This window comes from Anabrus simplex, chromosome 3, assembly GCF_040414725.1.
Source record: "Anabrus simplex isolate iqAnaSimp1 chromosome 3, ASM4041472v1, whole genome shotgun sequence".
In the NCBI taxonomy this organism is placed as follows: Eukaryota; Metazoa; Arthropoda; class Insecta; order Orthoptera; family Tettigoniidae; genus Anabrus; species Anabrus simplex.
This window is the reverse complement of record NC_090267.1, coordinates 18,986,080-19,058,168: the sequence shown is the minus strand read 5'-3', so window position 1 is coordinate 19,058,168 and position 72,089 is coordinate 18,986,080. Positions and strand designations below refer to the sequence as shown.

General features: G+C 39.9%; 1 long non-coding RNA gene across 1 annotated transcript; it reads left to right on the top strand.

Moving 5' to 3' along the window:
* The first annotated feature begins 30,733 nt into the window (after positions 1 to 30,733).
* LOC136866957 (uncharacterized) lies at positions 30,734 to 59,078 on the top strand. The gene is made up of 3 exons (XR_010859598.2): positions 30,734 to 30,851; positions 37,713 to 37,841; positions 58,996 to 59,078. It is a non-coding gene; the product is annotated as an uncharacterized lncRNA (long non-coding RNA).
* Positions 59,079 to 72,089: the final 13,011 nt, after the last annotated feature.

Sequence of the window (72,089 nt, the reverse complement as noted above, 5' to 3'; positions counted from 1 at the left end):
TATAGACACTGAAAGAACATCACCATATCAATTATCATCTATCTAAATGAATTGGTTTTTTTTTTTTGAGGAATACGAATAGGTTTAACATTTAGAATTAGAAAAAATAGTCTTCCCTAATCTCAGACTTACTCTCAGATGACATATGCACACAACTGTTTTGTAGAAATATTCACGATGTATGTTCCTAATCCACTTCTCTCTTAATGTTTTTTTATTCCTTAGAGAACTTAAGAATAGATGTATGAGAGGCATTGCCATAGTTCGATTTAAATCCGGTTCACTACACGATCAAAACAAATATATTCTCACATGGCTGCGTATAATTACAGATCCTAGTGACCAGTGACTCATATAAATACACTCACACACTTATATTCTACATAGAAACTAATACTTATCCTCAACTTACATGAAATTACTCCGACTGAATAAGAAAACAAAAACGAATATGTTCATCATCATCGGTTGGAAAGAGATCTTCCCTAACCATAAATTTTGGTTACAAACATAGCCTACGATAGTTTGGTCTTTGAATTCCAAATTTTCCCGGAGAATATTCCTTATCCATTTCTCCTGTATAGAGATCTATCTTCGGGGAATTTAAAAGCTTCAGCAACGGTATAATTAAATTTACAACCACGAACGCATCAGGAACGACCCATTTTGTGTTATGTTACAGCACGGCAATATAAACACTATTATACATTACAAATACCACCATATAAACTTCTAACAAAACACCATACTGATAAACCGTTATAGATTACTATCTTACCAAACATATATTTTATACTTCAATAACTCGATCAAAATAACACTCTTTAACAGAATGTAAACACAGATATGAACCAACCACATGTCTCAAACGCTCGCCCACGAAGTCGCCATTTTCCTCCCAATCGATAGCAACATTAAGGTCTGATATTATATTGTAGTCGGTCTTGGTCAGTAGTGGTGGGGACGGAGCGGTTCGGTTCGGAGCAAGTACTGTGATGTCATTACTCGGTTAAACCGTGTACGGAACCGAGTACAACTTTATAGCGGTAAATTTAAAATTTATATTGACCTTCTAAACTACAGTTTACATTCATATAGAAGATTATCAATTATTATCAATGGTACAATGCTCCGTACTATCTATTATTGGTTATTTGCACAATTTTTATAATATAATATAATTTTAACAGATAACGTAACAAACAGTGTAATTACAACTCTATGCTTAGTATGAGGCATATCAAGTAGACATAAATAAAGAAATAAACGTACAAATGAATAAATAAATACAATACATATTAATGCATATGGATAAACGTACTGTATTCCATAATGTGATAATTGACGAAACGAAATCTAGTGCTTCGAAATGTGCCTAAACTCACACAATGTCAAACATTTCATTTATAACTATGTGGTAAGGAGTTAAATGAAGTATCTGTTAAGATAACATCAGTAATGGAAAGAAGTAAAGTATACAAATGAACTCAATTCATCTTGTGACAAGCATTAAAATCAGGACACAACACGTCGTACACAGACAGTATTGGATGTACCATTAGTGTTCTGTTTTGCTGGGAACAGATGTTATATAGGAGGAAATTCCATTCAGAAATATCAGAGTTTCAACTCGTTTTGCAGAAAGCGACGACCTTCGGTCTGAAAGCATTTGTCCATCACACGAAAACACCTCCTATGCGGGCACAGATGTAGCAGGTACGCTAAGGTAAGCAAGAGCAAGTTCACCAGGGTCAATGAATATTGAAATTTCACGACCGCATTGTAATCGAAATCGACATTCAAACTATCAGGTCGTGTTACGTACATTTAGTACGTGCCGGAGAGATGTTAAGTACAGAAAAGAAATGGCCAACCGGACACCAGTGGGATCCGAACCCACAACCTGTCTAGTTCGCGTTGGTAGCTCAACCAATTGAGGTATGGTGGCCTAGTTCTTTTTTGTTCTGTTGGAAAGGATCTAAGCTACAGGTCTGGCTCTATCCTCTTTGCTATTTGCTTTACGTCGCACCGACACAGATAGGTCTTATGACGACGATAGTAAAGGCCTAGGAATAGGAAGGAAGTGGCCCCAGCATTTGCCTGGTGTGAAAATGGGAAACCACGGAAAACCATCTTCAGGGTTGCCGACAGTGGAGTTCGTACCCACTATCTCCCGATTTCTGGATACTGGCCGCACTTAAGCGACTGCAGCTATCGAGCTTGGTGGCTCTATCCTCCACAGCCCTCAGTGACTGCATGTTTTCGCATACAAAATAGCCAAACACCTATGCAACTTTTTTTTTCCTGCACTGTCTCATCCATATGTAGGAATGAAATTACTTTCACGTTGTGCAACTGTATCTTGTACCATGTCCTTACGATGCGCCCGTTTTATGTAATTCCATATTTTTTACGTTTCTCCACCTGTACAATAGATTTGATTGAAAATTTTTACAAGAGACGGATTTTCTACCTGGACTGCTAGTAAAATACTGCCTTGTTTGGGAGGACTGTCATGGCATGATTGCTTCTTTCTTATTACAAATATCGGTAGAAAATATAACTCAACAACTTTAAACAAAGATATATGTAGTATAAAGAAACACAAATAGAACAGACGTCTCAGTCTGGAGTCTGAACAACAGCACAGTGGTGGTGCGTTTGCGAGTTTAGCCTGGCTGGAAGGTTTACTGAAGCGCTATACGGAGTATTCGAGTTGAACCGGTGCTCCGTTGTGACGTCACGTAAACCTGAAGAACCGCGTCACTCTACAGTTCTACTTAGTGGTGGGGACGAAGCGGTTCAGTTCGGAACGAGTACTGTGACGTCATTACTCCGTTAAACTGAGTACAGAACAGAGTACAACTTTATAGCGGTAAATTTGAACTTTATATTGACCTTATCAGCTACAGTTTACATTTATAAACAAGATTATCAAATATTATCAGTGGGACTATACTCCGTAGCTTCTATTATTGGTTATTTGCACAATTTTTATGATGTAATATACACTGAAAATATAACATAACAAACATTGCACTTTAAAATCTCTGTTTAATATGAGGTACATCAAATAGTAAGTCATATGGATAAACCTACCGTATTCCATAAAGCACTGTTCTTTGGAACGTGCCTAAACTCTTATAATGGCAAACATTTCATTGATAACTATGTGGTAAAGAGTTAAATGGAAAATCTAATACGATAACATCAGTAATGGAAATAAGCAAATTATACAAACGAACTCAATTCATCTTGTGACAAGCGTTCAAATCAGACGCAATACGTTGTACACAGACAGTATGTGAAGTGCCGTTATTCCTGTGGATTGCATGGAACAGGTGTTATATAGGAGGAATTTCTATTCAGAAATATCAGAGGTTCAGCTCGTTTCGCGGACAGCGACGACCTTCGGTCTGACAGAATTTGTCCAGCACATGAAAACACCTCCTCTGCGGGCACAGATGTAGCAGGTGCGCTAAGGTAAGCAAGAGAAAGTTCACTTAAGAGATTTAAGTTATTGCTGGACCAATAGCCAACCGGATCCGCAGTACCTGGCAACGGATGTATTTCTAATGATCGCAGCATCTGACTGCACCGTCGATGTTTGTTTCACTTGTGCCACCTAGGAGATCGTCTGCAGCCCCTTCCACACTTGAAGACAGCGAACATGTACTTGCATCATCTTCTTGCGATTTTGCCGCTCGCTTTTTGAGGACACTTCTTAAGTCGTTCTACACCTGTTGGCGAGCTTCTTCAGCCTTTTCAGGAACTCGGAATGCTATTTTCTTGTAGCGCGGATCGACTAGTGTAGCACCCCTAGTTACCGAGCGACTTTCATAAGGAAATAGCCTCCTAGAAATGGCATCAAAAATTTGTCTTTGGAACTCGAGCGCCAATTCAGTGAGCGGCTTCCTCTCCGAGACCTGAAGAAATAGGCCCTGAACTAACGGAATGATTTGAGAGGAAGTTACATACCGAGTTGCTGACAAAATAACAGTCATACTTTGCATAGGTTGCAGGATTGTTGTTACTTCCTTCATGATTTGCCATTCCTCGGCTTTCAGGGCTTGAGGCGCATTCAGTAGTTCACACTGAGCAAGAATAAGTTGCTCCTTAACTTCCAGCAGTCTACTTATCATATTAAAATTGCTGTTCCATCTTGTAGGACACTGTTGAATTAATCGCAATTCTTGGACGCCTGCCGCACGTTGAAAGGTTTTAAGCTTTTCATATGCCGTGTGGCTGTGCTTAAAAAATGTGACAATTCTGGAGCAAAGATTCAAGATATCTTCAAGAGGAGGCGTACTTCTGATCCCGTCGGTAACCACCAAATGTAAGGTATGGGCCACACAGGGCACATGCCGTAGATTTAGCTTTTTTATTGCAGCAACCATGTTTGCTGCATTGTCGGTGGTTACGGCTGGCACTTTTCCTGTTAACCCCCATCAACATATGATTTCAGATAGACGATCGGCAATATTATCTGCTGTGTGATGTCCTGTCAATTGCGCTGACTCCAGACAAGCATATTTTAATGTCCCATTTGACACAAAATGTCCTGAAACTGTAATATAGGCATCCTGGCACTTGGACATCCAGCAGTCAGTAGTGAGAGCAACGTGTTTTGCTATGCTCAGTTCTACCTTCACATTGGTCATAACCTCTTCGTACAGCTGAGGAATTAACACCTGAAAATAAATAGCACGTGTAAAAACAGGAACAAATGTTGGTTTCTTTACGTAGGTAGTGTCATATGAACAGATGAAATGAAGTATGGCTTTTAGTGCCGGGAGTGTCCGAGGACATGTTCGGCTCGCCAGGTGCAAGTCTTTCGATTTGACACCCGTAGGCGACCTGTGCGTCGTAATGGGATGAAATGATGATGAAGACAACACACACACCCAGCCCCCGTATCAGAGAAATTAACCGACGATGGATAAAATTCCCGACCCTGCCGGGAATCGAACCCGGGGCCCCTGTGACCAAACGCCAGCATGCTAACCATTTATCCATGGAGCCGGACTTATGAATAGATAATACATTGTGTTTACTTACATCTGAAAGAGTGAGGCGGGATGGAAGGTCGTAACGTGGATTTAAGTCCCCGACGAACGTCTTGAATCCTCTATCCTCTACAACCCTCAGTGACTGCATGTCTTCGCATACAAAGGTAGGTAGTTAAACTCCTATCCAACTTTTTTTTTCTGCGCTGTCTCTGATGTGTAACTGACTCTTGTACCATGTCTTTATGTGTTCGTTTTATGTGATTCCATAAATTTGATGTTCCTCCACCTGTACAATAGCTCTGATCGCAAATTTTGCAAGTAGCGGATTTTCTACCTGGACTGCTAGTAAAATACTGCCATGCTTGGGAGGACTTCCGTGGCATTATTGCTTCTTCCTTATTAAAAATATCAATAGAAATTATAGGACAACAACTTTAATGTATAAGGAAACATACAAATAGAACGGAGGGAACAACAGCACAGTGGTGTTGCGAGTGCAGCCTGGCTGGGAAGTGCAAGGCCCCACACCGCTGGCTACGCAGAAGCATGTGACGGGGGAAGTCATGTCCATTAGCGTTCCGCCATGTTGCGGGCGCTCCTCAGCTTGAAGAGGAGATCGTATGGAATTCATGCATGAACTTACATTTCGCACATATGAAAGTACCTGCCCTAGTAAATTAATGACAGCCTACACCGACTACCGTGTACAAACGCAATAGACATACATAATCAGTGATGTAGTTGGAACAAAACATTTACAGGAACTCACCTTATTAATTCAGCAATTTCCAAATGGACTCGTATTAAGTGTCAAAATCAGCGGCCTTATGTTTCCGACAAGTTGTTTCATCAGCTGAACGTTTCCCCTTTCGTAGCCATGACTTAACATATGGTTGCGGGTTAAATATATGCACAGGGGGTCCAACGCTGCTTATGAAAATAAGTCCGCTTGATCTTACAACCAGCAGCCTATTGCTCTTTTCAGCGTGGATCTCATTGTACACCCATGACGTTTCAGCGCTATGTATAGATTATAAGATATTCGTACTGAATGTAAAAATGTTACGTCATTCTAAAGCGGCAAAACATTTTCCGAAACGGCGTTCCGGCCCGTTCCGGTCCAACTAAACCACTGTACACAATATCAAGACTGTGGTAATATTGAAAGGTACTTCTGTAAAAATAAAAACCTGAACAATCTACACAAATCCTTTGGATAGGCCTTAGGTGGCGCACATAAAAAATAAAAAACTCTAGGAGACTGAATAAGCTGAAAAATACACAACTACAAAAATAAATATATATATAAATAAACACATATTTGAATTTCAGTCCCCAAAAACAGAAGAAACAGTATACAGACCTACGGGTACCTCATAATGATAATGTCGCTCATTTTAATATAAGGGTCATGTTGTAACTGTTTTGTTTGAACATTCGGAACAGATACATGTAATTGAAACCTAGGCTCTCCACTTTTGATTTATTGAAAATACGAAGACATGTTCAAATGACAGCAGTCTACAACTTAAGTACGATTACGTGAGATAAAAATTGCCTGTCTCTTAGCAGACTGGAGGGCACATTAAATATTTACAAACTCCTGTACCGATAGCAATAATCTTAAATATTAAACAAAGGAAACCTGTGAAATAAAATCTTTCTATGACAGGTACGTAGCTTATGATTCCTCTTTTATAAGTCAATACAGCAAGTTTTACTCAATTCTCTGAACATATTGTTTAAAAAGTACATAACTGCAGAAATCTTTCTAAAACGATCAGATACATTTGTTGTCATTTTCTGAATATGAAATTCCGGCTCCGCTGTGTAAAGGTAGCGTGTCTACCTCTTACCGTGTGGCCCGGGATTCAATCACCGGTCAGGTCAGAGATTTTTACCTGGATCTGAGAGCTGGTTCGAATTCCACTTAGCCTACGTGATTACAATTGCGGAACTATCTGACAGTGAGATAACGGCCGAGAGGATTCGTCGTGCTGACCACACGATACCTCGTGCAGGCCTTCAGGCTGAGCAGCGGTCGCTTCGTAGGCCATGGGGTTTGGTTTGGTTCAGATATGAAATAACGTAATTGGATTAGTAGAAGTTAAAAGTAGTATAATAGGACAGTTCGGGCGCCACCGCCACAGCAGGCTCCCAGAGGCCACCTCCACCACCACCACAGCCAGAGGCCTCCTAGAGGCCTCCTCCACCACCACCACAGCCATAGGCCTCCCAGAGGCCTCCTCTACCACCACCACCACAGCCAGAGGCCTCCCAGAGGTCTCCTCCACCACCCGCGGGAAATTTGAATTTGTAAACAAAGCCACGTGCTTTTTGACAGCTATCATCGACAACAACGCATCGCTAACCTCAGTACTGCCATCTTGACGGGCCTAAACCTCAGTAGTACCAACTTAACCTAACTAGCGCGAGATTTGAATTGGTAAACAAATCCACGTGTTTTATGACAGCCACGTGCTTTTTGACAGACAACAACGCATTGCTAACCTCAGTACTGCCATCTTGACAGGCCTAAACCTCAGTAGTACCAACTTAACCTAACTAGCGCGAGATTTGAATTTGTAAACAAATCCACGTGTTTTTTGACAGCCACGTGCTTTTCTGACAGTTGTCATCCGCCATCTTCAATCTATAGAGCACAGTGCTGCCCTCTTTATCGCAGTAGCTGCAAATTCGTCACCTGTCATCGGCAGTGCTGCCATCTTGGCGGGCCTAAACCTTAGTGCTACCAACTTAACCTCACTAGCGCGAGATAAACAAATCCACGTGCTTTTCTGACAGCTGTCATCCGCCATCTTCAATCTATAGAGCACAGTGTTGCCCTCTTTAGCTACTTACCTTTGAAATGTGGTGGCGGATAATTTGAAAAATGCTTTTTGACAGCAGCCATCTTTGAGCACCGTGCTGCCCTCTTTAGCTAGATACCTGTGGTGGCAGACAATTCTACGTGACAGCAGCCATCTTTGAGCACAGTGCTGCCCTCTTTGTGGTGGCGGAAATTCCACGTGCTCTTGTTTGGAAACAAACTCACGTGCTTTTTTCTGACAGCTGTCATCCGCCATCTTGCATCACAGACCTCAGTGCTGCACTCTTTAGCTAGATGCCTTTGAAATGTGGTGGCGGTAAATTGAAAATTTCTATGTGCTCTTGTTTGGAAACAAAGCCACGTGATTTTTGACAGCTGTCATCCACCATCTTTAATCAATAGAGCACTGTGCTGCTATCATGCGGGCAATTTCGTAAGCTGTCATCCGCCATCTTTAATCCACAGAGCACCGTGCTGCCCTCTTTATGACATGTAGTAGCGGGCAATTTGAAAAGTTCTGTTAGCTGTCATCCGCCATCTTTAATCAAGAGAGCACTGTGCTGCCATCTTTAGCTAGATACCTTTGAAAATGTGGTGGCGGCAAATTGAAAAATTCCACGTGCTATTGTTTAGTAAACAAAGCCACGTGCTTTTTTGACAGCTGTCATCCACCACCCTTAATCAATAGAGCACTGTGCTGCTATCATGCGGGCAATTTCGTCAGCTGTCATCCGCCATCTTTAATCTACAGTGCACCGTGCTGCCCTCTTTATGACATGTAGTAGCGGGCAATTTGAAAAGTTCTGTTAGCTGTCATCCGTCATCTTTAATCAAGAGAGCACCGTGCTGCCATCTTTAGTTAGATACCTTTGAAATGTGGTGGCGGCAAATTGAAAAATTCCACGTGCTCTTGTTTAGTAAACAAACTCACGCGCTTATTGTCAGCTGTCATCCGCCAACTTACATCGCAAACCTCAGTGCTACACTCTTTAGGTACATACCTTGTACCTTTAGGTACATACATGGTGGCGGATAATTTAAAAAGAAAAATCTACAGCAGCCATCTCTCGGCGCTATTGCACAACATGGTGGCTATACATGACTCTTTAAAGGTGCTTATGCATGATGGCCGCCATACATAGGTTCTTATGAGACGCCCTTGGGATGCTTGCGCAAGATAGCGGTTATACAAGGTTCCTTATGAGATGCCCTAGAGATGCTTGCGCAAGATGGCGGTTGCTCTTATGAGGCGGCTTAAGGGTCCTTGCACAAGATGGCTAGAGACCCCTAAGGATGCTTGCGCAAGATGGCGGACGCAAGATGGCGGCTATACACGACTCCTTATGAGACGCCTTAAGGGTGCTTGCGCAAGATGGCTGTTGCTCTTATGAAGAAAGCTAGCTTAGAGGCTAACGTGTCATGCTAGTTCGATTCATTAAATTTGGGGCTTAAATGCAAAATGTTAAATATCTCGAAAACGGTGCATCGTAGAGCAAAACGGACAAAAGTTTTCTGCCCAATACATCGGTTCGCAGTACGAAGAACATGATAGCATAAGAAAAACATAGTCTAATGATGAGATCAACGGTTCGGTTCCTACTTAGGCCCTTTGGCATTCGCTCTGTTTTAGCTTGTATTGAAGCAAGTCTTCGTAACATGATCAGGTCTAGCTATGGTAGAGAGTATAACGTGCCGCTCAGGTTCGATTCATTAAATTTGGGGCTTAAATGCAAAATGTTAAATATCTCGAAAACGGTGCATCGTAGAGCAAAACGGATAAAATTTTTCCACCTGATACCTAGGATTGCAGTATCAGGAACATGATAGAATAAGAAAAACATAGTCTAATGATGAGATCGACGGTTCGATCCCTACTTAGGGCCTTTGGCATTTGCAGCTATCTAATTCTACAAGATGGCGGCTATACATAGCTTCTTATGTGACAGCTTAAGAGCGCTTGCACAAGATGGCTGCTGCTCTGATGAGACCCCCTAGGGGTGCTTGCGCTAGGTAGCAGCGACAAGACGGTGACTATACACAGCCCCTTATGATACGGCCTAGAGGTGCTCACACAAGATGGTGGCTGCTCTGATGAAGAAAGCTAGCTTTGCATCGTGCAGGTATCTTTACAGCACTAAACCTCATACCTTTGAAATGTGGTGGCGGGTAATTTGAAAAATTCTACGTGCTTTTTCTTAACAGCAGCTATCTTTAAACAATAGCGGCTATACATAAGCTGTTAAGGCCTCCTCTTATGTCAAGGCATAGCTCTATCGAACAAGTTTAAACCTGCATCGGGATAGCTAGAGTAAGCACGTGCTGCAGTGATGACGTCATTATGCATGTTTAGATTTGCAAATCACTAAAGAAACGTAACAAGACTAGAATCGAACACTGCACTCTATGCCGTTAACTTTATCATGTGATCGGAACATTGATTGAAGTGTTTAGAACACTAAATAAGTGATCAAGTCTAAAATAGAACACTGTACTCGATACAACATGTGTTTAGAACATGTCGGGGGATACCTTTGTTCTAAGAAGATAAGGTGACTGCACATTCCTTGTAGGGCTAATAGGCTAAAGGGCTAAAGGGCAAAAGGGCTAATGGGCTAAAGGGCTAATGGGCTAAAGGGCTAAAGGGTTAGGGTGCCTCTCCTCTCTTTATCCGGGCTTGAGACCGGCTCTACAACTAGAGGCGGAGTTAACACCCTAAGGAAGGAAGAATGTTGGGAAATAATCTATACGAATATAGCTACTCGATCGACTATATACTACAGATGGATGACTTAGGTGAGGGTAAGCGCTTACTTAATAATACCTACACGACGTAATTCATGCTCTATTTCAAAAATATCTTCTTTGTACTGTGTGTAACCAGCATCATGATAGGCTCTTAGCAGTTGTAAACGTTTTACGAGTACGTTGGGGTCTTTACAGTACCTTATATGTACATAGGGTAACAGAGGCTTGTTGTGAACTTGGAGTCTATATGCAGACAGTTGATGTGTAGGGACTTGTTTTGATGTAATACGTGCTTCAGCAGTAGCGTTTCTAGGTACAAACTTAACTTGTTTCGATAGCGATGAAGCGTTGAAATTTCCTTCTTCTTTACCTTGCATCTCTTCTTGAGATGTTTGCACTGCGACAGAACGTGTAGTAGGCTTAGGAAATGAAGTAAAATCATCAAGCTGTAATGGCAATGAATTTTCTTCTTCTTCTACTTTCCCTTTACTACTGTTTTGATCAACATCATGATCCTTATTATCATAATCATGATCTTGCCTCTCTTTATCTTGAAGTTTGTACTTAGTAACAGAACTCGCAGCAGGTCTAGACAACAAGGGAGAATTAAAAATATCTCGCAGAGGTGTACTTTTTAAACATAAATCAGTGTTCCCTTGAATATGGTTGAGCTCTTTGTATTTTGTTCCCGATGAAGCTACATTACACGCGGCTTCATGACGTTGAGCGTTGTATGCGTTCTTGAACTCTCTTCTACAATGTTCGCATTGAAAAATTGTCCTACATGATATCTCATGACGATTCCTGTGATAGCTTCGGGAAAATGCTTTTCCACACTCTTCGCAAATATACCTAGAAGTGGGTTTTCCACGACGGACTTTTATCTTCTACTAACAGATTCTTCTTTAAATCTACTTGACATTTGTTACTCTCTACTTCGATGATGCGAACAGCTTAGCGATTAACAGTAAACTAACACAAAAGCGTATAACCAAGGTAGCAACAGTAAGGTTTAAGCCCAACAAGATGGAAAGAGTGAGGTTAGCGACGTTCTGTTGTTGGATTTTAAATTCCGCGCTATAACATGCATAAGGTGGCAGCCTTGAGGTTTACCGCCGTAAAGATGGCAGCAGTGAGGTTAGCGACGCTCTATTGTCCTTCAATGTGAGGTTAGGGTCCGTCAAGAAGACAGCTGTCAAAAAAGCACGTGGCTTGGTTTACTAAACAAGAGCACGTGGCAGTGACGTCACGGTCACGTAGTATGCTGCTTCAGAATGCAAAGTTCAATGTCTACACCTACGTAGTTAACACTCTGCTATGTTCACAAGTTTTTTTCACATAGTTATTCTTTATGCTTTAAGTTCGTGCACATAGGTTATATTAATATAGCAGCACATGTACAAGCGATGGTCGCACGCTCGCGTAGAAGTTGTTTAGTACGATAGTTGATGTATGCATTATCAAAAGGTGATATGTACACGCTTTTAAACCTTGCTATTCTTACTGCTACTATTTTCGCAAGATTTTCAAAGATGGCTATTCTTTATGCTTTAAGTTCATTCGCATAGGTCATGCAAAATAGCAGCGCAAACACATGTGAACCTTGTACATTCTAGCGGGATGTGTTTAGTACGATAGTTGATGCATGCAAAATCGATAGGTGTTGTGTACACATTTTGTAACTTAACTATTCTTCGTGCTTTAAATCCGTGCACATAGGTTATGCTAAGATAGCAGCACACTCTAACGGGAGGAGTTTTGTACTCTAGTTGATGCATGTATAATCGATAGGCAATGCGTACACGCTTTTAAAACATTGCTATTCTTACTGCTGCTGCTATGTTCACAAGATTTTTATACATCAGTATTCTTTATGCTTTAAGTTCATGTGTATAAGTTATACTAAGTTAGCAGCATACTTATAAGGTTGTCGCACACTCTAGTGGAAGACGTTTAATACGAAAGTCGATGCATGCAAAATCGATAGGTGATGAGTACACGCTTTGAACTTGGGTATTCTTTGTGCTTTAACTTCATGCACATAGGTTATGTTAAGATTGCAGCACACACAAGCGATGTTCGCACGCTGTTGTGGAAGAAGTTTAGTACGATAGTCGATGCATACATCATCGATAGGTGATGTGTACACGCTTTGGAACATAGCTCTTTCTTGTGCTTTAAGTTCGTGCACATGGGTTAGGGATACACAAAAGCGATTGCTACATGCTCTAGCGGAAGAAGCCTAGTACGATAGTCGAAGCATGCATCATCAATACGTGATGTGTACACGCTATTCTTTATTCTTTAAATTCACGCACATAGGTAGCAGCACACAATTGCGAACGTTGTACACTCTAGCGGCAGAAGTTTAGTACGATAGTCGATGTATGAAAAATCGATAGGTGATGTGTACGTGCTTTGTAATATAGCTATCCTTTGTGCTTTAGCTTTATACACATACGTTAGCAATACACATATGCGATCGTTGTACACTCTGGCGGTAAAAAATAGTCGATGCATGCAAAATCAATAGGTGATGTGTACACGCTGTTAAACATCGTTATTTGTTATGCTTTAAGTTCGCGCGTATAGGTTATGCTAACATAGCAGTGCAATCCAGCGGAAGAAGTTCAGGGTGATGTGTACACGCTTTGAAACATGGCTATTCTTTGCATTTTAAGTTCATGCACATAGGTTATGCTAAGGTAGCAGCATAATCTAGCGGAAGAAGTTTTAGTACGAGAGTCGATGCATGCGAAATCGATAGGTGATGTGTACACGATTTGAAACATGGCTATTCTTTGCACTTTAAATTTATGGGTATAGGTTATGCTAAGATAGCAGCACAATCTAGCGGAAGAAGTTTAGTACGAGATTCGATGCATGCAAAATCAATAAGTAATGTGTACACGCTTTGAAACATGGCTATTCTTTGTACTTTAAGTTCATGCGTATAAGTTATGCTAAGATAGCAGCAGAATCTAGCGGATGAATTTAGTGCGATATTTGATGCATGTGAAATCGATAGGTAATGTGTACACGCTTTGAAACATGGATATTATTTGTACTGTAAGTTCATGTGTATAAAAATATGCTAAGATAGCAGCACAATCTAGCGCAAAAGGTTTTTGTACGAGAGTCGATGCATGCAAAATCGATAGGTAATGTGTACACGCTTTGAAACATGGCTATTCTTTGTACTTTCATGTCATGCGTATAGGTTATGCTAAGATAGCAGCACGATCTAGCGGAAGAAGTTTAGTACGAGGGTCGATGCATGTAAAATCGATAGGTGATGTGTACACGCTTTGAAACATGGCTATTCTTTGTACTTTAAGGTCATGCGTATAGGTTATGCTAAGATAGCAGCACAATCTAGCGGAAGAAGTTTAGTACGAGAGTCGATGCATGCAAAATCGACAGGTAATGTGTACACGCTTTGAAACATGGCAATTCATACTGCTGCTCTGTTCCCAAGATTTCTAAACATAGCGAATCCTAATGCTGCTCTTAACGACGTAGAGCTGAGGATTGATTGCGTGACCATGACGTCACTGCCACGTGCTCTTGTTTAGTAAACCAAGCCACGTGCTTTTTTGACAGCTGTCTTCTTGACGGACCCTAACCTCACATTGAAGGACAATAGAGCGTCGCTAACCTCACTGCTGCCATCTTTACGGCGGTAAACCTCAAGGCTGCCACCTTATGCATGTTATAGCGCGGAATTTAAAATCCAACAACAGAACGTCGCTCACCTCACTCTTTCCATCTTGTTGGGCTTAAACCTTACTGTTGCTACCTTGGTTATACTTTTTTGTGTTAGTTTACTGTTAATCGCTAAGCTGTTCGCATCATCGAAGTAGAGAGTAACAAATGTCAAGTAGATTTAAAGAAGAATCTGTTAGTAGAAGATAAAAGTCCGTCGTGGAAAACCCACCTCTAGGTATATTTGCGAAGAGTGTGGAAAAGCATTTTCCCGAAGCTATCACAGGAATCGTCATGAGATATCATGTAGGACAATTTTTCAATGCAAACATTGTAGAAGAGAGTTCAAGAACGCATACAACGCTCAACGTCATGAAGCCGCGTGTAATGTAGCTTCATCGGGAACAAAATACAAAGAGCTCAACCATATTCAAGGGAACACTGATTTATGTTTAAAAAGTACACCTCTGCGAGAGATTTTTAATTCTCCCTTGTTGTCTAGACCTGCTGCGAGTTCTGTTACTAAGTACAAACTTCAAGATAAAGAGAGGCAAGATCATGATTATGATAATAAGGATAATGATGTTGATCAAAACAGTAGTAAAGGGAAAGTAGAAGAAGAAGAAAATTCATTGCCATTACAGCTTGATGATTTTACTTCATTTCCTAAGCCTACTACACGTTCTGTCGCAGTGCAAACATCTCAAGAAGAGATGCAAGGTAAAGAAGAAGGAAATTTCAACGCTTCATCGCTATCGAAACAAGTTAAGTTTGTACCTAGAAACGCTACTGCTGAAGCACGTATTACATCAAAACAAGTCCCTACACATCAACTGTCTGCATATAGACTCCAAGTTCACAACAAGCCTCTGTTACCCTATGTACATATAAGGTACTGTAAAGACCCCAACGTACTCGTAAAACGTTTACAACTGCTAAGAGCCTATCATGATGCTGGTTACACACAGTACAAAGAAGATATTTTTGAAATAGAGCATGAATTACGTCGTGTAGGTATTATTAAGTAAGCGCTTACCCTCACCTAAGTCATCCATCTGTAGTATATAGTTGATCGAGTAGGTATATTCGTATAGATTATTTCCCAACATTCTTCCTTCGTTAGGGTGTTAACTCCGCCTCTAGTTGTAGAGCCGGTCTCAAGCCCGGATAAAGAGAGGAGAGGCACTCTAGCCCTTTAGCCCTTTAGACCATTAGCCCTTTTGCCCATTAGCCCTTTAGCCTATTAGCCCTACAAGGAATGTGCAGTCACCTTATCTTCTTAGAACAAAGGTATCCCCTGACATGTTCTAAACACATGTTATATCGAGTACAGTGTTCTATTTTAGACTTGATCACTTATTTAGTGTTCTAAACACTTCAATCAATGTTCCGATCACATGATAAAGTTAACGGCATAGAGTGCAGTGTTCGATTCTAGTCTTGTTACGTTTCTTTAGTGATTTGCAAATCTAAACATGCATAATGACGTCATCACTGCAGCACGTGCTTATTCTAGCTATCCCGATGCAGGTTTAAACTTGTTCGATAGAGCTATTCCTTGACGTAAGAGGAGGCCTTAACAGCTTATGTATAGCCTATATTGTTTAAAGATAGCTGCTGTTAAGAAAAAGCACGTAGAATTTTTCAAATTACCCGCCACCACATTTCAAAGGTAGAGGTTTAGTGCTGTAAAGATACCTGCACGATGCAAAGCTAGCTTTCTTCATCAGAGCAGCCACCATCTTGTGTGAGCACCTCTAGGCCGTATCATAAGGGGCTGTGTATAGTCACCGTCTTGTCGCTGCTACCTAGCGCAAGCACCCCTAGGGGGTCTCATAAGAGCAGCAGCCATCTTTTGCAAGCGCTCTTAAGCTGTCACAAAAGAAGCTATGTATAGCCGCCATCTTGTAGAATTAGATAGCTGCAAATGCCAAAGGCCCTAAGTAGGGATCGAACCGTCGATCTCATCATTAGACTATGTTTTTCTTATGCTATCATGTTCCTGATACTGCAATCCTAGGTATCAGGTGGAAAAATTTTATTCGTTTTGCTCTACGATGCACCGTTTTCGAGATATTTAACATTTTGCATTTAAGCCCCAAATTTAATGAATCGAACCTGCACGGCACGTTATACTCTCTACCATAGCTAGACCTGATCATTTTTCGAAGACTTGCTTCAATACAAGCTAAAACAGAGCGAATGCCAAAGGGCCTAAGTAGGAACCGAACCGTTGATCTCATCATTAGACTATGTTTTTCTTATGCTATCATGTTCTTCGTACTGCGAACCGAGGTATTGGGCAGAAAAATTTTGTCCGGTTTGCTCTACGATGCACCGTTTTCGAGATATTTAACATTTTGCATTTAAGCCCCAAATTTAATGAATCGAACTAGCATGACACGTTAGCCTCTAAGCTAGCTTTCTTCATAAGAGCAGCAGCCATCTTGCGCAAGCACCCTTAAGGCGTCTCATAAGGAGTCGTGTATAGCCGCCATCTTGCGTCCGCCATCCTGCGCAAGCATCCTTAGGGGTCTCTAGCCATCTTGTGCAAGGACCCTTAAGCCGCCTCATAAGAGCAACCGCCATCTTGCGCAAGCATCTCTAGGGCATCTCATAAGGAACCTTGTATAACCGCTATCTTGCGCAAGCATCCCAAGGGGGGTCTCATAAGAACCTATGTATGGCGGCCATCATGCATAACCACCTTTAAAGGGTTATGTATAGCTACCATCTTGTGCATTTAGCGCCGAGAGATGGCTGCTGTAGATTTTTTCTTTTTAAATTATCCGCCACCATATTTCAAAGGTATGTACCTAAAGAGTGTAGCACTGAGGTGTGCGATGTAAGTTGGCGGATGACAGCTGACAAAAAGCGCGTGAGTTTGTTTACTAAACAAGAGCACGTGGAATTTTTCAATTTGCCGCCACCACATTTCAAAGGTATCTAACTAAAGATGGCAGCACGGTGCTCTCTTGATTAAAGATGGCGGATGACAGCTAACAGAACTTTTCAAATTGCCCGCTACTACATGTCATAAAGAGGGCAGCACGGTGCACTGTAGATTAAAGATGGCGGATGACAGCTGACGAAATTGCCCGCATGATAGCAGCACAGTGCTCTATTGATTAAGGGTGGTGGATGACAGCTGTCAAAAAAGCACGTGGCTTTGTTTACGAAACAAGAGCACGTGGAATTTTTCAATTTGCCGCCACCACATTTCAAAGGTATCTAGCTAAAGATGGCAGCACGGTGCTCTCTTGATTAAAGATGGCGGATGACAGGTAACAGAACTTTTCAAATTACCCGCTACTACAGAGAGCAGCACGGTGCTCTGTGGATTAAGGATGGCGGATAACAGCTGACGAAATTACCCGCATGATAGCAGCACAGTGCTCTATTGATTAACGATGGCGGATGACAGCTGTCAAAAAGCACGTGGCTTTGTTTCCAAACAAGAGCACGTGGAATTTGCTGCCACCACATTTCAAAGGTATCTAGCTAAAGATGGCAGCACGGTGCTCTCTTGATTAAAGATGGCGGATGACAGCTAACAGAACTTTTCAAATTGCCCGCTACTACATGTCATAAAAGGGCAGCACGGTGCTCTGTGGATTAAAGATGGCGGATGACAGCTGACGAAATTGCCCACATGATAGCAACAGAGTGCTCTATTGATTAAAGATAGTGGATGACAGCTGTCAAAAAGCACGTGGCTTTGTTTCCAAACAAGAGCACATAGAATTTTTCAAATTGCCGCCACCACATTTCAAAGGCATCTAGCTAAAAAGTGCAGCACTGAGGTTTGTGATGCAAGATGGCGGATGACAGCTGTCAGAAAAAAGCACGTGAGTTTGTTTCCAAACAAGAGCACGTGGAATTTCCTGCCACCACAAAGAGGGCAGCACTGTGCTCAAAGATGGCTGCTGTCACGTAGAATTGTCTGCCACCACAGGTATCTAGCTAAAGAGGGCAGCACGGTGCTCAAAGATGGCTGCTGTCAAAAAGCATTTTTCAAATTATCCGCCACCACATTTCAAAGGTAAGTAGCTAAAGAGGGCAACACTGTGCTCTATAGATTGAAGATGGCGGATGACAGCTGTCAGAAAAGCACGTGGATTTGTTTATCTCGCGCTAGTGAGGTTAATTTTGTAGCACTAATGTTTAGGCCCGCCAAGATGGCAGCACTGCCGATGACAGGTGACGAATTTGCAGCTACTGTGATAAAGAGGGCAGCACTGTGCTCTATAGATTGAAGATGGCGGATGACAGCTGTCAGAAAAGCACGTGGCTGTCAACAAACACGTGGATTTGTTTACAAATTCAAATCTCGCGCTAGTTAGGTTAAGTTGGTACTACTGAGGTTTAGGCCTGTCAAGATGGCAGTACTGAGGTTAGCGATGCGTTGTTGTCTGTCAAAAAGCACGTGGCTGTCATAAAACACGTGGATTTGTTTACCAATTCAAATCTCGCGCTAGTTAGGTTAAGTTGGTACTACTGAGGTTTAGGCCCGTCAAGATGGCAGTACTGAGGTTAGCGATGCGTTGTTGTCGATGATAGCTGTCAAAAAGCACGTGGCTTTGTTTACATATTCAAATTTCCCGCGGGTGGTGGAGGAGACCTCTGGGAGGCCTCTGGCTGTGGTGGTGGTGGATAAGGCCTCTGGGAGGCCTCTGGCTGTTGTGGTGGTGGTGGAGGAGGCCTCTGGCTGAGGTGGTGGTGGAGGTGGCCTCTGGGAGCCTGCGGTGGCGGTGGCGCCCGAACTGTCCTATTATACTACTGTTAAAATTGTCATTTCTGTGTGATCTGTTTATATATCTGTATTACTGCTTTTACAAACTCAATCTGAATTAACATTAGCCGAGTACAAATAAAAATTGAAAGTGCATTGTAATTTTTCTCGAATATGGGTACCATAATTTACACCAGGAAAAAAATGAAGTTGAATGTAAAACACTAGCAAGCTAAGATATCATAGTTAAACAGTTATTTTGATTAGCGTTTTCTAATACAGACTAGGATTGACAAGTTTATAATGAGCTTTATTTAGACTTTATATTGTCATTCCATTCCCGACCCGGTCGAATGACTGGAAACAGGCTGTGGATTTTCACGTTTATTTTCATTGTAAAATTTTATGTAATAGCGTATTAACAATTGCAATCTTTTATTATAAAGCAAGTGTAAAAAATTGAGAACTTAAGACATACGATACTAATAAATCATTTTTTAGATAATTGATAATAATTTGAAGCAGTACTTTACCCCAATATTAAAACCGTTATATCAAGCTTTATCAATCACGTCTTACGGATTCTAGGCCCAGGTTAACAAATTTGTAATAACGGTAGGTCTACACAGTCTGTATGAAAATCACGTAGTCTTTTTCAGAACAGCTGTTTAGTTCTAAAAAATTAACCCCGATGAATTGGAAAAGGGCAAACAAGAAAAAGAAGAAGCTTAAAAATTCTAAATTTCATGTTCCTCTGCTCTCTGAATCATCCACCCTATAACCTGTTTAGTTCTCGATTATGGTAATTGAAAGTTATTTTATGACAGTTCAATTTCAACTCGCATGTGAAAAGAAATATCAGATCCCTTCTGATAACTATCTGTACAAATGAAGGCTGCACACGAATTAACATTCGTGAATACCTCCCACATTTCTTGAAAATATCTGACAATATAATATCACTCCGTTACATAAAATACTGCAACAGATCCACTGACAGACATGATTAAAATCGAAAACATGCACGGGACTGTAAACCATTACCACGTGCTAGCCATGCATTCGAAGCTGAAGCGCCCGCAACATGGCGATGCGCGAAAGAGTTCAATAATCCGCATAGCAACAGCGCGCTCTGTGAGTCTAGATAAGTAATATTAAAGTCTCTGGGGAAGTGTACTGAATCGCCCGCAGCGCTGTACGGAGTATTCGAGTTGAATCGGTGCTCCGCTGTGACGTCACGTAAACCGGAAAAACCGAGTTACTCTACAGTTCTACTCGCTCCGTCCCCACTAGGGATGGGTCCAGTCAGTTCATTTGCTTGAACTAGTTCATTCGATACCGTTAATCGCCTTGAGTCGTTCAAATGAACTAGTTCGTTCATAAGGAGGTGAGAATTGTGCTGTTACGTGACCATTAACATGGCACGCCATTGGCCATTTTTGAACGAGCTTATTTTGTCGTTCAAATGAACGAGGTAGTTCATTTGTGCTCTCGTGGCATTTCGTTCAAATAAACGAAGTCGTTCAAATGAACGAGGTAGTTCATTTGTGTGTCTTCATGGAAACGCTCTCGTGGCACGTCGTTCAAATGAACGAGGTAGTTTATTATGAGCTCTCTTGGCAACGGCACAAGCGGCGTGAGGAGAGGTAGTTTACCGTACCGCACGCGAGCTAGTACGTAAATTTTACAACAGATGGTACTTGGGTACGTCTTCGTCTCCCTTTAATTGAATGGCAAACCATACAGCCTTGACCCCACCCCACCTCCTACGTTGTTTAAAGCTCGGTGGTTTTAAGGGGCGTATGAATCAGCTGTTTGAGAGAGAAGAAGCTACTGTATTTACTGCCTTTGTATATTGCACTAAGGTGATAACTGTTCTTTTTATCTGTTAAAGAGCTGGGAGGACGAACAGTATGAAACGTCCTGTTAATAAGTGATGTTCCTGAATAGCTAACTAATAAAATGTCAGATGTAAGTCCTTTAAGGCGTTTGCTGTATAAAACTAGAATTTCGTCTTATGCCTGACATTACACTCATCGGAGTGGAATGTGTCAGGCCCTAACCACTGACGATGATAGGGTGTATGCGCGTGAATTTATCAGAAGCCCATTTACTTTTGATATACTCTATTGGTATGAAAAATCTAATTCCCTCATCGATAAACATTCCCCATTAATATTACAACATATTACAGTGAGTTGTGACTGGCATTATGAACTTGAAATGTGGTCGGCTGATTCTTAACCCAGACGTAATTAATAGTTTCGTTGTCAGGGAAGAAATGTAGGAGATACACAATTTCAATTTGTCTTCATCACACCATTGTTAAAGCGTAGTTCTTTGCTCTATTCATTTGATCATAAGAATGTAGGGTAATTTCGAAGGAATATTATAGAAAAACATTTTGTATGCGACAACGTGACAATAAATACGTACATAGGTTTATGGAGTCTTGGTTGTAGGCGGCTCCACATCGTTCATAAATAAACCAGTCCTCATGGATAATAAGATTTATTTACACCACACACAGTTTTAGTACACCTTTGCATGTGAGATAGGTTACACTGATTACACCAACAAGACACAAACAGGCGTGATGCTCATGCTCACTCCACGCAGCCGAATGACGCTAGTTTAGCAAGCTATACCCTGATGCAATGTTGCATCGTGCACAAGGGTGCGTTCTGTATGTGGGGCGAGTTCATTCTTCCTGATGCCGCCACATCACCCCCCCCCCACGAAGGAAAGTTCACAAATCGAATGGACGGGCAAAGCGAACTCTGCGTCCTGATCGTGTTGTGTACTTTCTGGGTGGTGATGACGCATCAGGTAAGTCAGGTGTAAAAGAAGTGCTAGGTTGACTGGATGAAATGGGGGTAGCAGATGTGTCAGGTGTGTTGGTGCGGGTAGGAACAGCAAGGTTTGTTTCTATGTATGCAGGTTTCACACGGTCTGTACTCACTACTACTTCCTTGTTTCCGATCATTAGCGTCAAAGTCTTCTCATTACGGCTGACTACAGGGTAAGGACCAGAGTATGGGGGTTGCAAGGGAGGCTTCACATGATCAACTCTCAGGAAAACATGGGAGGCAGTTGCTAAGTCTTTGAAGACGAATATTTTCTCTTGACTATGGCGGGAGGCAGGAACAGGTCTTAGTTCGGCCATTACCTTCCTTAGGTGATTTACAAAATCCGCAGGGTCAAGTGGAGTAGGAGAACTGTGCGAAGAAGTAACCATTTCTCCAGGGAGGCGTAGAGGCTCCTCAAAAACTAGTTCGGCGGGGGAAGCTTTCAGATCTTCCTTTAGAACCGCACGCATGCCAAGTAACACTAGGGGTAAGGCTTTTATCCACGTTGCACTATGACACATCAGAGAAGCTTTTAGCTGTCTATGAAGACGCTCCACCATACCGTTAGCGGATGGGTGGTAGCTGGTTGTACGGATTTTTGTTGTACCAAATTGTGTCATAAGTCTGCGAAAGAGTGTAGACTCGAATTGTCTTCCTTGGTCAGTAGTTATACGAGTTGGGAGACCAAATCGGGAGATCCAACCACTTATTAGCGTATCGGCTGTTTCTTCATCAGTGATGCTACGCATCGGCCATGCCTCTGGCCAGCGAGAAAATCTGTCAACAGCAGTGAGGATATAATTATAGCCTTCGCAGACAGGCAGTGGACCAACAATATCCAAGTGAATGTGGCTGAAACGGCACGTGGGTGCTCCGAAATTCCCCAAAGGAGATATATTACGCCTCGTCACTTTATTGCGTTGACAGGACAAACAAGCACGAGTCCAGGCACGAGTGTCTTTCTGAATAGATGGCCAAACAAATCTATCTGAGACTAGACGAGAGGTGGCTCGAATACCTGGGTGGCTTAAGTTATGGAGCTTGTCAAAGAACTTGCGTCGAAAAGGAAGTGTCAGGAACGGACGACGTTTTCCTGTTGATGTATCGCATACAATGGTAGTCGTGGTGCCCGGAAGGGTTACTTTTTCTAATGTCAGCGAAGTACCAACATGCAATAAGGCTTTGAGTTCATCATCGTCCGCTTGGGATCGAGCCAGCGCAGCGTAGTCATCTTCTAGTGAGATGGCTTCAACACGAGACATTGTATCGGCGACAACGTTATCTGCTCCCTTTATATGCTGAATATCAGTTGTGAACTGGGATATGAAGGACAGCTGATTTAGTTGGGCTGGGGGTAGTTTTTCTCTGCGTTGAGAAAATGCATAAAGCAGAGGCTTGTGGTCCGTATATATGGTGCAGTGTTGTGCTTCCAGTATATAGCGGAAATGCTGGACAGCCTCGTACACAGCTAACAGTTCCCTGTAATAGGCCGGCCACGTTGTTTGACGCGCTGAAAGCTTCTTACTGAAAAATGCTAGGGGCTGCCAATGGTGTCCAACTTTCTGTTGCAAACACGCTCCAACTTGAGTGTTTGATGCATCGGTAAAGAGACCTAGAGGCGCATCTGGCAATGGATGAGCGAGTTGAGTGGTTTGCGCTAGGCTTTCTTTGCATTCGTGGAAAGCACGTTGCAATTCTGGAGTCCAGGGGACAGGTTTAGAACCCTTAAGCTTAGAATTGGCTAGGACGTTCACCAACGGCGCCTGCAATTCAGCCGCATGTGGTAGGAAACGTCTGTAGAAGTTGACCATGCCCAGGAACCGGCGGAGGCCCTGGACAGTCTTCGGTAGAGGGTATTCCAAGAGAGACTGGATTCTCTCTGGTGGAGGTTTTGTACCGTCCTTTGAGAGCCGATAGCCCAAGAAGGTTACCTCACTTGCACCTAATACGCACTTGGATGGATTTATGACTACACCGTAATCAGCTAATCTCTGGAAAAGTATGCGGAGATGGTGCATATGCTCTTCAGCATCCCGTGAGAACACCAGGATATCGTCGATATACGGGAAACAGAAGTTTAAATCTCTAGTGACCTCATCCATAAAACGCTGGAAAGTCTGTCCAGCATTTCGTAACCCAAACGACATATAGGGAAATTCAAACAGCCCAAAAGGGGTTGTTATGGCTGTTTTGCAAATGTCACTGGGGTGAATTGGAATCTGTTGGTAGGCCTTGATAAGGTCAAATGTACTGAAAATGGTTGACCCAGCAATGTTATGGCAAAAATCTCCTATGTGTCGTACCGGGTAGCGGTCGGGTATTGTTCTTGCATTCAATGCCCGGTAATCGCCACATGGACGCCATGAGTTGTCCCGCTTAGGTGCAAGGTGCAAGGGTGAGGACCAGGGACTATTAGAAGGTCTCGCTGTACCACACCTTACCATGTCCTCGAATTCTTTCTTCGCTATCTGCAATTTTTGGGGTCCTAGACGACGAGGTCGACAAGAGACTGGTGGACCTTCGGTTGTCCTAATGTGATGTACAGTATTGTGTTTAATATCACGTTGGATCCCAGGTGGGCGAGTAATGGACTGAAACTCAGCGAGCAACATGCTGAAAGGTGAGTCGGTGGATACTGCAGCAGTCTTTACGCTGGCCTGTTCGATAGAGGCTACAGATGCCTTAACGTGTAGGCCGGTGGTGCCGTCAAAGAGGCATCTGTTACGGCAGTCAGGGAGTAAGTTATAGTAAGCCAGAAAATCAGAACCAATGATGGCTGTGCTAACATCAGCAATGACAAATTGCCAACGAAAGTCACGACGTAAACCAAGGTTGAGGTTCATGGAAAGGCTACCATATGTCCTGATTGTACTACCGTTTGCAGCGCTCAGCTCATACCCAGAAGCTTTGCAAGTGCTTCCCAGAAGCTTATGCGGGAAACAGCAAAGGTCAGATCCGGTGTCAATCAGAAATTTTGCTTTGGTATTCTGATCAAAAATAAATAGACGGCGGCCCGATGTAGAACAGACAGTTGCCGTCTTCACTGGCTGTTCGTTCCGTTTTCCGCCTGCCAGGAACAGGGACTAGTACATTTTACAGCTTTATCTTGGAACTTTTTGTGGTACCAACAAAGCCGGCTCTGTGGAGTAAGGGAACGGTCACGGCTTTTAGATCTCCTTTTACTGTGACTCCTGCCTCGGGGCTGGTTACGGGCCAGGGCATCGACTTTACGTGTCAATTCCTCCATCTGGGCAGCTTAAAGTATTCGGCGCAGCTGTAGCATGTACGGCCAAGTGGCTATATGGTGGTGTGACAGTAGGTGAGAGTTCCAAGATCTTGTCTGCAAGCTCTGCTATATCAGCTAGAGGCATTAACTGGGCCGCTAATATAGCCTGCAAGTGCTGGGGTAGTCGACGCATGAAAAGTTGTTTTAATATACTTTCGTCATGAAGTGAGCTACCGGCTAATGACTTTAAGTGACGTAAAAATTGTGATGGTTTCCTATCACCGAGTTCTTCGTCACCAAGAAGTTGGCGAACTCGTTGCTCTTCGGATACGGAAAGACAACGGACTAGTTCAGATTTTAGTTTTTCGTAACGTCCTGTGGTAGGAGGGTTAATGACAATGTCTTCTACCTCGGCTATGACCTTGGTGTCAAGCTGTGAAATTACATTATCAAATTTAGTCTGGTCGGCCGTGATGCCTGCGAGCCTGAATTGAGTCTCAACCTGGGCGAACCAAACAGTTGGTCTGTCATACCAAAACGGTGGTAGCTTTGCAGAGATTTTGGCAACTTGGCCAACATTGCTAGATGTAGCATCGGTACCAGTAGACTCATGCTCCTGGAGCCGGGCTAGTAATGCTTCGTTCTGCTCTTGCAAAGGCTTCGTCAAAGCAATAAGTTGTTGGAGTTGGTTCTGCAAGTTGTTATTTTGTTCCTCTAAAGCTTTTAATCGATCCTCCGCCATAATCAAGATGGGTACACAACACAGGGGCAAGGAGAAAAAGAATTCTGAAAATACCGTACAAGATGAGAAAGAAGTAGTCAGAGGTACGATGTGTAGTTGTGTAAGTGTAATGAAGATGTGAGGATGAGCAACACAAGCACAAATTTACAAATAGTTTGAAACAATCTTATAGGTTAGCTGGAAACTAAATATTATGCAGGTAGGCCTAGCATATGATAAGAGATTCACAAACATATAAACTATAAGTTAACAAAATAATCTTGCAGATGTTACACACTGATTTTGGTTATAAATGAAAATATTAAGCATAAACCGTGGGTTCCAATGTCCATTTTAAGTCTTGAGGAATGTCCATATAATGCAACTGTATGTTATGCCTGTAATGTAACAACTTAGTAACCACTAAAAGGCACGATTACGATTTATATATATATATAGTACAACAATTCAAGCAGTTGTAATGCATGAGAAGTAGGTTATTTTAAAGTAATTTTACTTGTTTGAACAGCAAATAAGGTAGGCCTATGTTGTTGAGTAGTCTGTATCTTAGGCCTTAATTATCAAAAAGAGAAAGAAAATTGCACAGAAGATTGCTGGATTACGTACATCAATTTAACACCAAGATTGTAACTATGGTTAGAAAACTAGGTGCTGTCCACTGTAGGCCTATACATTTCTTTGTGATGTTCGTACAACTTCACAACGAATTTATGTTGTGAATAATTTGCAATATTCCGGAACAAGTAAAACGTAGGTTATATACATACAAGTTTTTAGATGATATGTTGCGTTCTTGAAGAGTAGCAGATGCGGCGTAACAAAGAGAAGTGGCGTAAAGTTGCCGCGTGCGGACTGAAGCGATGCGTATCACCGACGGCCGTTAGGATTCTGGCGACTGTTTTTGTCGTTTGTCGAATTGGTTTCATACTCGGAAGAGGTGGTAGTTCCAATGAAGTAAACAGTCTAATGCCTCTTTGAAATAAAGTGTGGTAACATACCGTGATCTATGGTGAAGCACGTGGTCCAAGATAGGTTATGGTATGAGCGTGTTCTCCATACTCGGGGTCACCATTTATGGAGTCTTGGTTGTAGGCGGCTCCACATCGTTCATAAATAAACCAGTCCTCATGGATAATAAGATTTATTTACACCACACACAGTTCTAGTACACCTTTGCATGTGAGATAGGTTACACTGATTACACCAACAAGACACAAACAGGCGTGATGCTCATGCTCACTCCACGCTGCCGAATGACGCTAGTTTAGCAAGCTATACCCTGATGCAATGTTGCATCGTGCACAAGGGTGCGTTCTGTATGTGGGGCGAGTTCATTCTTCCTGATGCCACCACAGGTTAATGGGAATGCAAAACCCCTTCTGTAGATCAGTAGTCTACTTCCGATCCGTAAGATTGGGGGTTCAAACCCGGCATAAGTACTCGGATGTTTGAAGGGCTGAAAGAAATCCGTTCGAAACTATATCGTACGATATCGGCATGTAAAAGATCTCTGGTAACACATATGGTGTTTACCTTAAGTCAGTCAGATCACCCTCCTGGTGAAACAAAGCAGAACGTCAAATCAAAATGCCTGTACATGGTAGCTGAACCGTACTTAAAATAATAATAATAAATTTATTTATTTATTTATCTGTTTACCCTCCAGGGTTGGTTTTCCCCTCGGACTCAGCGAGGGATCCCACCTCTACCGCCTCAGGGCAGAGTTCCGGAGCTTGAGACTTTTGGTCGGGGGATACAACTGGGGAGGAGGACTAGACCTCGCCTAGGCGGCTTCACCTGTTATGCTGAACAGGGGCCTAGTAGGGGGGGGGGGGGGAGAGATCAAAAGGGATAGACAAGGAGGAGGGAAGGAAGCGGCCGTAGCCTTAAGTTAGATACCATCCCGGCATTTGCCTGGAGGAGAAGTGGTGAAACCACGGAAAACCACTTCGAGGATAGCTGAGGTGGGAATCGAACTCACCTCTACTCAGCTAACCTCCCGAGGCTGAGTGGACCCCGTTCCAGCCCTCGTACCACTCTTCAAATTTCGTGGCAGAGCAGGGAATCGAATCCGGGCCTCCGGGGATGGCAGCTAATCACGTTAAGCACCACACCACAGAGGTGGACATTATTATTATTATTATTATTATTATTATTATTATTATTATTATTATTATATTTTTACTAGTTGCTTTACGTCGCACCGACACAGATAGGTCTTATGGCGACGATGGGACAGGAAAGGACTAGGAGTAGGAAGGAAGCGGTCGTTGCCTTAATTAATCTACAGCCCCAGCATTTGCCTGGTGTGAAAATGGGAAACCACGGAAAACCAGGGCTACCGACAGTGGGGTTCGAACCTACTATCTCCCGAATACTGGATACGGTACTGGCCACACTTATGTGACTGCAGCTATCGAGCTCGGTATTATTATTATAATACAGCAATTGAATGAGTGCACTTGTTACACACATGCCCACTTCCTTTTAAAATTTAAAATTTGGGCTTGGAGCTGTAAAAACGGTGGTAGGGTGATAGTAATTACATTTTTATACAGGAAAACTGAACAGTTTTTAAAGCCCGAAACTGAAATATTGATAGGCCTATTTGAAGGGAAATAGCCAAATTTTCACTCCTGATTCACCTTAGCGTAGTTTACGGTATTATTTGCTTAAGATGTATTTGTTTAGAGAAAATATTCTTAAGGCGTATTTTTTATGTGGTTTATGATGGTGGAAATGATGAAAACTTTCGCGTATTCTGTGTCAATCGCATCTTAAGATAGCTTATGTGTACTGATATCTTGTATCTGTTACCATGTGCCAGCATGGTTTTGCTACTCTGCTCCAAATGCGTATGATTTCGTTGTTGACATTGTTTATTTTGTGTGTAGACTGAGTATTTATTTACCGGTGCCCGTGTATTATTCCCCACAACTGTCGTGTATGATGAAACGCTTACGTAAGTGCCAGACAGTGAAGACTTTTTTTTTCGTAATGGAATTTTGAGGAACCTCGAATACGGTATTGTTCGTTAATATTATGTGGGATATCGTTGTTATAAGAGGTAAACCAGCGACATTATCACCCCATCGTGTGTTTCGTGGACCGTATCTTGCATAGGACCGGACTCGAACCAACATGCGCTCAGTTACAAAGCTAGGCGACTAGTACGACATTCTGTGAACTTGGTACCTCATCGTCTTGCGGAGCGCCTAGCACGAGCAGAAAACAGCTGCCCAGTGCCCAGTGGCGCCGCCAGCCTGCTAGATGGAGAAAAGTCATCTACGAGAGACAGAGAAACAGGTAAACTTTCTAATTTTTTATGACTCTTCTCCCTGCTCCATCACCAGTTGAGAAATGTGCTGTCATGTGATCATTAACACGGCACGCCTTTGGCCATTTTCGTGCGTGCTTATTTTGTCGTTCAAATGAACGAGGTAGTTCATTTGTGCTGTATTCATGCAAGCAGTAGTGCTGGGGACGGAGCGGAGCGGAGCGGAGCAGTTGTTGTGACGTCATCACCCGGTAGTACCGAGTGAACTACCGAGTGAATGTCCTGACGCGGGACGTTTAAACACGTTATAGGTACGGCACTGCGATGGTATTGCATCCTCGTATTAATACCCTTCTCTCACAACGTAACAACTGTAAATAACTGCATATATATTCACTATAATTGTTATATACGTAACTGCTAGGGAGTAGGAGGTAGTATGTGGAATAAATGTTAGTAACTCGTATAGTTAACTCATTCGAATAGTGAAACAAAGTATGGCACATACCTACCGAAAGGGTTTGTATAGAAGGGGATTGGAAGTTAACAGAAAAGTAATGTATTAACAATTATTTCGTAAGTTCATGTGATACGGTACACTATTAATGAGAAGAATAACCTGAATATAAAGAATCTTATCAGAATATAATGAAAAACACTGACATAATTTCATCTACAGGATGACAAAAGTAATTACGTAAATGAACGTTGACTGGAATGTCCTTCTTTGCAAATGTGATTACAAAACATATCTGACAACATACTACTACACGTCCCAATGCCAAACATCTCTCAGTAGAATGCTTCTATAAATACAGTTATTATATCATTATATATTATATTATATTATATTATATTATATTATATTATATTATATTATATTATATTATATTATATTATATTATATTATATTATATTATATTTGATGTGCCACCACCCGTCGCGTATGTGCGGCCACATGCGTGTTTCCTATTATCAGTGATGTCAAAAAACTGCCAGGCATCCGACGGTTTTCGTGGCATTTGTGGAACAACGTCCTGTAAAAATTTCTTTAAATGTTCTAAAAATATAACTACTATCTACAAATATGTTTAGATATCACACTAACACCACAAATATAATCTAACAGACTTTACATTATCTACAAAACATAACAAGCGTAGGAAATATATACGTACATTCGAAACAACACAGATTGAATACAGGTACTTTCGTACGTGTGTTGTGCGCTACACTGTGCTCAGGTCCTCCGCGAGTACTCGGAGTTGTAAGCGGAGGGGATCGGTGTTGCGCTCTACCGCTACAACCGGATTACTCATCGGTATTACTCGCTCCGTCCCCACCTCTAGCAAGCAGCCCTCGCGGCATTTCGTTCAAATGAACGAAGTCGTTCAAATGAACTAGGTAAAGCTATCTTAGCAACAGCACCAGCGGCGCAAGAGAGATAGTAATCCGTGCTGGACGTGAGCTAGTACGTAAGTTTTACAATAGATCGTGCTTGCTTACGTCTTCGTCCTCCTTTAATATGCTGTATGCTCGCGTGAACGACTCGTTCAAAATATTTGAACGAACTCGAACTAGTTCAAATAAACTCTAGTCCCCACCACTATTGGTCAGGGGCTAACGTCGAGTTTGGTGAAGGCGTCCGTGATCTTCCCTGTTGTACAGCTAGACGTAATTATTAGAACTTGGCGTTACTCTGAAGACTGGTAGTATATCTTCACACCTGTCGAGAGGTAAGCTGAAAATAAATACTCGTGCGGTAATTATAGTGCAATAAATATACGAACTCGGTTAGCAGAGCGATGGTTAAGAGTCCTCATTGCCGTTAAACATTCAGCGCGTTTCACGACTCATAAACGTTACCGTTCTTCATGTCTCAAGTGAAAAAGTGCATGCGTCACTCTCAGTCCTTTGTGTAGAATATTTGTCTTCGTTGGTTAACTGGTCCTTGCACAAGAGATTTACACAAGAGATGCTTTACTTTTGGTAAGGAAATGTGCGGCATTTGAACTCGTACCCAACTCCATGCTTGGTATTATTGTAATTAAGTTGAGCGATTGTATCCACGGTATATTTCCATGGAAAGAATATACCGTAATTGTTACAACTGTCCAAATCGAACAATTACTTATACACGGTTCTGTTTCGAAATGGCAGGTTTGTTGTTTAATATTGTGGTTGAGGGACGTATCGCCATACTTCATGCAGTTTACTCCGTTCATTACGGTATATAATTTCTGCATGGGTCTCTTCATTAAGGAAGTGTGGTTTCTTCACTTTTCACTATATAAATAATCTGTAACGTGTCGAACCACATTGGCTACCATGTGAAGGAATTGTTATCTAACACTACTTTGACTGCTGAATGCCAGTTTCTTGTTAATATCGACATGGTATGGCGTGAGGTAATAATAATCATAATAATATTGTGGTAAAATGTAGCCCGGCTGTCATATTATTTGTAAAGTTATATTAAACTAGCTGTAGTACCCGGCGTTGCCCGGATAGTTTCTGAATATTTCCCTTTAAGATTTGCATTACCAGTTATGTGCGAAGTGAATTTTTATAGAATTCCTTTTTGACTTGCAGATCGATATGTTACGATCTATAATGTAGTTTTAGAATTATTGAGATGTTTTTGATTTGAAGTTTTAGATTATTTAATTTTCGAGTAAAACTTCGTCCTTATGGAAGCTCGAATCGACTGGGAAGTATTTGATCCTGTCAAAAATTAATAAGTGATAACTATATGTATTTAGCCATTGCACTATAGATTCGATGTACAGGATTTCAACTGTCAATGAGACTGTCCCCCTCTTGCCCCCACCCCTAAGAGGTAAAAAATCTGGATTGTTACCATTCATCTCAGTGACCCTGAAAACTCTAGATTCGACACTGTTTTCGATTATTTTTATATCTCACTCCCCCCTCACCCTCACTCCAAAGGGGGCTGAACATGAACTTTAAAAAATTTGGAGTGTCACTATTCATTTCAGCGACCGTGAAAACTATGGATTCAATACTATTCTAGATTATTTTTATACCACCCCCTTGCCTGCTGCCCATAAGGGTGCTAGGGGTGTCCTACCCCACATGGTTTGTCTCCTGATACTAATTGATAAGTGTAGCAAGTTTGGTGAAATTGCTCCAGTGGTTTAGGAGATGTCATTTACACACCCACGCATACACATACATCCATTTTTATATATAGTAAGAAGAAGAAAAGATTTTATATATAGTTTTTTTTATTATTTTTGTATCTCACCCCCTTTGCCCCGCACTTGGACCCGTAAAAAATTTGGAGTATTTCTATTCATCTCAGAGACCCTGAAATCTATGTATATTCGAAACTGTTTTTAATTATTTCTATATCTCGCCCCCCCCCCATTTGCTCCCCACCTAAAAGGGTGCTGAACTTGGACTTCAAAAAATTCTGGAGTATTACTTTTCAACTCGGCGACCCTGAAAACTATGAATTCGACACTATTCTCGATTATTTTTTATAACTAACCCCCCTGACCCCTCTCCTTTAAGGACGCTGGGGATGGCTTACCCCCACAGTGCTTGTCTCCTGATAGTAAGTAATAAGTTTGGTTGAAATTGCTCCAGTGGTTTAGGAGGAGATGTGTCATTTACACACTCACATACATCCATTTTTATATAGTGATAAGATTTTTATACTTCACCCCCTTTCCATCCCCACCCAACGGAGTCCTATGAGTGCCTTACACAACAGTATATTTTTTCCAGATACTAAGTCTTATGTGTACCAATTTTGGTTGGCAGGTATGCCCAAATGTACCTTACTGCTCTAGAATCCTGGAGCTGACGTTGCCATGGTTACGGCAGTTCATTTCTTTTATCCGATTCCTCGAGCAGGGGTAGTGTGGTGCCAATATCTCCATAACGGTTGGCTTTATGGCCTTAAAACATGGTTTTTGGGCCCATAGGGCTTACCAAGTTTTGTTCTTTGCGTCAAGAGGATTAAATTGAGCTTTGTCTCGTCCTTATACGACAAATTCAATATTTTGCCTATATTAGCCTATTATTTTTATATATTGTTTTGAAAATAAAATACAGCCCATGTTACTCACTGGCAATATAGCTATCTATAGGTGAAGAAATTAAAATCGGTTCAGTAGTTTTTGAGTCTGTTCGTTACAAACAAACAAATTTTTCCTCTTTATAATGTTAGTATAGATGGGAAGTAATGAAATCTTACTTGGAGAGCATCTCAGAGGAGACATGTGTTCATTGCAAAGTCCAGGAACCCACCATCCCACCCGAAGAAGTATATTTACTTTTATAACCTAATGCAGACTGTTACATGCCATTTTCTGCCATCTTCATTTCTGAAGTAGCTACTTGCATCCCTATTGGCCAATGCGAATTGGCACGTGATGTCGTTGCAGTCAATAATGTTAATCATAATCCGTTACCAACCCCAGCACAATAAAAGCACAAAAAGAATTCTTAATTATTATTATAAATACATTGCGTAACGAACTCCGCCTGAATAAAATACCAATCGTGTTTCCACAGGAAAATAGAGGCCTAGGAACCGGGCTGTTCACGGCAAGAATCGGACCAATGGTCTTGTCCACGGGTTCAGGGTCGCATCGCGGCTGTCAACAGCAAGAACCCTAACTGTCCAGACTAATGGTCTTGTCCACAGCAAGAATCCTAACCATCCAGACCAATGGTATTGTCCACGGGTCCAGGGCCGCATCACGGCTTCTAACCTTGGGGCTTAGGCCCCCAGACCCCCTTTGCTTGTCAATCTATTAGTTCCTAAGTACAGAGGTTGTCAGCACTTGACAACATCTTTCCCTTGAAGTCCGCGAGTGTGTAAACAAACGAAAATAGTTACGCGGGTGTGAATGTCAAACGACAATCGTTGCGCTGGGCTACAATATTAATAATATGGTTATTTTGCTTTACGTCCCACTAACTACTCTTTTACGGTTTTCGGGGACGCCGAGGTGCCGGAATATTATAGTCCCGCAGGAGTTCTTTTACTTGCCAGTAAATCTATCAGCACGAGGCTGACGTATTTGGGCCCCTTCAAATACTACTGGACTGAGCCAGGATCGAACCTGCCAAGTTGGGGTCAGAAGGCCAGCACGTCAACCATCTGAGCCACTCAGTCTGGCATGGCGTGAGGTAGTGCATTACACTCTCACAGGTTTGTAGTTGACTATATTGGTACTGTAATTTATGTAGCCTATACTAGATGTACTCGACACCACCTAATAACCTAAAAGTCTATTTCAGATGTCTTAACACAATGCTGTCCGCTCACGTATCAATACGTGTTTCCAAGCACGGTGCTCTGCAGCCGATCACGTATAAATACGTGTTTGTGCAAGTCTGTCTTCTGATGCCATCTAACGGTTATTGAGGAACTATTTGGAGATTATCGTTGATGTGCCTAAATGGTAGAAAAACTACGCTTCTTCTAGTACTGGTTGTGCCCGTTTTAGTGCGTCAGTTGCATTTGTTTTTGCCTTCAAATATCTTCCGTGTATCCATCAATGCTAGTAAACCAAAATGGCAGCCCCGGTAAACAAAAACAGTGGACTGACTCCTGGTGATATTATACATGAATTATATGCTGATGATTTGTCATATGTTTCCCGTGATTGTCAGGAGAGTGAAGATGAATTGTCTAATGATAATTCTAGTGCTAGTGTCATGCATTTATGTGGAAGTGATGCGTTGAATGACACGTTTATTGCACCATGTGAGCAATGACCTGATGCTTCAGATAGCAAAGATGGTCTAGATGTAAGTACTGTTGATAATATTCTCCCTATTTCTGGCAGTGAGTGGCCTAACAGGATATTATATTGTTTTTGGAGTCTTTCTCGTGGACGCCTGGCGTTAAAATTTCGCCGAGTGAACATGAACATATAGGTTGTGATGTCAAGTTGTTCATTTGTAATGATTTGTTGGCGTATATGGTGGAGTAATCAAACGGATATCAATACCAGAATGAACCGAAATATAAAATCTCGCCAAAAACTTTAAAGTGGACAGATATAACTGTGAATGAACTTAAAATTATTAAATTATGATACCCTGCAATAACTCCATGTCTCTGCCAAAGCCTTCCGGCCACAGGGGCCAGTTATACGTCAGATGGGCCGGACAGCAATGTGTTAAGTATTATTCAGGAAAGCATCTGTGGGGATGTTACACTTATTCATTGTTTTTGAAGGATGGTTTCCTTGAAGGTATTAGTTGTTGTTTCTGTCATCAGTCCATAGAGTGGTTTCATGCAGCATTGCATGCTACCCTGTCCTCTGTTAAACTTTTTATTTCTACTTAAATGCTACTTCCTATATCTACTCTAATTGGATTGTCATGTTCATGCCTTGGTCTATCCCTACCGTTCTAAACACCCACGCTTCCCTCGAAACCTAGTTGAACAAGTCCTGGCTGCCCTAAGATGTGTTCTATCATTCTGTCCCTTCTTCTCATCACATTTCATTGAATCACTTTCCTCTCACAGATTCAATTCATTATCTTATTGTAATTCGCTGTACCCATATCACTGTCAGCATTCTTCTGTAACACTACATCATTTGATTATCAAGGTAGTTAATATCTATTGTGCAAAATTCCCATTTGTATTCTTATATGACTCATATATCAAATTTGCATAATTTTTTCCTTTAGCAGTGTTCAGTCCTGTGTTTGTGGTAGGTAAATTTAGTACTGTCCTTCGTTTTGCCGTAGCAAGGAAAGTCTATTCATCACATACTTTGCAAATGCAGAGTAGTTCAAGCCAAGCTAACTCATCATCACAGTCTTACTTCGATCCATTATCTAGCATACATCAAACAGTACGCCAACAGCTCATAGTAAATTTGGTTGTTATTAAGTATAATTCACTGAAGTTAGCTTCTCCAGTTTATTGAGGCGCAAGGTTAAAGATAGGCCAGAATGAAAGGCTATGTTTTGTATCAGAACTTTGGTACTTTTGAAATTATTCACAAATGATTTTAAAGCACTCCTAGCATAGATTTTCTTCGCAAGGAATAATAATGATGTAATAGGTTTTCTGTTCAAAGTTGTGCCCTGCTTGTCATGCCACTAATTAAGTGCACCTTCAAGTGACTCATTGCCTCATATCTGTTCTTGTGCACTTTCTCAAGAACATATTGTTGTTGATACACCACCTCTCCACTCGTCCTTTGCCACAGTTGTTCCAACCTTTCTCAAATTCACATTATTTCTGTATTTTCTAGCAGATACCACATTTTCATTAGGTATGAATATTGATCCTCATCAGCTCCACCATCAGCTGTCATAGATAGTCTATGTGTCACTGAAGAGCAATACTATGGAAATGAACAGTGAGGAGTTTCCCATTGTTTTCCTCACCAAGCAGAAGTTGCTATTACATATCAGTCTGCCGTCCTGTGTAAATGAAGACCAGGTAGATGCATTTCCTTGGAAAATGGTCCTCTACGCAGACCTCTTGCAACCACTTATTCAGTAATGCCCATTCTCCAAATGTGATTGCACCATTGTTCTGTTCCACTGCACGGTACACGTAGCGTGTTTAGTGTAAGTCTAGGGACTCCAAATCTATGTTTCTGTTGTACACATACTTTATGATGTCTTTCTGGCTTCCTTTTCAAAGTTGGGTATGTGAACCCTAATGGGTGACATCAAGAGCCACATTGTATTAAACTAACATACCAATTGTTTTAAGGGACCGTTCATTAGAAGCACGTGGAGCTGTTACTTTCTTCCCCTGAGTTGAGCCTGATAGCCATAATGTATCATAACAGTGGCCTCCGGGTATTCAAATAAACACACAAACTGTCTTTTGGTCATGTCTTAGGACACTGTTAGTAGCACGTGGAACTGCTATCCACTGTTTATAATAGTAATAGCAGAAGCCTGTGCTCACCTCAAATACCGACACTCACATTATACAGAACTTTTTTTTTAACTTATTGCTGTGGAGCCATCACTGTATGGAAGTGAGACATGGATAAAAGCGAACATGGAAAGTAAGAACACAAAAACATATGAATTGTGATGTTACCAAAATGTGTGGTAAGTCAGAAGGATGGTTCAGGTCGCAAATAAAGGTATAGTGAATAGGGCAATTAGTGGAGAAATATTTTGCAAAAGTTGATATTAAGAAGAGATTGACAGATTTGACAATGAGAAAATCAAAACTTGTTCAACTGATTTCAAAGGCACGTATGTGCATTAGTAATTTTGTAGGGTAATATTAAATATTGGAACAGATTGAGGATGTAATACTTAAGTAGAAATGAGTAGGTAAGCACAGAATATGGTGACATGGAGATCTGTATCAAACTAGTCTGTGGCCCTGAAGGGTAGCTCACGATATGGTGGCATGGAGATGGTTCATTCCCAGTCAGTGCATGTGGAATGTTTGAAATAAATGCCATATCCCCATGGTTAGGATTCCTTGCAGGACTAAAGGCTGTGAGGGTATGATAAAGAAATTCACGATTACGGAAAGCTGCGCTCGTACATGCTTACATTGTAGGTTTGCAAACTATGACACTGATAATAATATAGGTATTTTCTGTTCCTTGTTTCAGTAGACAATCAGTGGATGCAATTTTCTGCTCAAGTTGATGTAATTACTTCTGTTGCTGTGTGAAATGGACCAGAAAGTGCAGATCAAGGAGGAACCAGTCTGGCTTGATGGAACTGCAGGTACTTCATTCGTAAGTATCATTCCCCATTACTTTATAGTGATTGGAATTAACTCATGTTCAACAGCTCTGTATTAAAGAAATTAGTGCTATTGTTGGAAGTGAAATCTTTTAATATACTACTCTTTTAGGTTGTCAACATGCAACATAATTCTAAATGATTTATTGCATTCTAAAATCTATAATTTTTAATGTAGTCCTATTCATTTGGAATAATATTTGATACATAATCAGAAACATAAACTCCACAAATTTTGAAAACCCCCTATGGGAACGCAGATGAAGAAAACAACCATGCAGTGTTCTACCCACCAATTTTCGGCAGCAGGAATAAGTTGCCAGGTATGGAGTACTATGTAAGAAATGAATATGATATAATTTCACTTTACTCCCCTCAGTGCATTGACAATAATATCAGACATGTGAACATTAACTGTAAAATTGAACTATTTTAGTGTTATCAGTTGATCATGAATAACAACCAAAAGATAAATACGGTATTTTGAACTTTTAGTATTCTGCTGCTTCTGGGACTTGCCACTTGGTTGCTGTGGAAATCCATACGGGTTCATGACGTCATGCAGAATTGAGTACTCGCGTGTGATTCTACACTAATCGACGCACCGCATGCGCATTATATTGTATACACTACATGATAGTCGAGCTAAAGTTTTTAAACTCTGATGTAATTGATGCAGTTATTCTGACAATAATGAAGATTTATTATTTACATAAACATTTTTACAGTGTTTAAATTTTGAATACCCAATGGGTCAAATATGTATTAATATTACGTGACTAGCACATATCTAGGTTATGTTAGCAGGGCGGTCTCTAGAAACAGCTGGGCGGTGCACCCGCTAAAAGAGTCCTAGGGTGAACACTCCCATATTGTCTCCTGCCTGTCAAAGAGGCAACTAAAAGGGGCTATCAAGGGATGATGGAAATGGAACCATGAGATTATGGCCTGGTATCCATGTGGGGGTCTGCCACGTGCCGCAGTGAAGTATGTTGGTTTCCCTGTAATCAGAATGGGTCTGCATTACCTGTGAGTATTACCACAGTGTGAGCAACACCATGAGTATATGTGGCTTGTGATTAATTCCACTGTGTGAGGAACACTACAGGAATACCAGCACCCATGGTTACTCCCACTAACTGAAGAACACCATGGGTCTGCGATGCTTGTGAGTAGTACCCTTATGTGAGGAACAGCATCGGTCTCTGTTACCTGTGAGTGGTGCTGTTATGTGTGATATACCTTGGCTCTACATTACCTGTGATTTGTACCACATGAGTCCATGTTACGTGTGATTTGAACCACTATTGAGGAAGACCATGGTTCTCGTTTACTAGTGATTAGTACAATTATGAGAGCATGTGGCCTGGATTTTGGATCATATCAATATGAGGCATTGTGAATTGGATCCATTGACTGTTTTGGATTCAGTCATTTTTCATCATCATTCGTTTTAGATTTTGGTCAGTGGATACAATTTGGAGTTTAAATTATCTTTTCATTTAATTGCACCTCGTAGAATTATGGGTCAATAACCTAGCTGTTAGGCCCATTTAAACAACAAACATCATCATCAGAATTTGAAAAGTACTTTTGTGGGTGTTTCATTGTGTTCGTTTGATCGCCGGCACATCTGGGTGCTAGACTGATTGCATTCCTGTACACTGTAGCATGTCACCATCGATGACCATCAGATGAGTGGGTGATTGCATTGTTATTGGAAATGGTCGCTTGTGATGTTGCGACAGCTATTGCATTAATCGACCCACCAGGGACGTCAAACATGAATACACAAGAAATCAAAGTGATGTGGAAGGAGCTACGCATAACTTACCCAAAATCCGTAAGATCGTTGTGTGATTGCCAACTTGCTGGTCAAACTATATAATGATAACTCAGAAATAAATAACAAAGCTTTAATAAAGGAAAATATAAATTAAATAATTATAGAGATACATAGAATCAATCTTATCAACCCCGTTGGCCATTGGCTGCAATTTATTCATTATTATTAATATAAACACCAAAAGGTTGTATGAAGGAATTAAGTTTTTAAAAAGCAATACCAAGGATGGTTAGTTAGGTCAAAATCGAAATTAATCCTCTCAGTGTCGGGTGTATTTGTCAGGTACTAGCCAAGTGTGCCACCCACTTATTGTCCGATTTGCAACTCGAGAAAAAAAAATTTCACTCTCTCTATTTGCACTCGTTCTCAGTGAAACTTTTTTCTTTTATGTAAAAGGAATCTTCCTTTGAATTAATGGCACTTTATACCTAAAATTATTTATAGTTAAAATTAAAATAAATAATGAGTTTAAAAATTTAAAATACAATTAATGAAAATCCACATTTTAAGGCAAATATGTAGTTCTAAAATTCAGTATGACTAACTTACTGATGGTATTTCTTGTAGCAAAGACTCTTGTTTAGGATAAAATTATATTATTTGGAGTGAAAGTATGCCGTAAAGGTAAAAATACATTCTACAGCTTCAGCATCATGAGGAGGGGCATGTTTTGGTCCAGGTAGCTGGAGGAAAGGGTGAGGTGGTTGGTATGGTAAATCACTATCATGGGTGACTTCACTGAATAATGGCAATGTGTGATATTGTTAATACCAATATTACTGTGGGAATGTTCGTTACTTTCTGAATTATCCCTAACCTCGGCAGTTTGCGGTGTTCCACTTACAACATTGCTTTCAGCATCACTCTCACAGACTATAACCTCACTAGAAGTGTTTTCATACTATCATGAAGTCCAGTTCACTTACTGACTCAACATAATCGTCATTCCCTAAACTATGTATGTATGTAAATTGTTTTGTAAATACGTCGCCCCGTAAGTCCGCCACCACTGTTGATATGTACACAAGATGTGCGGATACAACCTTAACATTTTTAAATGTTCGTCATTTGAAAACAAATAAATTTATGGGCCTCCTAGTTGTAAATTTGGAGACTACACACCTTCCTTGATAAGAATATACTGATGTGTGCTACCATCTAACGGGAAAGGAAGAACTATGACTGTTTCTGAAAGAGTCTGCATTGCATGTGGCAGCTGGTTTCATCACTTCTACTGCCGTATCCTATCTAGATTGTGGCTGCAAGTGTGTCTGTCTTCTGTTGTGTGTAGTGTGGGAGGGCTGCAAAGTGGATATTCAAAGCCATTTCTTCAAATTGTTGAGCCAGGGTGTTCATCTTCGCCCAGGTCCTCTTTCTGCCTTAATTACTTGTAACAGACTTTACTTAATTGATTGCTCTTAGTGTGACCTGTATATCCCAGTCTCCTCATTTTAATTGATTTATGAACTCAGTTAGATGGATCTTTTCTTTCTTGATTACCTTCTCATGTTTAACATGGTGTATCCACAAGAATTCACATTTGCTAGTGTATCCACATCCTGGAAGGTTGAAATCTCTTTTTGTCTCACTACTACGACATCTAGACCTCTACATGATTTAGTAAGATGGGGAGGACAGAAGCCTTTACTATTCTCTTGTGTGCTTTAAGTTTGTGTCTCTAGAGTTTGGGAGATCCCCATGATCATGAAGTTGGATTCTGATTACTCTATCCAGCACTTTACTTCAACAGAACTTTCCCATATTGCTCCCGAGGTATACCATATTTTGTACCCTCTCGATTTGTTGGTTCTTTACCATAAGGATTTCAGGTGGTATAGGTTTCTTGTTATGACTATGTACATTGTCTTTCAGCTGTAATCCATGCTTCATGGGCTCCAGTGACTAGTTCTTGAAATTCCTATGTACAGTCTGCAATCAGTACTGCATCTCCTCATACGGGTTAATAAGGTTTCTGTTGAACTTAATACCTTTTGGAGCCTTCAAGCACATCAGTGAGCATCTGCTGTGAGTAGATGTTAAAGAAGAGAGGTTATAACACTCACCCCTATCTCATTCATTGCATTATCATGGCAGGCTTCTGGCCCTTCACTTGCAAATATTGTGCCACGTGTTCCAAGACCATTGCTAAATTCAAACTGTGTGTCGCTGGTGTTCTCGCACTTGCGATTGATTCCACAATGGATGGTTTTGAGGAAATCTTTAGCACCTGGTCCATGGTGAGACGCTTCTGCTTCTGACTGTATTTACCTTCACTTTCTTATATGTTTAATTAATGGTAAGGAATCTTTGCTTTCTTTCTGTACTGGCAATCTTATACTTGATACTTTATTATACTCTCACAAGATGGCAGTAGTGTTCCCTCTCTTACCTTTGGCTTTCCTACCTCCTTGATTTTAAGTCTCATAATGGTGTTTTTTCTTTCTACTTACAATCAAAACAAAATGTAGTCTAGAAACATATTATATTACTATATTAAATTAGATTCAAATGATGTTAGGCTGGAGATTTGCGCAGAATCTGTAATTCTGTAACTACTTAACCTGGAATGTTTGACTCATTGTACACTTTACCTTCATTAATTCTGTGCCTTCTTTTACCCTGCCTTATTGGTTTCACTTTGATTACCATTCTTGTGAACATTATGCTTTGAAGGAATAGCCATATTGTTCCACCCTTTGATTGGGTTTTGCCTATTTTCACCATCTTGCCACATTATATGTGTACTTCTTACCTTAATTCCCACCTTATATCACTTCAGTGTTGTGGCATGATATGGTCAGTTCCAATATTCTTGGTGTGACTGACATCTACATTTATATATATAAGTAAAAGTTTTGTTTGTACATTGCTCAGAATTAAAAAGAATTGTATATTTGAATTGGATATGTCCACAGTAAGGAAATGCACTTTTTAATTTGCAATTGTGTCTGTCTGTACACGCATCGGGAGAAAACGCCTGAAGAGAATGTGATGAATATCAGTATGTAAAGTTGGAGAATGAACCACTACAATCTAGGCTATGAATCATTTTATTCATGCTGAGTGACATGGCAGTTTGGGGGAAGGCCTGAAATTGAATTCTGAAGTTATTTCTGATCATTTATGTCTTATACGTTTTTACTGTAACAGAGATATTCATGAAATTTGTATTTTTGTTGCTAAGTCCATATCAATGCCGAACCACGAGAAGATGGGTGAACAGAATTTAATTAAAATCAGTATGTAGGGCTGGGGAATGAGAAACAACAATCCAGGCCATATATAATTTTGTTCACCCTGGATGAAATGATAGTTCAGGGGAAGGCACCAGAAATTTAATTTTTAAGTACCCATGTTATTGGTCCTATCGAAAAGTACTACTAACAAAAGTTATAGAAAATACAATTTCTGATCATTTATGTTTTTGTTCAGTTTTACCGTAGCGACGATGATAAGAAAGGTATTTCAGAGTCGGAAGAAAACTAACTGTGAAGGCCTACAATATCGATAGCTCATAAAATTGATCAACAATAATATTACATTGACGATTGTGTATTGTGATGTTCTTTGTCTTTTATGCTGTGCTGCCACTTATCTCAAATAGATGGGATTACTGCTGCATAAAGTGTATAACAGCCTGCCTAAATATAGGCGGGAAATAACTGGAGAATTAGTTAGCTCTCTTTAGCATGCCAATCATTTGGTTCATACATTTTCTGATACTGCTAGTATATAACACACTGGTTCACTATAATATTTCAGCTGTTTGATTCCTCATCTGAGGCGCTGATTGGAAGGAGCAGTATGCACACTTTATGAAATAATGGCATGGAGGAATGAAAACATTTAATAGTAGTAATAGTTAGAGGAGTGTTCACGGTTGTCTGTTGCATGACATTCCAGCTCTGGAGATTTAGACTGTTAGATCAGCAGCATAGTATGGTTCGTTAAAATAGATAAAATGTGTGGTTTTTCATTTGATGGAGTATTTCATATGAATATCAATAGGTAGAGGAAGGTTCACCTATTCAGTACCATTAGCTTAATATAGTGTCCTGTATAAATGGAACCTAAAACACAACTGGCCAAATGCATCCCATCTTAATGACTTCATAACAACCATAACAGTCAGAATTAGCCATTACCTAACTTCCTAGCGTTCAGCAAGAAGAGGTTGGTTTCAGATTTAGGAAGAAATTAAATAATATAATTAAACTACGTAATACCAAGTCTGAACCAAATCAGGGCTTTAAAATTAATTCAGTTTCGAAGTTTAAAAAAGAAAATTAAAGAAAACAACTTAATTGTAATGAAACTCGACAAAGGTAACATGACTGTCATCATCAGTAAAGGGGAGTACATTAATAAATCAAACAACTTCCTTTCCAACAAAAGTTTTACATTATTAAAAATGGTCCTACAACTAAAATTCAAAAGAACTTAGAACAATTGCTTAAAATTCTTTCCTCTTAAATGACAAAAAACCACTGAACTAATCAGTATGAACCCAGGACTCCCCAAAGCTAGAGCACAACCCAAGATCCACAAGGCTGACGTCCCCATGAGACCTATCCTTATTCAGTATATACAACGATACTGTTATATAAAACCCCGCAGTATGTACAACAGTTTTTAAAGAAAAATTTCAGGCTTATAGCCAACAAGTCCATTAAAACACATTAGTATTAGTTGACAACTTAAAAAATTTTGAAGGTCAACCTCACAATACAATCCATTTTTTTGATATTAAAAACATATTGCACCTGCCCCTTACCCATACGGTCTCTGGTGTTAGATCATCAGGGTTGCTTACTCGGTTAAAATAAAGTGGGCATCAAATATAAAATAATTTAGCGGCATACAGGGTAGGAGAAGCTGGTGTCATAACTACTACAAATGAGAATGAGAGTTTTAAAGTTTTAAACAACTGAAAGGGGTTTATTGAATCCTGATGATTATGAAGAATGATACACATATGCACGTGAAGACAGGAATCGATTTTGCATCATTGCGGATTGTTGAAAATGTACTATTTGAGGAATAAAACTGAGTACTGCCATCATTTGCGGAACTGTGTCGTGACTTCCTGTGTACGGAATATTTATTATAAATCACTGAAGCTATTTCCAATTTTACTGGGTAAACAAATCATAACACTCAATGTAAACAAATCTGAGTGACACCTAAACACGAATTGATTTCCCACTGGAATAACTTTACCTGATATAATACAAACAGTACAAGCATTAGAGGTCTTGGGTTCATATCAAACCCTCACCCGAATACATAAATTCGCCGCACCAATGGGGAAAACCATTGTCGACGCTGAATGACATCACAATATAATACACAATAAGTATTCAAGAGAAATACAAATTTTATTTACACAATACAAGTGAGACACTAGACATGTGTCCCAATACTGTGAGATTGCTGCACACAAGCCCAGAACCGAGCCAGAGTCCACAATGTCCCTAAGGATTTTGAAAACCCTACTAATGGTTTTATGCAAGAGAATAATAATTAAAAGAAACACAGGTCGCACATATTTCCGAAGTCTATCTAAATCAGCCGAGTAAATAAATCAATTAGCACATCCCGAAGGAACACATGCCAGGCGGACTACAAGTTCTCGGTAAAGTCAAAGACACACAAAAAACTTCTCTGCGTGAGGGTCACTCATAAACAAAGTCCCCCAAGTCTCTCCGCCCACTCAGCTGGAAGGGAACCAGCGGGACAATACATCTCTGTCAAGGGAGAAGAAATGCCCCTTAAGAATCTCACTTTTACATCAAATCGCCTCATACACATAACATCCTAATTCATTATATTGAGGCGATTCCTAATTCATCTCTCAATTCATAAGCATGTGTATAAACATGATCTGACATTAATATCGCACATCGTGAGTCCTCACTTCGAATCATACTAACTTCGTCGTCTGGTGCATTTGCCGGCCAACATATTCCTTATCTCCGCACACAATCTTATCCCAGATGGTTTGATAGTAATCAAACACAGAAATATGAATATCAAAACACCGGCTTCTAATTATTATTTTTATTGTCTTTATTATTGTTATTAATATTATTATTTTATTATTGTGATTATTTTTATTATTATCACGGGTCCTTTAAAATGGGCCTACTCTCTACCTTATGTGCCTACATGACTTAGATAATCATTAAGCCATCACTTAATATTTACGTCATAAAAAACACACGTTAATCAAAACAACATGCACAATGGTAGTTTCACACGAAATTGACCCATATTTGCAAGTTAAGTCACTCAGACTCATTACGAAAGAAAAGCTCTATGCCATGCTTTGGCATATTTATGTTTAAATAAACTATTCTCAGTTAGTTAATAGATACATCTTCATATAGAATTATCCATAACCCTATATCATGAATAAGAGAATAGTATTAGTCAGCCCAATTGTCCTGGATAACACCTCGGTCAGTTTTGGTGGCCCATCCTAGATTTAGTGCTGGGTCATGTCGATGTTGATTACTACTGATTCCATCTGCTGACTGCAGTGATTAATATCCATCATCCCTGGTCCTGGAAATCTTCAGTCATCTAGGCACAGATACACACAGAGTTACTACTAGTGCTGATTGTCTGCATCACCCTGCACAAACCGACCAGATCTTTGATTATAAAATCCCTGAATCAAAGAAAATTAATACATGGTATTACGACACGATCCTCACAAATTATTCACTACTCAACTGTGAGTTCAGTCCTGTATCCTAGACCGTAGTAGTCCTCGTATTATTAGAGGTCTCCTTTGATCTCTAGGGTAAGCGTTGCAATAATAATAATAAGTTTACGAGTTAAAAATTTTGTGTTCAACACTCGTCACGCACTTAATTGTATCTTGCATATTAATTCACATCACGTTTCACCTGAAGTGCCTCTTGTAATGAATAAAAATATTTCTTCACTTTCCCCTGCGCTTATGGGATTCCCTGTGTCAAGAGATAAACCACATGGCCCCAGTAACCTTCAGTTGTTACGTAACAACCTGTTCCTTCTTTTAGCAGAGGATTATTGTCAAAAAGGACGTCACACACTCTAAATAAATTCTCTAATTGTGACCAGTTCTTTTAAATCAATACGTAGCGCAGTATTATAAATTTCTATATTTCTTTCATGTTAGAGGGTTAAGTTTGTCATGCTGGTTTAAAGATGGCTTTCATATTTCGATGCTGAAAATTGTACAACTCCCGCTCGGTGACAATATGAGGTGGGGTGACTTCCCCTTATATTCAGCATCGGGATTCCCTGGCTCAGCCACACCTGTAGGTTCCAAGCTTTGAGTTCCCACGACCTCGCTACCATACAAAGAAATGTTCACCCAACTTTATTATGAGTCTTCGGTTCATGCCCCTTTCGGGTACAATATATCCCAGTATTCCTGTGAAAGGAACCATAGATAATTATACAATAATTTAAGAAGGTATAGTAAATTATCCATACAAGAAATTCAGGAATTTATGACCAATCTGAAATTGGTACTAAATTACAACTACTTCAGCTTGAATAATGTTATTGGCCCTGGGATCCCCAGCCTCGGGAATCTTGGTAGAAATTTATGATAGATAATTTTGAATACACAAAAATCTTAAACAAACCTGTATTCAGTAATATCTCCTACTGGGCTCGCTATGTAGATGATGTTCGGGCTACATTAAGTCTAGATCTTGGAAATGTGACCTATAACCTCTCCAGATTAAATGCCCTAGATCCACTATAAGTTTTACACTGGCATCTGAATCTGAACAGAATCTAAATTATTTAAATTGAAGTATTACTAGATATCCTAAACATCTTATCATATCGTTAGAAAACCAACTCCGGGCGAGTTGGCCGTGCGCGTAGAGGCGTGCGGCTGTGAGCTTGCATCCGGGAGATAGTAGGTTCGAATCCCACTATTGGCAGCCCTGAAGATGGTTTTCCGTGGTTTCCCATTTTCACACCAGGCAAATGCTGGGGCTGTACCTTAATTAAGGCCACGGCCGCTTCCTTCCAACTCCTAGGCCTTTCCTATCCAATCGTCGCCATAAGACCTATCTGTGTCGGTGCGACGTAAAGCCCCTAGCAAAAAAAAAAAAAAGAAAAAAAGAAAACCAACTGAAACAGTTAGTAAAATCCCAAATGATTATCACCATCCTCAATTCCAAAAACAGCGGCATACTGTAGTATGGTAAATAGAGCAGTCGCCATCCCCTTATCCAAAAGAGATCTTCAAACTCAACTAAATGTTATACGATCAATAACTAAATCAAATGGGTATAATGCAGGATTAATCAATAAGATTATCAACACAAATAAAAGATGTCAAATTTCTACTTTAACCAGAGAATCAATAAACAAAAAGTCATATTCCTCCTTCACATTCAATAGTGTATACGTATTCAAAATTACTAATATATTGAAGAAAAATAAACAATTAGCTTTTAAAACTATTAATAACAATTTTTCCAATTTTTATAATACACGTACCGTCATTCAAATAAATTCTCTCAATCAGGTGTCTACAGACTACAATGCAATAGCTGTAAAGTTACGTGTGTAGGACAAACGGGACATAGCTTTTGAATAAGATACATGGTACATGTCAATGCTTCAAGATACAATCGTTTCTGTGGCATGGCACAACACATCACAGACTTAAAACATGATTTTACATCAATTGACCAAGATTTAAGCACACTGAAAGTGGATAATGAGGGTACCATGTTCAACATATTAGAGAACTGTTACATTCATTTAGAACAATAATTTAACACTAACTGTAATATTAATGAAATCATTGAAAATTCTAATATTCTGTTTGGTACGAAAGTCGATCAAATATAAACGGGACTTTTGTTCCTGAACATCAACAGTTGGTAGGACCAACCCCGCACTTTTGCTATGCATAGGCGGGACAGTTAGGTGTGGGGAGATTGTGCTGTTAGATATCTCTTACCGTTTCATCAGTAACGCTCACGATGTCAGAGCAACAGGTACACCCCTCCACTGCACAATGCATAATTATAAAATTTTTTGCTCGTGAAGGGGTTACAGCGGCGTAAATTTGCCAGAGATTGACTGCACAGTTCAGTTTTCAAACATTGTCAAGGATGCGTGTGTTTGCCTGGCATAAAAAGTTCAAGGAAGGACGAGAACGTGTGGAAAGTTAGCAACATAATCGCCGTCATGAGAACAGCATTACAGTTTGAAACATTTGTGCGGTTAAAGACATTATTGAATGCAATCGACGGGCAACAGTATCAGAAATTTTCAGAACAAGTCAAAATCAGTTATCGAAGTTGTCAAACAGTCATCACAAATGACCTACAGTTCCGTAAAGTGTGTTCCACATGGGTCCCCCTCCGTTTGACTGAAAATCTAAAGTTGAGACGTTTGGAGGTCTGTCAGAGGCTTATAGCAAAGAGTGTGGAAGAAGGTGATGCAGTTTTGAGTCTGATCGTCACTTGCGACGAAACATGGGTCCACCACTGCACTCCAGAAACCAAACAAGTCAGTAAGGAGTGGCAGAGGAATGGGGAGGCAGAACCAGTGAAAGCCAAGTCTCGACTGTCAGCTGGCAATTTTCTTGCAATCTTTTCTTTGATCGGCAAGGCATTTTGCTGATTGACCTTTTGCACGAGCGATGCACAATCAATGCTGCTTACAACTGAGAGCTGTTGAACAAGACGAGGGTTGCATATCGCTGCAAAAGACGAGACCAACAGATTCGCAGGTCATCCTCCTCCACGACAATGTGCGGGCCCATACTGCAGCTCGAACTGTCTCCAAGCTACAGGAAATGCACTGGACTACACTTGATCATCCTCCTTACAGCCCGGACTTATCGCCCTGCAATTTCCATTTGTTCGGACTGCTTAAATAAGCTCTAGGAGGGCAACGATATGAAGATGATGAGAGTGTGGAAGACTTGGTGCACAATTGGCTGGTGAGAGCATCAAGGAGCTGCACTTCCAAAGCAGTAAACTATGTGGAAAAGTAAATTGTAATTGCCTTTGTGTTTTGCAATAAATGAATTTAAATAAAGAATAAAATACTGTTGAATATTTCATCCCCCATGATATAATCATTCCTATATATGCAAAGTGTAAACAAAAATTCTACCAATCAGTTGTACCTACCCGCTCCCCACCCGCCACTTCTCACACATTTCTCCTCCAATCCTTGCCATCAAAAGCTATACTCCTGCTGCCTCTTAACAGTCAGCCTGGTGTTGGTGTCCGTGCCAACTGCATACAATTTACGAAGAACATAGGGGTAAGTCTCATATAGCTGTATGTTAATCTCGATCTTCTAGCTTCCCTTCTTTTTTCAATAATTTGTGATCCGGGTATTACCGGGTAGCAGGAAAAAAAGTGTGTGGGTCTGGATATGGACAGAACAAGCACAATTATTAAAAGTTTCACCTTACATTTATTTCAAGATTTTTGTTGTTTGGTATTTGCTTTCAAAAATATAATGTAAATACAAAAAATTAAGGTATTCAAATATAATAAGACTAGTGTTCACAATTCATAAGGAATCAAGCCCAATTAACAAGATAAAGCATTTAGGGTTCTATATAATAACAATTAACAGGGAGAAGCATTTTAGGCTTCTAATTAATAACAATTAATAGGATGAAGCATTTTAGGCTTCTAATTAATACAGGGAGACACGTCTCTAACATTTAGCTAATAGATATAGTACCAGATTGTTCTGGACAGTATAAAACATACAAATAAAACACGAAGGCCATTAAAGTTTACATAATAGAAAAACCTTAGGAGGTACTTAAACTCACAAGGGAGGTAATCAACGAAAGAAAAGGAAACCAAAAGAAGCACAGGGCTTCTGTTTCCATGCGGTCAAACTTTGAGAGTAAGAAAAGAACACAAAGGGTTCCAGAATGCACTGGCACTTTACCATAAATGATACTGGTCCTTTTTAACTTTCTCGGCACACAGACCTATCTTACAGGGGCCCGAACCCATGCTAAACAGCCATAAGAATATAAAATAGAGACTAGAAAGGCTTATCTTAATAGGCCATAAATCACAAAAGGCTATGATGCCAATACAACTAGGCTGTCCTATTAGAAATAAGGCCAGTTAAAACCTAAGCGGAAGAATGCCTGTGGAGCAGTGGCTAATCCATACTACAGAGAGACTAGGATAGTTAACTACTGAAAGGTGACAAGCAATTTTGAATACTAGTCACTGAAAAGTCAAATTGCAGAAGTGGTTTCGAGGGTACACGCACATACCACCTTACATTCCATAAAATGAAACACGGCCTATGAATTCACACACTAAGAAAAATGAATTCCTCCCATCATCCCCTTTTTAAAACATACAAGCTGACTTTAGAGTCTTGCTTTCATGACTCGGTGGCCCTCTATGCAAGCCTCATATGGGCAAGCCCGCATTACAATCGCAGCAAGTCCTTCTAGCCCCTAACGACGATTCCAAGGCCAAGTTCAAGGAGCATAGACCCAGGGAAGGGCTCTTATTTGTAACTAAAGGGAGGCGTGGCTTGTTGCTGTGAAGGAATGGAGGCAAATGATATTTATTACACAATGGCAAACTATTACTCAACAGAGGGAAAAATTGTCCCTTTACTCCAGAGCCATCTATGGGGAAAGGAGGAAAACAGTAGTTTATAGTTCAATGCCTAGATAGCGTAGTAGGCAAGACATCTGTTAGCAGGTGTAATACCCACAGGTTAGCAAGGAATGGTAAATCTTGCTATTTACAGAAGATGGAGCTGACCAAACAGATAATATATGTGAGGGAGAGATTCGAAACTCATGGCTCAATTTGCTTCAAATATTTTCTCTTTGAGGTATTCACTTCAAACTGAATTAAACATGATGAAAAGAACACTTATTCAAATTGTGAATGTTCCTTCAAGCTACATATAAACCATTACTCATGTTACCATTCTACAGGACATAATTTATAAATCAACTGGCTCAGCTATATGGATAAGGAATACCAACTCCCAGATCGACTTAAGAACCAGTGGCGTATACCGAGAGCTACCAAGGCTATCGGTGAAGCCCAAACCTCAAATGAGAACGATGGAAATCTAAAGCCCATTATAATGTAAGCATCTGACATATTGTTGTATTTACAAAACTTCAAAGCAATGAGAAAAAATAACGTCACGCATATTTCTGAGAGCAAGGCATCGGAGAAAGATATTGCAGCCCAGACTGCGTCCCTCTCCCCTCGACCCACCTCACGCGTTTTGTTGATGTATGCTCGATAGGTGCAGGACCGGGAGGATAGGTGTGCTAGGCTTAGGTCCATCAGATCGCCACTGCTTACTAACCTCAGCCATGCGTTCCTTATCGAGTCATCATATATACTTCCTCGCCTCATACTCATAGATAACCGAGTGCCGACATTTCACTCACTCGAAGGTTCTTCTACAGTACATCCTTGTAGGAAGACACTGCCGGGGTTCCGTTATAGGAGTAATACAGTTTTCTTTTTGTAGGTGATATAATAATTTCGTGTGGCTCTTTCTAGCCAAGTGCAGCCCTTGTAAGACAGACCCTCCGATGAGGGTGGGCAGCATCTGCCATGTGTAGGTAACTGCGTGTTATTGTGGTGGAGGAAAGTGTTATGTGTGGTGTGTGAGTTGCAGGGATGTTGGGGAAAGCACAAACATCAGGTCATTGGAATTAACCAATGAAGCTTAAAATCCCTGACCCTGCCAGGAATCGAACCCGGGACCCTCTGAACCGAAGGCCAGTACGCTGACCATTCAGTCAACGAGTTGGACTTTTTGTAGGTAGATGTACTAAAATGAAATGCGATCTTTCAGGTGTAGTGTTCTCTTTTGTTGGTTGGAATCAAACCCGTGATCATGGGTCGAAACTACCACTGATCTCCCGAGGAAGCTATTAAACCACCTCTAGTAATATTGTACAATTCAAAATTTGTATCTAATAATAATAATGGTGCACGGCATCTGTATAGGTTTGGTGGTGACCTAATGAAGATGAAATGAGCGGCAAAGACGTCATAAACACCCAGTCCCCAAGCCAGGGGAATGAACGGTATGAGGGGGTTGATTCTGAGAACTGAACCGCGGCCATCAGACCAAAGGCAAGCATTCTGTCCATTCAGCCATAAAGCCAGACTTTAATTTGCTAAACCTTAGGGTACCATTTCCACTGATCAGGTGTTGAGTACTGACAGAAGCATTGGCCAGGACAGAAATTTCTGAAACAGCCTTGACTACGCAGCAGGCTACTCCGTTGCCTATTGGCTGCAGCTCAAAACTCTTAAAAGGCTTGACATTCACTAAACCCACCATTTGAAAATGGGTAACATAAGTCTAGTGGTAGCCCACATCTTGGACTCAGCATACGCCACTATCAAGAACACTTGGCACAGGACATTGACATAGTTCAGCACCAACCACAACAGTTTTAATGTGTCATTATAGTTTCTATTTTAAAAGTGTAGTTAGACTTCATCAATGTTTTAGACTTAGATTTTAAATTAAGACATACCAAACTGTATTCTTTATTTTTGGTTGTATGTAAACATATGTTTCCAATTAGATCATGGCTGAAGATGACCCAGTGTATGTAGTGTTGAAACTAGTACCACTTATATAGGACACTATATTAAGCTAATGGTATTGAATAGGAGGACCTTCCTCTATCCCTTGATAGTGATCAATTGTCAATATGGACCATAATGAATATCATAACTTATGATCTTTCATATGATGACATTGCTTTTAATAGCAACATTCTTACTGACATTTTATTGACCTATGTTGATTTCAGTTGGGAAAACCACAGTCTTTCTGAGGATGTAAAAAGGCAGGTGGAGAGTGAATGTCTACCATTATAATAAAATCTGCCAACTTGATTGTGACCAATGGTAGGCAAGAGGGCGTGCCTTTACAATGAAAATTCTCGAACCCAGTCTTCACATGAGAAAATATGTATGGCGACTTCCCTGTCGTATTTCTGGGGTCACGTTAAGAGCTATGCAATTGAATACAATATTACTCACAACGCGTGCACTACCTAACCTAGAATTCTGTGTACAAAGTAGAATTTTGTACGAAAGCACGGGTACATCAGCTAGTTAAATCAATAAATTAATAACTCTACGTTTATATGTGCCTGGTATTTGTTTATCTTGTCGGGACTTTCATTGATGTCATGCTTGGCCCGTCTTAACGTCTCTAAGTCTACTTTATAAATGCCTACGTGTTATTTATCACCAAAACTGTTTTCTTGAGACGTTGTAGTGGTTATGTAGGTCATGTTTTTGTACATATCTAGTCTGGTAATTTTGGCCAATGAATGGTATAATCTCTAGTGAAACTAGTACCATTTATATAGGACACTATATTAAGCTATGGTATTGAATAGGTGTACCTTTCTCTACCCCTTGATAGTGATCAATTGTCAGTATGGACCATAATGAAATTCATAACTTATGATATTTTGTATGTGTAACACATTTCATATTTGTGGTTTTCCCAACTTAAATCAACATAGGTCATTACAATGATGTCAGTAGGAATGTCACGATTAAAAGCAATGTCATCATATGAAATATCATAAGTTATGAATTGAGTGACTTTACATTTTGTGCATTTCAACACGGCACTTGGAATCTGTGAGATACCCGATTTTGTATGTTTGTTGTGTTTTTGATTAGATCGTATTTTGGTATACAGTGAAGGAGAAAGGTTTATTTCATCTTAAGTTTTTATTTTACTCTGGATTAATGTTTTATTTTACTGACCCACCCTTTGCCTTTGTGTGGCCTGCTGGTAACCTTATCCTTTTACTTTTGGAAATAGCCATTTTACTTCTCTGCACGAATCCTTACCTTCTCCTTTAATTTGATACCCATCGACATGTGATGCAGAATTGCCCTGCTTTATTTTCTTCTTTGCCTTAAGTCATTATTGAGGAGGTTCTTGTTTCTTCTCTGGGGTCTGTACTTTCTCTGTGGTGCATTATATATTATTTTGGAATAATATTGAAATATATCATCTCCCTGGTAAACAGGATATTATGCCAAACGTTTTCTCCTGATGAAAGAATGAGTGATGTCCCAAGTCCATTTCTGATACTGAAGTACACAAATTGTATTGTTCCAAGAAGGTCACTAGGAAGGTGATATGTTGACAACCTTTACAGTACTCTCGAAAGGAATTTATGATCTGTGCATTTATTTCCTTGTTATGAATTTATTCATTTATTTAACTTTAATTACAACCTTTGATTTTTAAGAAACTCATGTATAAGTATTATCTCTTTCATTCCTTTGCCAGTAGTAAGGTTGATTTTGTTGGGTGTATATTGCACAGGACAGAAAGAGTCCAACTTTGAACAATTTCTTATTTGCTCCGATCGACGATTTATCGGACCTGATAATCTTTCCACCACATTGCCCCTCTGTGTACTAGACTCTACTATCTTATAATTGATCACCTTTTACTACTAAGATCTCTTTATTTCCGTGTTTCTGCATGTTATCTCTGCTATTTTTTAATGTTGCAATTGCAGTAACCATGGGGTAGGGGGTGTATGTGACAAAGGGGCTAATTATCCTGAAGTCTTCACATTTCTTTGCTGGCGTATCTTGGGGGTGTCATGAAGGTTCATACCAGCCAGTGTTCAGGTATTATGCTTCTATTGTAGATGTTATTATTCTGCACTGTAATATCTCTGATCCTATTTTCATCCATAAATATGAACATTTCTGCTGCTATTTCTCTCGATGGTTGGCTTTCTTCATCATCTTAATTACATGATTCACTTCCTCTACTGGTCCTTCAACTGCCTGTATTTCTGGTTGTCTGGAGCATTGGCTGTTCTTAAGATGTTTTTGATCATATTTTTCCCACACTTCAGTTTGACTTTGTTTTCTTGGGCTAATTGACCTTCATCATTGGTTACAGCTCTGAATGATTACTATTTTCATCCACCTGTGACTTTCTTAATCTTTTTATATACAGTGAAGACATCATCATTCATCCCAGCTTCCTTCTTGTCTTTTACCTTCAACATTGATTATGGTTCTGAATTAATTTTCCTTTTATCCACATGTGATGTCCGTGCCAGTTTCAAGCACCTGTGTTAGTATGAAATTGGTATAGATTGTTGCTTGCTTTGCTCTTGTTAAGTAACGGGGTTGCCTTTCCTGCGTAAAAATTAACATAAATATTACTATAATGCTACATTTGCTAGGGGATGTATAATAAATGCAACCGATCCTGAAGGCTCAACTCAGAGGAATTTTGCCCAGAGAATTTCTAGGGCAGTTTTACTCGGGTACATTGGAACTTTTATTTCTTTTTGTGGCATGTGTTACCCAAGCCATTGGTATTTCCTTATTTTTTGCTTAATGCTAGCTTCAAAATGTACATCTTTTCTCAGCTTTATTCTTGGATTTTTAAGACTTGAAACGTTATCTCACTGTCAGTTGTTCTCTTGTAGCCAGAGTTAATACTCATAGACGATATCCTAGAATATCTTTTGATTTTGTGTAATGATGTCAGCACATAGAGAGAGGCTTTGAATATATATTCATACTAGCTGTATTACCGGACGTTACCCGGATACTTTCTGAATGTTTACCTTTAAGATTTTTATTACCAGTTAGTTATGTGTGAAGTGATTCTTTATATAATTCCTTTTTGACTTGCTGATTGATATGTTACAATCTATTATGTAGTTTTGGAATTATATAGATGTGTTTGATTTCAAGTTTTGGAGTAAAACTTAGTCCTTATGGAAGCTCGTTTGACTGGAAAGTATTTGAGCCTGTCAAAAATTGTGATAACTATATGTATTTAGCTGTCGCAGTATAGATACGACAGGTTTTTGTCAGTGAGACTGTCCCCTTTCACACCCCTACCCCTAAGAGATAAAAAGTCTGGATTGTCCCCATTCATCTCAGTGACCCCGAAAACTGTAGATTCGACACTATTTTTGATAATTTTTATATCTCACTCCCCCTTCACCCCCACCCCAAAGTTGGCTGAACATGAACTTTAAAAAATTCAGAGTGTCACTATTCATTTCACCGACCACGAAAACTATGGCTTCAATACTATTCTAGATTATTTTTATACCTTACTGCCCTCGCCCCCTGTTCATAAGGATGGTAGGGGTGTCTTATCCCCACACGATTTGTCTCCTGGTACTAAGTCATAATTGTACCAAATTTGGTTGAAATCACTCCAGTAATTTAGAAGGAGATGTAATATGTACATACATACATACATACATACATACATACAAATACATTTTATATGTTATTTTCATACTTCACCCCTTTTGCATCTCATAATGATGGCTGCTCAGAGAGGATATCTTAGAATATCTATTGCTGTTGTTGTTGTTGTTGTTGTTGTTTGAGTCATCAGTCCATAGACTGGTTTGATGCAGACCTCCATGCCACCCTATCCTGTACTAACCTTTTCATTTCTACATAACTATTGCATCCTACATCTGCTCTAATCTGCTTGTCATATTCATACCTTGGTCTACCCCTACTGTTCTTACCACCTACACTTCCTTCAAAAACCAACTGAACAAGTCCTGGGTGTCTTAAGATGTGTCCTATCTTTCTATCTCTTCTTCTCATCAAATTTAGCCAAATCGATCTCCTCTCACCAATTCGATTCAGTATCCCTTCATTCGTGATTTGCTCTATCCATCTCACCTTCAGCATTCTTCTGTAACACCACATTTCAAAAGCTTCTATTCTCTTTCTTTCTGACCTAGTTATCGTCTATGCTTCACTTCCATACAGTTGATAATATCTATTATTATTGTGTAATGATGTCTGCTCATAGAGGCATGCTTTGAATATCTGTTGTTATTGTTTAATGATGGCTGCTCAAGGAAGATATCCTAGAATATCAATAGTTATTGTGCAATGATGCCTGCTCATAGAGGCAATCCTAGAATATCTGCTGTTATTGTTTAATGATGGCTGCATGTAATTGATATCCTAGAATATCTATTGTTATTGTGCAATGATGGCTGCTCATAGAGGATATCCTAAAATATCTATAGTTACTGTGTAATGATGGCTGCTTGTAGAGGGGGGCCTATATCTTGTCAATCATTTTTAAGATATATGTGTCTGAACGCTGGGCCTAAAATATTAACTTTTCTGCAGGAGAACTTTGAACATGATTCAGCAGTGACATGTTTAAAAGAAGAATCAATGTTTGCAGAGGTGTGACCATCACAGGCAAACACATTTCAATTAATCTGTAGATTTGATAGACTATTGTGAGAAAACTGCTGAATAGTTTTTAAAAATTCACCCATCATTTTTAGATATACAATTTGAAGGTGCTTGGAAAAACAGTAATTTGCAAATTTTCTTCCCCCGTGTTCATATTTTCTTCAAGTAGTTCCCCTGGTATTTTTCTAAGGCCCTCCACTAATTGCCTTTGCTCTGAAATCCACAACAGACTTTAACTTTTCTTTCAAATATTTAATTTGATGAATTCAGCTGACTGCAGTTGTATTGATGAAGTGCTTAATGATAGTTAACTACACTTCGAACTTCTGCCATTATAAGAACAGTGATGACTTACTTGTGAGGAAGTGAAACCTAAAGTTTTTCTGTAGATTGTCTGCTTCACAAATCCAAGACACACCATCATTTTAAGTATTGCATAAAATGTCAAGTTGTTTTCTGATGAATGGAAAGTATAAAATTATCTTAATTTATTTTGGAATAGCTTAAGCTTTCTGAGTCCATAAAGTCAAAATACAGTTGAACAACTGACCATTTGTAGGCTGAAATCGGATACGGTAGGATGAGGAGACTTTCATTCGAATGAAAACCAGTGTATCAGAATCCTTTTTGGGAACTCAGGTGATGGAAAGGAGCAAGCATGTGACAGGTCAAGTCATCATTTATATAAAGATAGAATTCACAAGCACAGTGATGGGACAGTGTAGGAAAAGGGAAGAACAGAAAGAGAAATTTGGCGTTTATTCTTGTTCTTTTATCTATTGCTGTCTCTTCTGGTGCTCTTGTATCATTATGTTTATCCTATTATGTGCTCTTTGTCTTGTTCCCATCTCTCTATATAATTAGGTTTGATGTGAGACTTGTTTGATCCCTTTCACACTTACATTTTTACATGTTGAAAGATGGTGATGTTTCTGTTGTGGAATTATGAAATTTACTTTAACATCTGTTTCTTGTTTATTTATATTTTTAATTCTTGTTTCTCTTTCATTTCATTATTTATAGCCTGCTGCAGACATTAAGGATGAAATCAACATAGAAGAACAGGCAGTTGCCCAGCTGGTCCCATGTTTCAAAGAAGAAAACAAGTAAGTGGCCCTAATCATACTCAATATGGAATGTGTTCACTAGCTCCCTCTTTGGACCAGTAGTGATCATCAGCAACTGGATCCCAAGACCACGAGTTCAGACGTGGCTGAGATGGTTGTACTTTTATGGGTCGATTAACACTTCATGTTGTACTCAGCAGCAGATGTCCAACAGAGATTAATTAGGCCTAAAGTAAAATGAAACAGGCAGCCTGCATATTATAAGGCTCATTATGATTGTTTGATCTCTGCAATACAAGGTCATATTGAATGAAAGGTTCAGTAACTTAAGATTACCTCAAATCTATTTCTGGATATAATATTAAAGAAGAACTCTGGAAATATGCTCTAAAGTTAGTTCATTTATGATATTTGTCAGCAGGAGTAAAAATGTTTGAATTTAGAATATCTGTTGACATACAAGTTGATGCATAACTTATTACATGTAAAAATGAAATACTGATAATCCAAACAACACTAATCCAGCTGAACTAAATCTGTGACAGAGGGAAAACAGGGTTGAAACTACTCTTGTAATATAGAGGAAGTGTATTATCACTGCACTGTACTTAAAATGATTACAGTATTTCTCTTTATGTGCTTGTATTACATAATGCACTTTTTAACAAGATTTTCTTCTTAACTTAATTACGTAAATTTCACTTGTATATTAAGACAGTAACATTTGCTTAACCAAAATAATCAGTAAACTTCTTTTGGCATAAGGAATTAAACCCATTAGATTATGCTGTATTGCGCCAACATCGCATAATCATTAAGTCAGTCAGCAGGAAGCAGCGTGTTGTTCTGTGTAGTGTAATTGCAGTTCAAGAACATTTGCAATATCTGAATGTGACACAAGATCTTTTATCTTCAGAGTTGCCATCAGGTTGATTGTGGACCATGGAGACCGTATCGTTGTTGCTGAGGTCTTGAGGTCTTGACCTGTTCTTAACTGGTATCCAACCTTGAAAGCAATTTTGCGTGCATATTTAAATCGCAGGATTTCTTGAACGGGATGTCATCATAGTTTGATGTTTGAATGGATGGAGTTTCATCACACACAGGGCTTCCTCACAGTTTCTAACATTATCTTGTTAGTAAATCTTGTTACAACTCTCCCAGGTCTCAGCTACCCAGAAATAACATAGTTTATGGTTGTTTTATAAAGTTTTTAAGATAGAACTGAGTAGCCCAGATTCATAACTAATCCTCTAAGAGTTTACTATGTTTATAAGAGAGTTGAAAAGCTGTTCCAGGGTGTACCTAAGTTGCACTGCTCAAACATTTAGAGTGGTTTGATTCGTTGTCATGCAAATTACTGTCAACTTAATTAAAGCTGCAGAAATGGGTTAAATTTGCAAATGAAGTATGTAATGGTATCCGTTAGTTGAAATAGCAGTATGAACATCCTGAAATAATGTTTATTATATACTGGTTTTGTGTTCTGAAGGACAATCTTGATAATTGTTGACTTTGTTATAAATTACAAATTTCTTACAGAATATGAAAGCACAGCCATAATACCATTGAACAAGTCATAGATTAAAACTAACATCAGTCATTTTCCGCTAGGGAGTGGTCTTGCACAGATCCTCCCGAAGTGTCCTTGTAGAATGAGGTCCCTCCAGTAGGTGCCATGTCCTTTGTTTTGTTGACATCATAAAGAAACTGGTTTAGTTCTGATGCCAGCAAACCTATTGGTGATCTATGCTTTGTTTCATGTTCTCTTCTAATAAGGACATGGACTTTGCCCTTGAAACGCTTTGCTTCTACAATTTGAATGTGCCAAAGTAAGATTCAGCAGCTTCATTTTGCCTCTGAAGAATGTGTCCTCACCACTGCTCACTTCTGTACTCACCACTGTTTATTCTTTTCTTCAGCTACTGCTCATTTCTTTCCTCACCACGGTTCACTTTTGTCCCCACCGTTGTTCACTTGTGTCCTCACCACTGCCCGCTTGTGTCCTCACCACTGCCCGCTCACCACTGTTCACATGTGATCTCACCACTGCTCATTCTTGTCCTCACCTACTGCTATCTTGTGTCCCCACCACAGCTCAGTTGTGTTCTCACTTGCTTAAATGTGTCCTCACCCCTTCTGGCTTGTGTCCTATTGCCTGCTCACTTGTTCCTCACCTACTGCTCACTTGTTCCTCACCTACTGCTCACTTGTGTCCTCACCTACTGCTCACTTGTGTCCTCACCTCTGCTCCCTCTTGTCCTCACCACTTCTCACTTGTGTCCTCACACTGCTCATTTGTGTCCTCGTACTGCTTACTTGTTCGTCACCCCTGCTCACTTGTGTCCTCACCACTGATTGGTCTGGAGCTTACATCTGGCTTAATTTCACTACTAACTGCACTCTTATAATAGCTCTCAGAGTTCCGGACCAGTCTGAGCTAAAATGACCGACACATTGCATACTAAGCTGACATTGCGGACTATCACAAGTGATTATTTTCATTTTTACCGTATTGAAAATCAATTATTAAATGTTGAACATTAATTTATTGAAACCACCTATTCAATACTGGTTAAGTCTTTATGACTATAACAATGTCATTACATTAACTTTGAGTGTGGTACATGTTTCGCCTGGCATAGCAGGCATCATCAGCCATTAAGTCTATCTCCAAGTCAGAGCTCTGAGTGGGTGCTATTTTAGGATTAATCATAGTCAATATTATTTATATAACATTGCAAAGGAGTGATTAAGCCGTCCCTGTTTTAAAGTTCTAAAGTGACATTCTACTCATGTTCACATTTAATGGAATTTATTGACTGTTAACTTTCATAATGTCAGTAATGAGAACGGCTTGCTGCAAGTGGATTTAAAACATCTGTACATTTTTACAACTTATTGGAGATTAACATATGCTAGAACTATTCTTTAACATTATTTTTTACAACAATTTACATAATATATATACAAACTTATGGTACATTTTGGAACTGAACTGGTTTGAACTTGTCTTGAAGTTTCAATGGAATATCTTATTCATATCCTGTCAAATGGAGAAAATGCTGATGCTGGGATGGCATTATAGTCTATTGAAGTCATAGCATTTAAATATACCTTTTTATATTTGTAGGACATTGAAACATGTTCAGCTTATGTTTTTTTTTTTTTTGGAGGTCTAAATATTCTATAGATCAGTATCACTCCTTAGAAGAATGAGCATCAATATTTAGCTGTCTTAAAGTGTAAAGGCGAGAATGCTGTTAGAGAGTTTGATCAAGATTTGTTAGATAACGGATTAATACGTGACCGTATTAACTTGTTGTATGTTATTTCGTTGTGGAGCGTTTTGAGGTTATTCAGTGTTAGGTTGAAGGGCGTTCACTGGATTCAAGATGTAGTGTGTGGCTGGTGGGTGTGTTGAAGTCTGTGGAATAAAACAACAAAAGTGTGTGAGTGCTATGTTAGGATGATTTATTAGTTAGTAGATTTAATGTTATTGAAACTTACCCTTTAGATGTTAGGAGGAGGTCCTGTTGTGTCGCTTGTGTGAGGTGGTCTGAACAGTTGCTTTATATCTGCTTCTTGTATTGTAGGTATGTGTTGGATTTATAGTTGAAGATTTAAAAAAAAAATTTACTGTTTATGTTAAGAGATGACAATAAATTAGGGATTTGTTCCATGACCGGGTTCTTTGTTTCAACGGTGTCATTTAGATTTTTGTTTTTATTGAAGTGTGGGTCTAAAAGGATGTAGGTGTTTTCAAATTCATTCATTAGACTACCTTTATTGATGACCTTTAAGATGTGAAGGTCCTGGTCTATGGTGGTGAAGTTATGTCCCGTTTCTTTCATATAGATACTCATAGCGGAGTGCTTGTTGTGCTTAGATGCGTTGTAATGTTCTAAATATCTTGTATGAAAGCTGCGTCCAGTTTGCCCAACATAAGAAAATTAACATTGGGCGCATTTGAGTCTATAAACTCCTGAATTGGAGTATCGTTCGTGTGTTGAATTTACTGTATGGGAGTTAAAGAATATATTTCTGTTTGTGTTGCGGGTTTTGAATGCAATATTGATGTCCTGTTTCTTGATTGGGTTAGTGATTTGGTAAAGAGCCGGATTTGTGTAGGTGAAGGCAGCAAAATTATTTTTTTAAAGGTTTTTCAGGGGTTAGGTTAGTAGCAGTTTTTAATTTGATTTTGTTTATAATTTTGTTGACTGTGTTTGGTTTGTGGCCGTTAAGTTTCGCTAGTTCTTTAATATACTGTAGTTCTTTTTTTCGGCTATCGTTGGAAAGAGGAATTTTGAACGCTCTATAGATTAAGCTGTAGAAGGTTGCTAATTTGTGGGAATGCGGGTGCATAGATTCTTTTTTTATAGTCAGAGGGGCAAAAGTGGGTTTTCTATAGATTTGGAATTTGAATTTATCATGGCTTCTATTTATGGTTACATCTAGAAAATTTAAAGAGTTGTTGGTTTCACCTTCTTTTGTGAAGGTAATGTTATTGAGTCCATTAAGAAATTCTAAAATGTTGTTGCTATTGTTTTGTTGTTTATCAATGATGGCAAACATGTCATCAACAAATCTTATCCATAGGTGGAGACCGTTGATTTTGTTTACAATTTTGTTAGCCTCTAGATTATCCATGAAATGTTAGCTAAAATGCCTGAAACGGGATCTCCCATTGCCAGTCCTTTTTGATGGTAGATTTTGTTGTTGAAAGTGAAGTAGTTGTTCAAAACAAAGCTCAACAATTTGATAAAGTCATTTATTTCAAATTTGCTTAATTTACTGTGTTTGGTAAGGTTCATTTTGATAATATTCAGAGGTGCCAAGTATTACGATTCAATTGTAATAATTACGAATTACCCATCGTAATTACGCCTTTATGAATCACTCACCTCAAATTATGATTTTTTGTTAATTTTTAAAGGCAGGCTGTGCCGAAAGCCTGCAGTCTAACATCTTGGAACTTGAAAATAGGTGCAATGAGTATGGTATGAAAATTAGCCTCTCAGAGACTAAATTGATGTCAGTAGGTAAGAAATCCAACAGAATTGAATGTCAGATTGGTGATACAAAGCTAGAACAGGTCGATAATTTCAAGTATTTAGGTTGTGTGTTTTCCCAGGATGGTAATATAGTAAGTGAGATTGAATCAAGGTGTAGTAAAGCTAATGCAGTGAGCTCGCAGTTGTGATCTGCAGTATTCTGTAAGAAGGAAGTCAGCTCCCAGACAAAACTATCTTTACATCGGTCTGTTTTCAGACCAACTTTGCTTTATGGGAGCGAAAGCTGGGTGGACTCAGGATATCTTATTCATAAGTTAGAAGTAACAGACATGAAAGTAGCAAGAATGATTGCTGGTACAAACAGGTGGGAACAATGGCAGGAGGGAACTCGGAATTAGGAGATAAAGGCTAATTTAGGAATGAACTCGATGGATGAAGCTGTACGCATAAACCGGCTTCGGTGGTGGGGTCATGTGAGGCGAATGGAGGAGGATAGGTTACCTAGGAGAATAATGGACTCTGTTATGGAGGGTAAGAGAAGTAGAGGGAGACCAAGACGACGATGGTTAGACTCTGTTTCTAACGATTTAAAGATAAGAGGTATAGAACTAAATGAGGCCACAACACTAGTTGCAAATCGAGGATTGTGGCGACGTTTAGTAAATTCTCAGAGGCTTGCAGACTGAACGCTGAAAGGCATAACAGTCTATAATGATAATGTATGTAATGTATGTATGTTTTAAATCTAGGTGTATGAAGTGGTCCAAAAGATACACAAGGAATGCCATTACAGCTTGAATTCTCAGAATATTATTTCCGGATTTCTCAGTAATCATTTATACCCCTTTCCTGTCCCTGGATTAAGAATATTTTGAGTTTTCACGCACCGAACGCAGTGTGTGCTTCCAGTACCGGAAATATAGGCACCTGTGAACTGGTATATCTTGCGGAGTTGTTGTCTTTGTTCGTCACATGATCAGACATCCATGCAAATATGCGAGTTCTTTTGTCTTTGTTTTGGCGGCAAAGTGATGACAAGCTCCGTTTAATTGTGAATATTGTGTGCGGTACTGTTGAAGTATTTATTGTGATATGGTAATCGTGTGTTACAAAATGCAAAAGGTTTGAAAAAATGAAGTGATTTCTTGTTCAGGAAAATACGTGTGATTACCTAACCGTGACTAGTAACGCTAGTAAAAAACCAAAAATATTCAAAAATTTAGGGAGGAATACTCAAAAGAACGGCCTGTTTACTGCGTTCCTCAAAATCTCATTCACGCGTGTTTTGAAGTGTGGGTAGCCGCGATTTTTCAGATGCGCATGATGAGAAAGAACAAGAATGAATTCTGCGCTAATATGAACTCCGAACTGTTAAGTACTCTGTTAGTGCAGAGGATCAAAAGAAAAAGCATGTCACCAGTGTACGTTTACTAAACAGGAACTACAAATTTTCAATGATATATAAGTTAGTAACGTCTCGAAAAAAGAAAATCTCTGACCCCCCCCCCCCCCCCGGTACCTTAGCGGCTGCATTACGAATTGCCTTTCTTGAAAGTTGGCATCTCTGTAATATTTGAGGCGTCCAGATGCAAAATGCAGTAAATCCACTTTTGCTCTAAAATGTGTTGTTGCCACCATTTTGTTCTCTATGCTGTTGTCTGTTGATTAGACCCTTAAAACTAATGCAAAACTGCTTCCGTCTGCTTTAAATCGCACCCCGAAAACAGCCTACAGATGCAAAAGTGTGTGTATCCACATCTGTTTGCAAAGCAAAACTGAGTGAATCCATTTTCATCATAAAGAAGCAGATCTTGGTGTACCCTTACCAAACGCCATGACTTAAGGTGGTTTGCAGGTGCAAATCTAGCTTAATACACACTGTGTCCTGCGTTTGAATAATGCTATTTTACAAGCTTTTACCTCCATGGATGTTAGTTCTGAGCTTGTATCAAGTTGGAGTATACATGGAAACTCACTAGTAAGAGGTGAAGTGGCGTACAGAATGGATGCTGGTGAAGGGAGAGGAATATGCGGCTTGGCATAGCCTACTCATCTATAAAGCTGAATATTATCCAGATTGGAAGAGCCTTAAAGGAAGTGAAAGTTAGGGACATTGATTTTCTGCTTAGAAAGCATTTCGGGGAGACTTGGGAAGAAAACGAAGATCTTGTTTTCTATAAGAATCTGATTGATTCTCAAACAACTGTGAACAAAGCAGAGGACTCAGAGTTTGAAATTCATCCAGAAGACAATGAGTTGCCTGTGTAATTTCGATGGAACAGGACAGGACTTGCAAGGTTGCAGCCTTTTTACTTCTTGCAGACTTTCATTTGATGTCATATACTATGTATACTATACTTACTTGTAGTCAATAAATAATTTATTTTGTCATTTGAACCAGCATGAAGGCATCTTCTTTCCAATTACGTTATGATAATATCTCTACTGAAGCAAACCTACCTAGATCCCTGAAAACAGGAGCAAAACTCGGTGAATCCAAATCATTTTAGGTAATAACTAAAAAAATTAAGTGCCAATATTTTAAAGATTGTCATAAAAATAGTCCGTAAGTGAATATAAATCTACAATGAAAAGGAATTTTGCATATCTGCAAGTCAAAGGAAGTAAGACTTTTTTCGTGTTTCCTGAAAAATATGTTTTGGTGCACTCAGTGTGTTGCTTCTGGACGCCTCATTTATAGTATCATTAATAGGGATGCTTGAATACATATTAGTGATGTCATATGAGACCATTATATGGTTGGGTTGTAGTTTAAATTGTGTTAATTTTTCACAGAAGTCAATGGAATTTTTTGCATATGCTTCATTGTTGAATTTAAAGTGTTTGTTGAGAAAATAGTGTAAAAATCTTGAGACTTTATATGTGGGACTATTTCTGCTGTTTATAATAGGGCACACAGGAACTTCTTTTTCATAGATTTTGGGTAATGCTTTTGCGGTTGGTAGTTTAGGGTTCATGATAGTGAGTTTCTGATATTCCTGCTCTTGCAGAAGGAATGATAAATTTTTCAACAAAACCTTTAAGTCATGCTGAATTTTTGGTGTGGGGTCTTTGCTCACTATAGTGTAGGTATTGTCAGAAAATAAAAGTTCTGTTTTGTTGACGTAGTCAACCTTGTTTAATAAAACAGTGGTGGATCCTTTATCAGCTTTCGTAATGATTATATCGTTGTTCCTAATTTTGTTTCTGTCTGCTTAGAAGCATTTCCGAGTGAAAACTATTGACGGCGGGACTACTAGTGCTCATGAAGCAGCGAGACAGACAGTAGAGGCAGTGGGAGCTTCATCTACAACCGTGCTCAATGTAGAAGCCAATTATACAACCAAAAAAGTGTTGGAGACACCTCGAACGCATAGAGGAACAGAAAGTACAGTAACTCATCTTCAGAAGTATGATTCCTCTACTCGAGCAGCGATAAGGAGAAAAATGCACGTCTTGTTCAGGGAGAACGATCTATCGACATTAAATAAAGTGGTATCAATTGTTAATGAGGACAAGGAACTTCCATAGTTCTCTAAAACAACCATGCTGTGACTACTTTTAGGTATGGGGTTTAAGTAAATAAAGCAAAGAAGAGAATCAATGTTAATTGACAGGGAAGACATTGTTGCTTGGCGTCATTGGTATTTACACAGTATTCGTGAAGTAAGAGCCAAGGTAAAAGCCTTAGTGAACATGCATGTGATACGGGCAAACGCCATCCACACCAAGTCCAGGATTTGGGTTGATACATATATAAAGACAGCCACGCAGGCATGGAGGGAGGGCCTCACTCGATAGCGATACAGATCAATTACTGCGGCTCAAGGTAAGCTTACACCCAAACCTCCTGCATGATGATGATAATAATAATAATAATACCGGGCGAGTTGGCCGTGCGCGGCTGTGAGCTTGCATCCAGGAGATAGTAGGTTCGAATCCCACTATCGGCAGCCCTGAAGATGGTTCTCCGTGGTTTCCCATTTTCACACCAGTCAACTGCTGGGGCTGTACCTTAATTAAGGCCACGGCCGGTTCCTTCCAACTTCTAGGCCTTTCCTATCTCATCGTCGCCATAAGACCTATCTGTGTCGGTGCGACGTAAAGCACCTAGCAAAAAAAAAAATGTGTTCCGGGGTATCTGTGGAACGCAGAGGGGTGAAAGAAGGTGCGGGCCTGAATGGGTCTAACTACAATATCAAGAATTGAATTAAAACTTTAAAAGGTTATATTTCTTTTATAATATCATGTTTAACAATTTTTCTCATTGCGTGAACATAACAACATGACAAGTACAACCAGCAATCTGGAAGCAAGGCATGGATACATCTAAGCTTAGTGAATTTTTACAGCTCTGGGGTTTCAAACCCTTAGTTTAAAAATTCTTAGATACCAGATCCACTTTTCAAAACTTTACGAAATCTCTATGGTTAGACAGGTACAGAAATATCCCTATTAAGAGCACTTGCTCCAGGAGTTACAACATTTAGGCTTCTAGAGGCACCCTTCACTATTACAAAACTTAGAAAAGAGCTTACATGCTCTCAAATTCTTGCAGACTACTCAAGGCACATTACCACTCTCTGGCCTCACAAGGCACGATTTACACAGGGGTATCCAGTACCCAACCTACAGGGCCTTTGCGGAAAAAGAACAGGTTAAATAAAAGGCCCGAACACAAACTGAACGGAGGCGTACACTTGCTCTCCTAGATAATGAAACGTTTACATCCTGACAGGTTCTGGGCCCATCGAAACAGGGGCTAGTCCCAAACTACTGAGGTGACTCGCACGGAAATAAATTTAACCCATTACAGGAAGAAAACAGTTACGAAATCGTAGTCACCTCAAACCAAGACGAATGGGGAACTCGAGAGGGTAACTCACTTTCTATCCCGATTTACAGTTAAAAATTTATTGAAATTTTATATTAGCGGAAAGAAAATTTACATTTTAGAAAAGTTTTGTTACATAGTTAAAAATTCAGACCTTCCCCTCGGATATGTCTGCGCTGGTAACTACAGAAAAGAGAATTTAAGTGGCCATTACCTGGCTGATGTACTGCCTGCCGAAGAATGAGGCATCTTGCCTCCTTCCTTAACACACATACCCAGAAAGATGATCAATAGTCAAGTTAACCCAAAAAGCCTTAGCTTATGTACCCTCAGGGAAGGTTCAAGACGATTCGGGGCTAATCCGGACACACCCTTTCAGTTTTATTGTCCGAACCCAAAAGTTACACTCAAAATCGAACAAGGAGCCTGTGATAGGCTGAAAATTAATTACAGAAAATTTTCACTGGCCAGATTCAAAACTGGCGGAATGAGACAGAAGTGTTGCAAACCTAGAATTGCATAAAAACCAAATGAAAGTAGAGAAAACCTCTAAACACAAAAGTTCTTTCAATAACAGCTTCCTTTACCTTGCACCAGAGTGCATAACTATAGTTTTTTGGTAGTAACATCTGTGGAAAAAACGTCCAAATTTCTTGGTGCACAGTAAAACAAAACCAATAGAAATCCAATCACTTTAGGAAACTTCACAATAACGCAATTAGTTAATGTTTCACTAGTGACATCTTCTGATTAATATCTCAACTTTATGTAGTAACAATTTAACATTTTGGTCGAGGAGGAGTTCATTAAGGCGCTTATTTTGAAAGTGCGCAGTTGAGGTGTACTTCCCGGTACAATATGTAATAATATTTTTTGTAAAACTATATTTGTATTAATTCACTGAAATTATGTTGTACAAAGCGGAGTTGGGATAGGTTTTACCTGGATCCCCAACTTCCCCTACCAGTTTCAACGAGTACATAATCATCATTTATCTCGCTTATTCACAATCGCTCGTGAGTAGCATGAGAGACCTCGATGGAAGGCTCATTTCAAGTACTTGGAATGGATTATTTCGAATAGAATCATAATTTACATAATAATGGTGAATGATAAATGATACAATAATGTTATATATATTGAACCAGGGACGCTGGTCCAAGTCAGAGTCTCCACCAATTGATCTTGAACTATGCGCTGTGCTCTAGCTCACAGCTAGCTTTAGCAGTAGGCAGAGTGCGACGTGGAACGTGTGACGTCACATCCCACCTTATCTTGTCACAGGTGGATTACGTCAGCCGGTAGAACGTTCGAAACGTTTCATTGATAATAACTTTTTTGGGAGGTTAATATAAAATTAAGAGCACAACATCATCATCATTGTGTTAAGCAATTTTATGTCCACATTTTCACCAAGTTTGAAGAGAATCCGACCAGAATCCATGGAGATATTCAACAGAATACACTTACTTAAATTCGCACGATTCTTGTGTAAAAGGAGGGTCGGTTAGCGGGTCAAAGTCAGTCAAGAACCACAGCCGAGACCGGACAGTCGTCTGGTGGCATTATTCGTCGCAGAACTACGGTTTCGCTGAATGTCAAATGTGTGATGAAGTTCTTCTAACTCTATGGCAATATAAACGGGGCTCATAAATTTTCAGTTTTTGGCTATTTGCGAGTGATAAAACTTTTCAACGTGAACTTGAACAGTCTAATTTAACTTGGGTTCATTTCCAAGTGACATCATTTCTTTGGGACTTGCCTCCTCTGCGAACCATGTGACCTTGCCGCGGTGGGGAGGCTTGCGTGTCCCAATGATGCAGATAGCCGAGCCGCAGGTGCAACCATATCGGATGGGTATCTGTTGAGAGACCAGACTAACGAATGGTTCATCGAAAGGGGGGTAGCAGCCTTTCGGTTGTTGCAAGGGCGGCAGTCTAGATGATTGACTGATACGGCCTTGTAATAATACTCAACATGGCTTAGCTGTGTTGATACTGCTACACGGCTGAAAGCAACGGGAAACTACAGCCGTAACCACCTCCCGAGGACATGCAGCTCTCTCTGTATGAAAGATGTACTGATGATGGCTTCCTCCCGGGTAAAATATTCCGGAGGTAAACTAGTCCCCCATTCGGATCTCCGGGTGGGGACTACACGAGAGGGGGCGATCATCAGGAAGATGGATACTGACATTCTGCGAGTCGGAGCGTGGAATGTTAGGAGTTTGAATCGTTGTGGTAGGTTAGAGAATCTGAAAAGGGAGATGGATAGGCTAAAGTTAGATGTAGTTGGTATAAGTGAAGTACGTTGGCAGGAAGAACAGGATTTTTGGTCAGGCGACTACCGAATTATCAACACGAAATCAAATAGGGGTAATGCAGGAGTTGGTTTAATAATGAATAAGAAAATAGGGCAGCGGATAAGCTACTATGACCAGCATAGTGAAAGAATTATTGTCGCCAAGATAGACACCAAACCAATGCCCACCACAATAGTGCAGGTCTATATGCCTACTAGTTCAGCGGATTATGAAGAAATTGAAAGAATATATGAGGAGATAGAAGATTTAATACAATATGTCAAAGGTGACGAGAATCTAATTGTGATGGGAGACTGGAATGCAGTGGTAGGCCAAGGAAGAGAAGGTAGCACAGTAGGAGAATTTGGATTGGGACAAAGGAACGAAAGAGGAAGTCGGCTGGTTGAATTTTGCACTGACCATAATTTAGTCCTCGCCAATACTTGGTTCAAACACCACAAACGACGGCTGTATACGTGGACGAGACCTGGAGACACTGGAAGGTATCAAATAGACTTCATTATGATTAGGCAGAGATTCAGAAACCAGGTGTTGGATTGCAAAACTTTCCCAGGAGCAGACGTGGACTCTGACCACAACTTGTTGGTCATGAAATGCCATCTGAAGTTGAAGAAATTGAAGAAAGGAAAGAATGCAAAAAGATGGGATCTAGACAAGTTGAAAGAAAAGAGTGTGGTGGATCGTTTCAAGGAACATGTTGCACAAGGACTAAATGAAAAGGCCGAAAGAAACACAGTAGAGGAAGAGTGGAGAGTCATGAAAAATGAAGTCAGTAGGGCTGCTGAAGAAATGTTAGGAAGGAAGAAAAGATCAACTAAGAATCAGTGGATAACTCAGGAGATACTAGACCTGATTGATGAACAACGAAAATACAAGAA